Raw genomic sequence first — 72,089 nt, 5'->3', positions numbered from 1 at the left:
CCATCCTAAAAGTAAAAAAAACAAACACTACATACTTACCTACAGCCGTCTGTCCTCCAGCGCTGTGCTCTGCTCTCCTCCTGTACTGTCTGTGAGCGTCGGTCAGCCGGAAAGCAGAGCGGTGACGTCACCGCTCTGCTTTCCGGCCGCTGTGCTCACACAGACAGTACAGGAGGAGTGCAGAGCACAGCGCTGGAGGACAGACGGCTGTAGGTAAGTATGTAGTGTTTGTATTTTTTACTTTTAGGATGGTAACCAGGGTAAACATCGGGTTACTAAGCGCGGCCCTGCGCTTAGTTACCCGATGTTTACCCTGGTTACCGGCATCGTTGGTCGCTGGAGAGCGGTCTGTGTGACAGCTCTCCAGCGACCAAACAGCGACGCTGCAGCGATCCGGATCGTTGTCGGTATCGCTGCAGCGTCGCTAAGTGTGGCGGTACCTCAAGGGTTTTTCCGTCTGTCTGTCTGTCTTTCTGTCTGTCTGTCTGTCTGTCTTTCTGTCTGTCTGTCTGTCCTGGAAATCACGGCTCTCTGATTGGTCGAGGCCTGGCGGCCTCGACCAATCAGAGACCGGCACAGCATCGACGTAGAAATCCCGCGTCTGATTGGTCGAGGCCGCTAGGCCTTGACCAATCAGCAACGGGCACAGCGACGATGATGTCATAAAGGACGTAGACATCTCACGTTTCTGATTCAGCGACGGGCACAGTATCGACGTAGACATCATAATGGTTGCCATGGCGACGATGGTGTCATAAAGGTTGCCTCGACCAATCAGCGACGGGCACAGTCTGCCGCGAATTCTGGAATCATCATTGTCCATATACTACGGGGACATGCATATTCTAGAATACCCGATGCGTTAGAATCGGGCCACAATCTAGCATAATATAATTTAGAAGACTAAAACACAGGACATTTGTCGTTAATGTTTATGAATCATCTTTCTCAGTTCAGTTTAATAACCAGAGAGGAAGCAATAAGAAAGGTATCTGCAAAATGAGAATTCATGCAAGCTAAAAATAACCCTTTAAACCTGAATATTCTGAACATGTTCTTAGAATGCAATTAAGATCCAACAAGTTCTTCCCTTAATTTGACTTTTCAGATATTATTTTCTTGAACTAATAGTATGCTCAAGTCTTGTTGAATATAAATGTCCCATTTATTTCTCAAAGGCTTTGGTTTTAATTTAAATTACATCTACAGTGATACTTATGAAGAGAAACTATGTGTTTCTGCAAAACTGAAAAACTTGAAACAATTTCAATATGTGTTGGAGAAATATAAGTTGTTAATTGGAAAAATGCTAATTCTGTCACGAGAACCTGTGGGCTCATGTTGGCAGTTCCATACGGGGATGTTGTGTGTAGTTGAAAAATACAATCTGTAAGAAAATTTGAGGAAATTGATACATTTCTCAATAATGCCAACCATTGTTAAATAAGACATATAGTAGTATTCTTGGTAAATCATGTTGGTTTCAACTTAAAAGTTATTAAACTTTTCAATATCATTAAATCTTTGCAGTGGTCCTTTTTAAGTCTTTGCCCTAGGGCAGATGGCCGTAGATTCCCTCATTGGAGAGAATCGGGCCAATTATTCAAATGACACTCTGATCAAACTTTCATCAGAGTGTAATCTGGAATGTGAGCATAACACAATTCGATTTTCTTCAATTTTCTCACGGACTGCTCCTGGCACATCAACCCGCGGAACACTGCAATCAAAGATGATCGCAGTGTTCCTGTGGCACAGGGAAGCATTGCGCAGGGAGGGGGCTCCCTGCGTGCTTCCCTGAGACCCTCGGAGCAACGCGATGTGATCGCATTGCTCCGAGGGTCTCCTACCTCCTCCTCCCTGGAGGCTTGGATCCAAAATGGCTGCGGGGGCCTTCAGGGTCCTGCAAGGAGGTGGCTTTGAAACGCCTGCTCAGTGCAGGCGCCGGGAAGCCTCCCCGCAGTGCCTGTGTGATCGCTGATCTGACACAGTGCACTGCAAAGTGTCAGATCAGCGAACTGTCACTATAATGTGATGTCCCCCCTGGGGCAATGTAAAAAAGTTTTAAAAAAAATATTTCCATGTGGGAAAAAAAAAAAACCTAAATAAAGAAAAAAAATATTGTTCCAATAAATACATTTCTTTATCTAAATTAAAAAAAAAACAATAGAAGTACACATATTTAGTATTGCCGCATCCGTAACGACCCGACCTATAAAACTGTCCCACTAGTTAAACCCTTCAGTGAACACCGCAAAAAAAAAGAGACAAAAAACTACGCTTTATTATCATACCGCCAAACAAAAAGTGGAATAACACGCAATCAAAACGACAGATATAAATAACCATGGTACCGCTGAAAACGTAATCTAGTCCCGCAAAAATAGAGCTGCTATACAGCGACATCAAAGAAAAATAAAAAAGTTATAGTCCTCAGAATAAAGCGATGCAAAAATATTTATTTTTTCTATAAAATAGTTTTTATCGTATAAAAGCGCCAAAACATAAAAAAATGCTATAAATGAGGTATCGCTGTAATCGTTCTGACCCGAAGAATAAAACTGCTTTATGAATTTAACCAAATGTGGAATGGTATAAGCGCCGCCCCTAAAAGAAATTCATGAACAGAATGACTTACCCACAATGCGGGAGAGCCCGGGGTCAGATACCACAAGGAAAACTCAGACAGATGGGACCTGAGCAGCGTGCTGAGTATGGTAGAGAACAGAAGAACCTACGATCATGTGACCACAGGGGGGGCGGGGCTTAGCATCCTGCTGCTGGAGATGAGTGCAGGATTTTACAGGGAATCTGAAGAAGGGGAGAGGGGAACTCAGGTCGGACAGGTGAGGGTCATACACGGAGAGGGCGGCGCAGTACACAAGGGCAGTCAGAAGAATAGTCAGGTCATAGCAAGAGATCAGAAAACCAGAACGGACAATAGATGGTACAGAAACAGCAGGCAGGAATCACAACAGGGACAGGACCAGATCAGAAACCAAACAGACAGACTTTAGTACTTGCACAAAGCAGAGGCACACCAGGGTCAGACACACTCAGCCAAGGGTCAGAGTATAAATGACAAGGATTGACCTCACAGTGAGGCTATAAAAAGCCTCCCAGGACCCAGAAAGAGGCCATCCGAGTTAACCCTGCAACTACCTGACCCGAGAGCACAGTAAACCATGACATAGGGCTAAAGTTAGGGTTGTTGCTAAAGTTAGGGTTAGGGTTGGGGATAAAGTTAGGGTTAGGGTTGGGGCTAGTGTTAGGGTTAGGGTTGGGGCTAAAGTTAGGGTTAGTGTTGGGGCTAAAGTTAGGGTTAGGGTTAAAGTTTGAGTTAGGGATGGGGCTAAAGTTAAGGTTAGGGTTGGGGCTAAAGTTAGGGTTGGGGCTAAAGTTAGGGTTAAGGTTGGGGCTAAAGTTAGGGTTTGGATTACCTTTTCGGTTGGGATTAGGGTTAGGGGTGTGGGTAGGGTTATAGTTGGGATTAGGGTTAGGGGTGTGTTTGGGTTAGGGTTTCATTTAGAATTGGGGGGTTTCCTCTTTTTAGGCACATCAGGGGCTCTCCCAACGCGAAATGGCATCCAATCTCAATTACAGCCAATTCTGCGTTGAAAAAGTAAAACAGTGCTCCTTCCCCTCCGAGCTCTCCCGTGCGCCCAAACAGGGGTTTACCCCACATTTGGGATATCAGCGTACTCCGGACAAATTGGACAACAACTTTTGGGGTCCAATTTCTGCTGTTACCCTTGGGAAAATACAAAACTGGGGGCTAAAATACAATTTGTGTGGAAAAAAATGATTTTTTATTTTAACGGCTCTGTGTTATAAACTGTAGTGAAACACTTGGGCGTTCAAAGTTCTCACAACACATCTAGATAAGTTCCTTGGGGGGTCTCCAATATGGGGTCCCTTGTGTGGGGTTTATACTGTTTAGGTACATCAGAGGCTCTGCAAACACAATGTGACGCCTGCAGACCATTCCATCTAAGTCTGCATTCCAAACGGAGCTCCTTCCCTTCCAAGCTGTGCCATGTGCCCAAATGGTGGTTCCCCCCACATATGGGGTATTAGCGTACTCAGGACAAATTGGACAACAACTTTTGGGGTCCAATTTCTCCTGTTACCCTTGGAAAAATACAAAACTGGGGGCTAAAAATAATTTGTGTGGAAAAAATGATTTTTTATTTTCACGGCTCTGTATTATAAACTGTAGTGAAACGCTTGGGGGTTCAAAGTTCTCACAACACATCTAGATAAGTTCCATAGGGGGTCTTATTTCCAAAATGGTGTCAATTATGGGGGGTTTCAATGTTTAGGCACATCAGGGGTTCTTCAAACATGACACGGTGTCCTATTTCAATTTCAGTCAATTTTGCATTGAAAAGTCAAATGGCGCTCCTTCCCTTCCGAGCTCTGCCATGCTCCAAAACAGTAGTTTACCCCCACATATGGGGTATCAGCATACTCAGGACAAATTGCACAACAAATTTTGGGGTCCAATTTCTTCTCTTACCCTTGGGAAAATAAAAAATTGGGGTCGAAAAATCATTTTTGTGAAAACTGTCATGATTCCAATGGCAGGGAATCACAAAAGGACAAGCACCAACGAGCTCTAGGGTGATGGAACCTGAGCTGACCGCGACCCTAAACCTGAACACACAAATAACAATAGCCGGGGAACGTGCCTACGTTGATCCTAGACGTCTCGCACCAGCCGAAGATCTAACTTCCCCTATTAGAAGAAACACAGACCTCTCTTGCCTCCAGAGAAATACCCCACAGAAATAGCAGCCCCCCACATATAATGACGGTGAAATGAGAGGAAGGCACATACACAGTATGAAAACAGATTCAGCAAAATGAGGCCCGCTAAAACTAGATAGCAGAGGATACAAAAGTAAACTGCGCGGTCAGCAAAAAACCCTTCAAAAAACCATCCTGTAATTACTTGAACTCATGTTCCAACTCATGGAACATGAGGAGCAATTACAGCCCACTAAAGCAACCAGCAGCAAAGAGACAATTATATGCAAGCTGGACAAGACAAAAATAAAGCAAAACGTGGAACAAGAAAATCAAAACTTAGCTTGTCCTGAAGATCACTGAAGCCAGAAGCTGAGGTAACAAAACACTCTGATAATCTTGATAGCCGGCGGGGAAATGACAAGAAAGCCCAGTTAAATAGGAAACTCCCAAATCCTAATAGAACAGGTGGACACCAGAGACAGCAGAACACAAATCACCCAGTACCATCAGTAACCACCAGAGGGAGCCCAAAAACAGAACTCACAACAGTACCCCCCCCTTGAGGAGGGGTCACCGAACCCTCACGAGAACCACCAGGGCGACCAGGATGAGCCCTATGAAAAGCGCGGCCCAAATCATCAGCATGAACATCAGAGGCAACCACCCAAGAATTATCCTCCTGACCATAACCCTTCCACTTGACCAAATATTGGAGTTTCCGTCTGGAAACACGAGAATCCAAGATCTTCTCCACAACATGCTCCAATTCTCCCTCCACCAGCACCGGAGCAGGAGGCTCAAGCGAAGGAACAACAGGTACCTCATACCTCCGCAACAACGACCGATGGAACACATTATGAATAGCAAACGATGCCGGGAGATCCAAATGAAACGACACAGGGTTAAGAATTTCCAAGATCCTATAAGGACCGATGAACCGAGGCTTGAACTTAGGAGAAGAGACCTTCATAGGAACAAAACGAGAAGACAACCACAACAAGTCCCCAACACGAAGTCGAGGACCCACGCGGCGACGGCGATTAGCAAACTGCTGAGCCTTCTCCTGGGACAACTTCAAATTGTCCACCACATGACTCCAAATCCGAGGCAACCCATCCACCACCATGTCCACTCCAGGATAATCAGAAGGCTCCACCTGACCAGAGGAAAAACGAGGATGAAACCCCGAATTACAAAAGAAAGGAGAAACCAAGGTAGCAGAACTAGCCCGATTATTAAGGGCAAACTCGGCCAGCGGCAAAAAGGTAACCCAGTCATCCTGATCAGCAGAAACAAAACACCTCAAATAAGTTTCCAAGGTCTGATTAGTTCGCTCCGTCTGGCCATTCGTCTGAGGATTGAATGCAGACGAAAAGGACAAATCAATGCCCATCTTAGCACAGAACGTCCGCCAAAATCTAGACACAAACTGGGATCCCCTGTCAGAAACGATGTTCTCCGGAATCCCATGCAAACGAACCACGTTCTGGAAAAACAGAGGGACCAACTCAGAGGAGGAAGGCAACTTAGGCAAGGGTACAAGATGAACCATTTTAGAAAAGCGGTCACACACAACCCAGATGACAGACATTTTTTGAGAGACAGGGAGATCCGAAATAAAGTCCATGGAAATGTGCGTCCAAGGCCTCTTCGGGATAGGCAAAGGTGACAACAATCCACTGGCTCGAGAACAGCAAGGCTTAGCCCGAGCACAAACCTCACAAGACTGCACAAAAGAACGCACATCCCTCGACAAGGAAGGCCACCAAAAAGACCTGGCCACCAAGTCTCTAGTACCAAATATTCCAGGATGACCTGCCAACGCAGAAGAATGGACCTCGGAGATGACTCTACTGGTCCAACTATCCGGAACAAACAGTCTCTCAGGCGGACAACGATCAGGTTTACCCGCCTGAAACTCCTGCAAAGCACGTCGCAAGTCTGGGAAGACGGCCGACAAAATCACCCCATCTCTAAGGATACCAGTGGGCTCAGAATTTCCAGGGGAGTCAGGCACAAAACTCCTAGAAAGAGCATCCGCCTTCACATTCTTTGAACCTGGCAGGTATGAAACCACAAAATTGAAACGAGAGAAAAACAGTGACCAACGAGCCTGTCTAGGATTCAGACGCCTGGCAGACTCAAGGTAAATCAGATTTTTGTGATCAGTCAAGACCACCACACGATGTCTAGCACCCTCCAGCCAATGACGCCACTCCTCAAATGCCCACTTCATGGCCAAAAGTTCCCGATTACCCACATCATAATTCCGCTCAGTGGGCGAAAATTTTCTAGAAAAGAACGCACATGGCTTCATCACCGAGCAATCGGAGCTTCTCTGTGACAAAACCGCCCCCGCTCCAATCTCGGAAGCATCAACCTCAACTTGGAAAGGAAGCGAAACATCAGGCTGACGCAACACAGGAGCAGAAGAAAACCGGCGTTTAAGTTCCCGAAAGGCCTCCACAGCCGCAGGAGACCAATCAGCAACATCAGCACCCTTCTTAGTCAAATCCGTCAAAGGCTTAACAACACTAGAAAAATTAGTTATAAAACGACGATAGAAATTAGCAAAGCCTAAGAACTTCTGCAGACTCTTAAGAGATGCAGGCTGCGTCCAGTCACAAATAGCCCGAACCTTGACGGGATCCATCTCAATAGTAGAAGGGGAAAAAATATACCCCAAGAAAGAAATCTTCTGGACTCCAAAGAGACACTTTGAGCCCTTTACAAACAAGGAATTAGCCCGCAGGACCTGAAACACCTTCCTGACCTGCTGAACATGAGACTCCCAGTCATCAGAAAAAACCAAAATATCATCCAAATACACAATCATAAATTTATCCAGATATTCACGGAAAATATCGTGCATAAAGGACTGGAAGACTGAAGGAGCATTAGAAAGTCCGAAAGGCATTACCAAATACTCAAAATGGCCCTCAGGCGTATTAAATGCGGTTTTCCACTCATCACCTTGCTTTATTCGTATAAGATTATACGCACCCCAAAGATCAATCTTAGTGAACCATTTAGCCCCCTTAATGCGAGCAAACAAATCAGTCAACAAAGGCAAAGGATACTGATATTTTACGGTAATCTTATTCAAAAGACGATAATCTATACAAGGCCTCAAGGACCCATCTTTTTTGGCCACGAAAAAAAAACCTGCTCCCAAAGGGGACGAAGATGGACGGATATGTCCCTTTTCCAAGGACTCCTTAACATAATCCCGCATAGCAGTATGCTCTGGCACTGACAGATTGAACAAACGACCTTTAGGAAATTTACTACCAGGAATTAAATCTATAGCACAATCGCAATCCCTGTGAGGAGGAAGCGAACTGAGCTTAGGCTCCTCAAAAACATCCCGATAATCAGACAAAAATACAGGAACCTCAGAAGGAGTAGATGAAGCGATAGAAATCGGAGGTGCATCATCATGAACCCCCTGACATCCTCAGCTTAACACAGACATTGTTTTCCAGTCAAGGACTGGATTATGAGTTTGTAACCATGGCAGACCAAGTACTAGAACATCATGTAAATTATACAATACCAGGAAGCGAATCACCTCCTGATGAACGGGAGTCATACGCATGGTCACTTGTGTCCAGTACTGAGGTTTATTCATAGCTAAAGGTGTAGCATCAATTCCCTTCAAAGGAATAGGGACTTCCAGAGGCTCAAGACTAAACCCACATCGCTTGGCAAATGACCAATCCATAAGACTCAGGGCAGCGCCTGAATCTACATAGGCATCGACGGAAATGGATGATAATGAGCAAATCAGAGTCACAGACAGAATGAACTTAGACTGTAACGTACTAATGGCAACAGACTTATCAACCTTTTTTGTGCGTTTAGAGCATGCTGGTATAACATGAGCTGAATCACCACAATAAAAGCACAACCCATTTTTCCGCCTATAGTTTTGCCGTTCACTTCTAGACTGAACTCTATCACATTGCATTGTCTCAAGTGCCTGTTCAGAAGACACCGCCAAATGGTGCACAGGTTTGCGCTCCCGTAAACGCCGATCAATCTGAATAGCCATAGTCATAGACTCATTCAGACCCGTAGGCGCAGGGAACCCCACCATAACATCTTTAATGGCCTCAGAAAGGCCATCTCTGAACTTTGCAGCCAGGGCGCACTCATTCCACTGAGTAAGCACTGACCATTTCCGAAATTTTTGACAATATATTTCTGCTTCATCTTGCCCCTGAGAGAGAGCTAATAAAGCTTTTTCAGCCTGAATCTCCTGGTTAGGTTCCTCATAGAGCAAACCCAATGCCAGAAAAAACGCATCCACATTAAGCAACGCAGGATCCCCTGGTGCCAATGCAAATGCCCAATTTTGAGGGTCACCCCGCAGGAAAGATATAATAATCTTAACCTGCTGAGCAGGGTCTCCAGAAGAGCGAGATTTCAAAGAAAGGAACAGCTTGCAATTGTTCCTAAAATTCAGAAAACTAGATCTATTTCCAGCAAAGAACTCTGGAATAGGAATTCTAGGTTCAGACATAGGAGCATGTACAACAAAATCTTGTATATTTTGAACCTTAGCAGCAAGATTATTCAAGCTGGAAGCTAAACTCTGGACGTCCATGATAAACAGCTAAGGTCAGAGCCATTCAAGGATTAAGAGGAGGAGAAAAAAAAATCAGCCTGGCTGCAATTAAGGCTAGGCAGCAACCTCAGAGGAGAGAAAAAAAAAAAAAAAAAAACTTCCTCAGACTACTTTTCCTCCTACTTCAGCCCAAACATTTTGGCCGGCTATACTGTCATGATTCCAATGGCAGGGAATCACAAAAGGACAAGCACCAACGAGCTCTAGGGTGATGGAACCTGAGCTGACCGCGACCCTAAACCTGAACACACAAATAACAATAGCCGGGGAACGTGCCTACGTTGATCCTAGACGTCTCGCACCAGCCGAAGATCTATTAGAAGAAACACAGACCTCTCTTGCCTCCAGAGAAATACCCCACAGAAATAGCAGCCCCCCACATATAATGACGGTGAAATGAGAGGAAGGCACATACACAGTATGAAAACAGATTCAGCAAAATGAGGCCCGCTAAAACTAGATAGCAGAGGATACAAAAGTAAATTGCGCGGTCAGCAAAAAACCCTTCAAAAAACCATCCTGTAATTACTTGAACTCATGTTCCAACTCATGGAACATGAGGAGCAATTACAGCCCACTAAAGCAACCAGCAGCAAAGAGACAATTATATGCAAGCTGGACAAGACAAAAATAAAGCAAAACGTGGAACAAGAAAATCAAAACTTAGCTTGTCCTGAAGATTACTGAAGCCAGAAGCTGAGGTAACAAAACACTCTGATAACCTTAATAGCCGGCGGGGAAATGACAAGAAAGCCCGGTTAAATAGGAAACTCCCAAATCCTAATAGAACAGGTGGACACCAGAGACAGCAGAACACAAATCACCCAGTACCATCAGTAACCACCAGAGGGAGCCCAAAAACAGAACTCACAACAGAAAACATTAGATTTTTTTATTTTTATGGCTCTACATTAGAAACTTCTGTGAAGCACTTGGTGCGTCAAAGTGCTCACCACACATTTACATAAGTTCCTTAGGGGTCTACTTTCCAAAACGGTGTCACATGTGGGGGGTTTCAATGCTTAGGCACATCAGGGGCTCTCCAAACGCAACATGGCATCCCATCTCAATTCCAGCCAATTTTGCATTGAAAAGTCAAATGGTAGGGCGTGGCTTCGGTCTCAGAACATGTGAGACACATTTCTTGGGAGCTCCTGAGGATTACCTCAAATCCTACAAATAACTCGACATATTCAAGCCATTCGCACATTTTTTGCTCATAGAGCATCTTTAATCATACCCAGGCCTCACTAGAGACCTTTATTTCATTACTTCAAGCATTTTCAAGAAAATTAAACTCTAGGCCTGCTGAGGCCCACCAAGGTCTGAGGCCTGCCCTCACAAACTTGGGACTTCTTCATGTAGCCCTCCTCTACAACCATTTACAGGGAGGACACGCCGGAGAGGAGAGGAGATCGGAGCGGCTGGGAAGTGGGACCCACGGTGGACTGGCGCCCTCCTGCCCGCCTTTCAGTGGATGGCCTAAACCGGAAGAAGGAGACTGCCATTACCTCCCCTCAGACACAGTGCACACGAGGCTGAAGCGGGATCTAAGATACAGCGTATCTCTAACTCAACGGCCTCCAACTGATATCAGACACGCAGCTCTGATCCCTTGCTGATCCACTAGGACACCGACTGTGAAGACACGGAACCCTGTGATCGCCTACACGCCTCCCAACTATCGGCAGATCAGCGTTCCCTCCTTGCTCCCTGGCTTGCCACCACACAGGTACGCTCCGCTGCAGCGAACTTGCAGGAGAACGGGGCTTCCAGTACAGGCTTTGCTATCTCTTGCTATCTGCCTGGGGCTGCTAGAGATTACCCCTTGTTTTTTCTCCCTCTATTGGCAACTTCCCAACAGTAAACCAAGGGCATGCTGCGCCCTGTAGTGCCCTACTTATTAAAGTCTGCCGACTACTAGAGGAATCCTCCACGTATAGTCCCCTGCGACGGAGGTAAAGTCAAGTTGTGACAAGTCCTAAATCACTACATCAATACATTTCAACAGTATCCTTTGTCAGGGCTTGCTGTGACTTCTGGTCCTACCACAACTGGCTTACCTGCCCTGCCTTCAATGATTATATTGAACATACAGACAAAGTGACATTGAAATTCACCTGTCACTAAGAAATAACCCCCTCAACCCTGCCATAAAAACTATCTACCTACTCGGCAAACAAAATCTACTGGCTGACAACAGAGAAACACTTAAGCAATAGCTCTTCTAAGTAAACTACATTTAATCCCTCAGCATTCACTGCTACATTTACAGTTTGACATAGGAATTTGAACGAGGTCACAATCCTCACTTATTTGATTTCATGCATAAAAAATAGCTTCTGTTTCAAGTTCATATAAGAGGTTCAGCGAGGGATTGCTGAGCTCTCTGGTGCTCCCATTGTTCATTTATCTCTATTGATTATCCTTCAAAAAAGTGTTTATTTTTTATTTTTATTTTCGTTTTCATATCTCACCTGTGGGGATTCTTTGGTTTTTAGCCTTATGATCAGTTGTTTTTGCTTATTTCATTATTTCTCTTAAAGGGATCACCCTAACTTAAAGGGATCAAGCAACATTGAATAACTTTCCCTCAACAGGTATACTACATATACAGTCCTATATCCAGAAGTTGCACATGCTCTTCAGGTGGATAATATTTCTCATCAGCCTCCTAAGCCTCTCATCCATATATACTAAGAGCAATTGGCTGAGAGCCACCAACTTCAAAACTTGTCACCACATTTTTGATTTTTTTTTCTTTATTTAGTTTTATTGATTTTTTTTACTGAGGCATTTATTATTTACTCATATATTTAGTTTTTATGTTTGGTTGAGTTTCTGTTAGATTCATCTGGCTGTCTCACACAGACATAATTACTTCTCATCTGGTTAACAAATTCATCTAAACCTAAGGTTTACAATCTTCTATATATCATTAAGATGTCAAAAGGGGTCTTCAATTTTAAAGTGAACACCTCAACTTCAGCTACACATCAAAAAAGCGAAAGAGCGAAACAAAAATCTTTCCACAATCCGAAGGAGGATCCGGTTAATACTCTTAGTCCCGACAGGTCTAGATCTCCACATAAAAACAACAAAAAAATTTCAAATATCCCCAGATTAAACAAGAAAACTAGTCTCACATTTAATTCTTCAGATTCAGAGATGCAGAAAAATACCCAAACCTTCAATAGCCCAATTAAACCTTCTACAGATGACATGGACCAATCACTCTCGGGCAAAAGGAAGGCACCAGGAACTTCCAATGAAAAATATTCCACCAATCCACAAGAGAGTTCAGATGAAAAGGGACTATATTCCAGTGACCCCTCCCCCTCTCAAAGTCCAGCAAAAAACAAACTAAAAAAGGAATCAGACTTTACTTTAATTCCTGAAAATTCCTCCTCTGTAACCTACTCCAATTCTGAAAAACTTCTTCTAGATCTAGCTGAAAAAATTAACCTAAACATGACTAAAAATTTTGAAAGCCAGGCAAAAACAATCCAAAAAACACTAGATGAGTTTGGTAACAAGTTTGTAGAACAGGAGAAAAGAATTAAAAAAATTGAGACAAAATCAGAAGAGACATCTAAAGCCATACATAGTCTATCTCAAGAAATTAAACATCTTAGGATCAAAATCGCGGACCTGGAAGACAGGAATCGCAGAAATAACCTCAAAATACGGGGCATTCCCGAAAATGTCTCCAATGAAAATCTGGCTGATTACGTCAAAGATGCCTTTAAAACAGCCATTCCTTCTCTCACAAAACTAGAGCTCACTGTGGATAGAATCCACAGACTACCTCGACCACCAAAAATTCCAAATGAAATCCCCAGAGATACAATTTTACGTATCCATTTCTATAATACAAAAGAAAAAATCCTACAATATTTGAAAAAAGAAAAATCCTTTCCTGAACCTTTTCAAAAGCTAAAGGTCTTTGCTGATCTATCAAAAGAAACACTAACTTCAAGAAAAGAATTCATTATCACTACCACTTTCTTGAGGGAAAATAACATCTCATACAGATGGGGCTTCCCACTAAAATTATTAATATTTCATGAAGGGAAAACAATCCCAATATTTTCGCCACTAGAGGGTCAAAACTTTATTTCAGCGTTAAAAAAGAACCACCCACAGGGTAGAAATCGCTGAATCAGGGCATACCACAGATTCTAGACCTTAACATATCATAGGTCTCAGACTTTAAATACTATTATTACTCTGAACTTTAATCTTAATTTTGAATTTATGACATGGCTATCAAACTACATACAGAGGTAATTTCTCATTTCCCATTCTTTAGTCAACCCATAAAAAAGAAGACGTAAGTTAATTGTTCCAGTTTACTTCTTAAATTGTATTAATAGGTTAACTGTTCCAGTTTTATTATCTAACTGCTCTGGTATATTTTATATACCCCTTCTCTTAACACTTTTTGATTTGTTAATCAGTTTAGTATTTAAGTACGCCAGGATTCCCGCCCAGTGAGACCATTTCTCCCTTCCGTTCACCCCTGAAGAAAACATGAGTCTTAGTGTAATGACCTATAATGTCCGAGGACTGAATAGTCCAAAAAAAAGACACTCCATATGGAAAGAACTTGCTAATTCTAACGTAGAATTAATCTGCATCCAAGAAACTAAATTCAAATTGAATGATCATCCAAAATTCTCACACTCTAAGTTTCCACACATATATGAGTCTTGTAATTCCAAAAGAAAAGCCGGAGTAATCACATTAATTAAAAACACAACATCATTTGAATTCCTAGAAGAATTTAAAGACCCTGAGGGCAGATTCCATATATTAATCTGCCATCTCAACAATCATCTATGTACAATAGCTAATCTCTATGTCCCTAATACTAGACAAATTTACTTCCTTAACAAAGTCACCAAAATACTCAACAAAATTAAAAAAGGGGATACAATTCTCCTGGGAGACTTCAACTCGGTTCCGAATCACAAAATTGACTCATCCTCTAAAAAGAGACCACAGTCTGCTGATTTGGATGGCTGGTTGTCCTAAAGTGAGCTCTTTGATATTTTTAGATGTATCAACACGTCATCTATTGAGTTTACGCATTTTTCTGAGGTCCATCAGTCGGCATCTAGAATTGATTTAATACTCTCGGATGTATTTACGCTCCCAAAATTTGAAAAAATACACATAAGAGACAAAACAATCTCTGATCACTCTCCAGTGATCGGGGTGCTCGCTTTGGGACCACCGATCAACAACAAAAAAACATGGAGATGCAACCCATACATTATAAATAATCCTTCCTACAAAAACATAATTGAAAATTCAATTAAAAATTATTTCAAGGAAAACGACAAGGAAAATATTAACCCCATCATTAAGTGGTGTGCCCATAAGGCAGTTATTAGGGGAATAATTATCCAACTCACATCACAAGAAAAGAGAAACAACAAATCTAAGATAGAAAACATTCAAACTCAATTAAAATTGAAAATCAATTCTCAGATAACCCTTCCTACACCTTCTTTAAACTTACAATTAGAAATTTCTAAACTGAGACAAGAACTTAGACTCTTGATCTTTTCCTCCTTTGATCAAATGGTAGCCTCCTCCAAATTCAAAATGTATACTTCCCTTAACAAACCCACCAAATTTATGACCAGCAAAATCAAAAATAAAAGAATACGAGAAAGAATCAACAAAATTAGAGCTTCTGATGGCAGAACCTTAGTACACCCACAAGATATCGCAAATGAATTCGCAAATTACTATGAAAAAATTTACAATATAAACTCCCTCCCCTCCCTCTGACAAAGCCATGAAAAAGCCATTACCTCATATCTCTCCTCCCTCAATCTCCCTAAGATCTCAACGGAGGACTTGGCCCTTCTCACCTCACCCTTCACAACTGAAGAAATAGAGGAATGCATCAAAAACCTTAAAGCGGCTAAATCCCCAGGTCCTGATGGCTTCGGTAATGACTATTACAAAACATTCTGTGGTCTTCTCTCCCTGCAGCTATCTCAAACCTTCAATACAGCCTCACTCTCTGGTGCATTTCCCAAAGAGATGTTGGAGGCATCCATAGTTCTTTTACCTAAACCCAAAGGGGACCCTGAAAACATTACAAATTTTCGCCCTATATCTCTCATAAATTCGGACATCAAAATTTATGCTAAGATTCTTGCCAACAGACTTGGAGAAGTGCTGCCTAAATTGATTAACAATGACCAAGTGGGCTTTGTGAGAAACCGCCATGCTTCAGATGGTACAAGGAGAGCAATCAATGCAATAAAAATTGCTAACTCCACCAAACAACCTACAATATTTATTTCTCTGGACGCTGAAAAAGCGTTTGACCGCTTAAGCTGGTGCTTCCTCAAACAAACTCTGCTTAAATTTGGTTTCAATAATAACTTAATATCCTCCATATTTGCCTTATATCAAAACCCTACAGCAAAAATCTTCACAAATAATCACTCCTCTGCCCCCTTCTCCATATCCAATGGAACGAGGCAGGGATGCCCTCTCTCCCCCCTTCTCTTCGATATGGCGATGGAGCCTCTTGCCCAACATATCAGACAAAATGAAAACATTAAAGGTATAAACACCCCTTCTCATCAGTTTAAAATCAGTCTCTTTGCGGATGACATTTTGCTCACTCTCACAGACCCCATAAATTCTATAAGAGAGCTTCACAATGTACTCAAAATTTTCTCTCCATTATCTCAATTCAAAATCAATGAGGAGAAATCTAGCATACTACAAATTAATCTTAATGAAAAACAAATTCAAAAAATTAAAGAAATTTCTCCTATAATTTGGACAAGAAAAGAAATTAACTATTTGGGAATTACCCTATCTAGTAACCTTTCACACATAATTAAAGCCAATATAAGCGCTTTACGCAAATCTATTCAGTCTGATTCTACCTTGTTTGGAAGTAAGATTCTCTCACTCTGGGGCAAAGTTCTAGCTATGAAAGTTTACACATTGCCTAAAATACTCTATGTACTGGGCAATATCCCTCTCCCAATTAACGACTCAATGATCGCGTCTCTACAAAAAGACATAAATGCTTTCATCTGGAGTGACAAAAAGCCAAGAATTCCTTTAACTCTAGCATATAAAAAAAGAGGCCATGGAGGCCTAGGCATTCCCAACATAGCAGCTCATCATCAAACAACAATTATAAAACAAAGTAAGTACTGGATGCCGAATTCAGGCTCCCCGGCTTGGCTAGACTTGGAATCACATATATATAATGACAAGAACCTCAAAAACATAATTATAAAATCTATCTTCAGTCAGCAAACAAATACCCCTACTCACCCGGTCTTTCAAGCAGCCATTACTGCTTGGAAAAAACTTTCAACCCGAAAAAAAGGGACTTCTAAGTGGTCCATTTTAAAACTTCTACATCTCCACACCATAGCTAGTTTATCAGACCAATCCATATCGGCATCATGGAAGGACTATCATATTGAAAGGCTTAGGGACATCCATGACGGAAATAACTTTCTAAAATTTAAGATATTAAAAGCAAATTCAAACTTCCGTCGTCTATGTTCATGGAATATCTATCTTTGAAGGAACTAATTTCTTCCTTTCTTAGGAAGAAACCCAGTCTTTCAGAAGCGACTCTGAATCTTATAAGCAACTTGAATCATTGTATTTTCTGGAGCCATAAATACATATACGATTGGCTAAACCATGATGCGGATATGACAAAAAACTCACATACAAACAAATGGGAAAGAGACTTAAGCATTTCCCCTTCGCAGGAAGATTGGGAAAATGCATTATCCATTACATATGACTCTACACTATCATTGTCCCTACAGGAATCTCATTTTAAGGTCTTTCTCGTTGGTACTTCACTCCAGCTAGACTAGCTCATGTCAGCCAAGACAATTCACATCTATGCTGGAGAGAATGTGGCCAGAAAGGGGACATACTCCACATGTTCTGGAGTTGCCCGAAATTAAGTTTACTTTGGTCTCAAACGTCAGATACCATAAACAAAATTACAAAGAAAAAAGGACTCCTAAGCCCACAAACAGCTCTATTATCATTAGGTCTTACAGAACTCAGCACGGACAAGAAACAAATAATTCTTCAAATCCTACTCACAATTAAAAATACTATAGCCACAATGTGGAAAAATAAGCTTCCACCTTCCTTTTCGGACATTACTGAAAAAATCTCATTACATAGGTCTTACGAGATGAAGTTTGCAATGTTAAACAACCAAATTCCCAAATTCTCAAAGAAATGGTCTCACTGGGACAACATCTATCCCTTATCCTCTCCCTCTCTCCCTCCTCTCCCTCCCCCCCTCCCTCCTAAAATCAATATATAATTTAATATCCTAAAAAAGACGTACTGTTTTAATATACAGGACATTAAGCTTACAATGTTTCTACTTGTCAAACCATCTGTGATAATATGATATAATATGTTATAATTTGTACTGTATTCGCAATCTCAACCTATGTGAACTTACAAAAAGTTTTACAAAGAAAAATGTCAAAATGGTTAATAAAAATTATTTGAACAGAAAAGTCAAATGGTGCTCCTTCCCTTCCGAGCTCTGCCATGTGCCCAAACAGTAGTTTACCCCCACATTTTGGCAATCTTGCCTTGCGCAGGCGTGTACTATGGAGGACAGAGAATGAACTTCAATCCAATATTGCAGCCAGCATGCAGCCAGCGGGTAAGAAAAGGGTGAATCAAACACCCGAAAACCCCACCTCTATGGCTGAAAATTGTTCCCTCCAAATTCAGGTGACAGAGACCCTTTAACATTTAACTGTAGGATTAGTAATGGATAGGTGTATTATAAACGCCTCTCCATTACTAAGCCGTGGACATGATGTCACCTGACAATACAAAGGTGACATCATCCCCACAAATATGAATCCCACTTGCCACCATCACAGGGCAATTTGGAAGAGCCAAACAAAGCACCACAATTGCATCTAATAGATGTGCCTTTTCTGGGTGGCTGCGGGCTGCTATTTTTAGGCTGGAAAGTCAATATCCATGGCCCCTTACCAGCCTGAGAATACCAGTCCCCAGCTGTCTGCTTTAGCAAGCCTGGTCAAAAATGTGAGGGACGTCATGCCGTTTTTTTAAATTATTTTTTTGAAATAATTAAAAAATACAGCGTGGCGACCGCTCTATTGATAACCAGCATTGCTAAAGCTGACAGCTGAGGGTTGGAGCCCCCGGCTGTGGGCTCTGCCTGCCTGGTTATCAAAAATACAGGGGAAGCCAAGCAGGTTTTATTTTTTAGTTATTTATTTACAGTGCAGGATCGGCTGATGAAGGCTGACGTCACACTACCATAGAATACGGGTGAGTGCTATGCAAGAAAACATTGCATAGCACTCGGCCCAGTGTTAATCTATGGGGCAGCTCACATCAGCATTTATTTTATCAGCCTTATTCGGCGTGTGTGTAAAATCGCAGCATGGTACGATTATCACCAAGACTTGGCCGAGACTCGCCAATGCAAGCCTATGGGTTCGAGATAAAAACAGCACAGCATGTGAACCATGCAAGTGCTATCTGATTTTTATGCACCAATGAAAAGCCGGCAATTCATGTGCCGCATACAGTAAAATCACACTGACAGATTTTAATTGAATAGATATATACAAATACAACATATATTTTATATATATTGTAGCATGGCTAAAGGGTGTGTAGTCGACGGGAGGTATGTGCCACATAAGTGCCTTGTTGCTGTAATGTAGCCCGGAATATTGCGTTGTTTTATATAACCATATATTTGTGTTTCAGGACCTGTGGTGATGTCAGACCACATGGCTAATCATGTGATAGATTACTGGGTGTGGTTAGTCCTATATAAGACAGGCTAATCCTTTACACAGCAGATATGTGTGGAGGTGGAACCCTCCTGAGTGTGTTCGGCTTCAGGACTGAGCCGGATGAACTGGACCCTTGTTTTCCTTTGCCTGAACTAAAGGCTATTTTGTTTTCTGTTGTTTTGCCACATGGTTTATGAAGCAATAAACCCAGTGAACTTTAAAGGAACACGTCTCCTGAGTGTCAGCCGTCGCAGCTGAGTGAGTGAAATCGCTACAATTGGTGGAGACCTGCGAGCAGCGTTCCCAGCGGAGACGTGAGTTTATTTTTGAATGTCCTGGGTCAAGGCTGTTGCAAGCCAGCAAGCATTGCCGGAGAAAATGGAGGACCTGCTGAAACACTTGGTCCAGCAGGAGCAAAGGCAGCAAGAGACCAACAGGCTGTTGATGCAGCAGATACAACAGAGCCAGCAGCAGATACAACAGAACCAGCAGGAGCAACGGCAGCAGATGCAGCAAAGCCAGCAGGAGCAACGGCAGCAGTTACAACAGAGCCAGCAGGAGCATCAGCAGCAGATGCAGCTTCTGGCAACCGCCATCCAGGGCAAGGCGAGCGCCCCAACCCCAGGTTTGGCTGATGACACCCACGTCCGGAAGACGGTAAGACGCGCATTGCAGAAAATGACTCCCGGGGATGATGTTGAGGCCTTCCTGACGGTGTTTGAGAGGGTCGCTGAGAGGGAAAAACTTCCGCCAGAGCAGTGGGCAGAGGTACTTGCGCCATACCTGACGGGAGAACCCCAGAAGGCGTACTATGATTTGACCTTGCAGGATGCCAAAGAGTATCACAAATTGAAAGCCGAGATTCTCGCACGTCTGGGGGTGACACTGACTGTCAGGGCACAGCGAGTTCACTCCTGGGGCTATCACCGGGACAAACCACCTCGTTCCCAAATGTTTGATCTGTTGCACCTGGTCCAGAAATGGCTGCAGCCAGAGACCTCTGCGCCTGCACAGATGGTAGAACGGGTGATGATGGATCGGTTTGTCCATTCCCTCCCGAGGCCTATACAGTCTTGGGTTGCCCAGGGTGATCCCCAGAATGCCGACGAGCTGATCGGACTGGTTGAGAGATACCAAGGGTTGGAAGGCTCCTTCGGGAGGCAGCCCATGCCGTACTGGGGGTCCCAGAGGGCAGCTGAGTCCCAAAAAGGGGTGGTGCGTCCAAGGTCACAAAGGGCGGGGGAGGTGGTGCCCAAGGTCCCCACGGGTGATGTTATTTGTTGGAGGTGCCACAAGCCAGGACATATAGCTGCCCGTTGTTCCCAAGCCACTGAGCAGATGGACTGCAGCATGGGACGCCGTTGTTCATACTATGCGTATCCAGTCTGTAGTGTGAACTCTCCATCCAACGAGGGACCTCAAGCGTGTCCCGTAAAGGTGAACGGTCAAGCAGTAACGGCACTGTTAGACTCGGGGAGCCTAGTGACCCTGGTGAGGGCCACTTTTCCTCTTCACCTGCTCCCAGGAAAGAAGGTCGGAGTGCGGTGCATACATGGTGATGCAAAGGACTACCCTATGGCCAGGGTGGACATTGAAACGGCATGTGGCACTGAATCCCACATGGTCGGCGTAGTTCAGGACTTGTTGCACCCTATAATTATTGGCCGGGATTTCTGTTTGTTTTGGGATTTGTGGGGAAAGGGTTCTGAGCTCCCTGGCAGGGAACCAGTGAACCCTGGAACGGTATCGCCACACCCAGAGGCAGACAGCTTTCCTTTTTGTGTTCTGGTTGGGGATGAGGAGGAAGTATCCCCTACATCTGACATTCTGGAGTTAGAGGTTACCGGTGAAAATTTTGGGACTGCCCAACATAGGGACCCCACTCTGAGGGAAGCCTTTAATAATGTCACAGTTATTGACGGGGTGGTACAGGAGCCGGGGGCAGACAAAAGATTTCCCCATTTTCTGTTGAGGGGGGAATTGTTGTACCGGGTCACGAAAATAAGGGAGGAGTTGGTAGAGCAGTTGATAGTGCCGGGTCCGTATAGACGGAAAGTGTTGGACATGGCCCATTCACACATCTTGGGTGGACACCTAGGGGTGGAAAAAACGCAGGAAAGGGTTGTGCAGAGGTTCTATTGGCCTGGGTGTCACCGGGAAATAGTGAACTATTGCAGGTCCTGCCCTACATGTCAGCTAACTGCTCCTACTCCTCATTTCCGGAACCCCCTTGTGCCACTGCCCATTATTGAGGTACCGTTCGAGAGAATTGCCATGGACTTGGTCGGTCCCTTAGTTAAATCAGCTCGGGGCCATCAGTATATATTAGTCATCCTGGACTATGCCACACGCTATCCTGAGGCAATTCCCTTGAGGAATTCTTCCTCAAAGAGCATAGCCCGCGAGTTGGTCCATGTCTTTTCCCGGACAGGTCTGCCAAAGGAGATCCTGACTGACCAGGGTACACCTTTCATGAGCAAGGTGATGAGGGAGTTATGCAAAGCCCTGAAGATCTCCCAGTTGAGGACCTCGGTGTACCATCCCCAGTCAGATGGTCTTGTTGAGAGGTTTAACAAGACTCTAAAGAGCATGCTGAGAAAAGCTATAGAGAAAGACGGTAGAGACTGGGATTGTCTCTTACCCTATCTGATGTTTTCCATTCGTGAAGTTCCACAGGCCTCCACAGGGTTCTCACCGTTTGAGCTTCTATATGGCCGACATCCACGAGGACTCCTGGATATAGCCAAGGAAACCTGGGAAGCCGAAGTCACGCCCCACAGAAGCGTCATTGAGCATGTGGCCCTGATGCAGCAGAGGATTGCAAAGGTGATGCCTATCGTGAAAGAACACCTTCTCCAAGCACAAGAAGCTCAAGCCAGGGTCTACAACCGGTCTGCAAGAGTGAGGCAGTTCAATCCGGGAGACCGAGTTCTGGTGTTAGTTCCAACGGTGGAAAGCAAGTTCTTGGCCAAATGGCAAGGGCCATATGAGGTTGTCGAGAAACTTGGTGAGGTAAATTATAAAATTCACCAACCAGGAAGACGGAAACCATTCCAAGTTTACCATGTCAACCTCATCAAGCCATGGCAAGATAGAGAGCCGACAGTAACTCCGTCATTATTAAGCAACCCAGAAGGTGAGGTTGGAGCGGTTACTATAGCAGAGACGCTATCGAAAACCCAGAAACAGCAGTGCCGGGAGTTACTCCAGAAAAACAGGGACCTGTTTTCAGAATTGCCAGGATACACGAAGGTCATAGAGCACGAGGTCCTAACAGAGCCCCATGTGCGGGTGAATGTGAAACCTTATCGTATTCCTGAGGCTCGTCGAGAAGTTATCTCCAAGGAAGTGGAGCGTATGTTGAGGCTTGGAGTCATTGAGGAATCCAAGAGCGGTTGGTCAAGCCCAATTGTCCTGGTCCCAAAACCTGATGGAGAGTGGAGGTTTTGCAACGACTATCGGAAGTTGAATGAGGTCTCCAAGTTCGACGCTTATCCCATGCCCCGTGTTGATGAGCTCATCGAAAGGCTTGGGCACGCCAGATATATATCCACCTTGGATCTGACAAAGGGGTATTGGCAGATCCCCATGGCGCAGGAAGCCAAGGAGAAGACAGCCTTTTCGACACCTGATGGATGCTTCCAGTATGCCCGGATGCCGTTTGGCCTACAGGGAGCTCCGGCGACCTTCCAGAGGGCTATGGATAGAGTCCTTGCACCCCATAAGGCCTACGCTGCTGCGTACCTAGATGATATCGTCATCTTTAGCCCGGACTGGGAGAGTCATCTGGAGAAAGTCCAAGCGGTGTTGGATGCTATAAGAGAGGCCGGGTTTACTATAAACCCAAAGAAGTGTGCCTTGGGTAAAGAAGAAGCTAAGTACCTTGGATACATAGTGGGTCACGGAGAAATAAAACCCCAAATCAGTAAAGTGGAGGCAATTCAAACGTGGCCAAAACCAGTTTCCAAAAAGCAAGTTAAAGCCTTCCTGGGAATCGTGGGATATTACAGGAGGTTCATCCCAAACTTCGCCACGATGGCTGCGCCTCTGACTGACCTGCTAAAAGGGACAAAACCAGTAATGGTTAAGTGGTCCGAAGAAACAGAGTCAGCCTTCCAAGAAATGAAAAACGCTTTGTGTAAGCAACCCGTTCTGATGGCCCCAAACTTCAAGAAAGAGTTTATTCTTCAGACAGATGCCTCAGATGTTGGGGTGGGAGCAGTCCTTTCCCAAGAACTACATGGGGAGGAGCATCCTGTTCTCTATCTGAGTAGGAAGCTGTCCTCATCTGAAAAGAACTACTCAGTCGTTGAGAAGGAGTGCTTGGCCATAAAATGGGCAGTCGACACATTACGGTACTATTTGCTGGGACGTAAATTTAGACTGATATCCGACCATGCCCCACTTAGGTGGATGAGGGAAACGAAGGGTAGAAATGCTAGGGTCACCCGTTGGTTCTTATCCCTGCAGGACTTCAGTTTCCATGTGGAACATCGGGCCGGAAAGCTGCACGGTAATGCGGATGCCCTATCAAGAATCCCTTGTTTAGTGGGAGAAAGTGCCAAGCCCCACGGCTTTAGGCAGAGGGGGGAGGTATGTAGCATGGCTAAAGGGTGTGTAGTCGACGGGAGGTATGTGCCACATAAGTGCCTTGTTGCTGTAATGTAGCCCGGAATATTGCGTTGTTTTATATAACCATATATTTGTGTTTCAGGACCTGTGGTGATGTCAGACCACATGGCTAATCATGTGATAGATTACTGGGTGTGGTTAGTCCTATATAAGACAGGCTAATCCTTTACACAGCAGATATGTGTGGAGGTGGAACCCTCCTGAGTGTGTTCGGCTTCAGGACTGAGCCGGATGAACTGGACCCTTGTTTTCCTTTGCCTGAACTAAAGGCTATTTTGTTTTCTGTTGTTTTGCCACATGGTTTATGAAGCAATAAACCCAGTGAACTTTAAAGGAACACGTCTCCTGAGTGTCAGCCGTCGCAGCTGAGTGAGTGAAATCGCTACAATATATATATATATATATGTCAGTGGCACACACACATTTATTAATGTATATATATTACATATGCAAATTGCCTCTTCTGAGAAAAAGAGGACTTAAACTCTATAGTGCCACCTGTTGGAAGTAGTGATCCTACAAGATCCAACAGGTGGCGCTATAGAGTTTAAGTCCTCTTTTTCTCAGAAGACAACAAGGCGCTATAGAGTTTGTCCTCTTTTTCTCAGAAGACAACAGGTGGCGCTATAGAGTTTAAGTCCTCTTTTTCTCAGAAGACCTCTATTAGACCCTATATATTACATAGATAGATAGAGGATATGCTGGCACTTCATCTGCCATGTAATGTAAAATCACTGCAGGAGCAGACAGGTTAGAGGAGATGGATTATATACAGCAAATACAAATAGAATAGGTAGATATTCAGATTCCTGTGACAAATAAAATTAGTACGGTGTGTGTGCAGTTTTCTGTACATGTATTTTATTAATAAAAGATTATTTTTCTGACAAAAATGGCGTGGGCTCCCGCACAATTTTCATAAACAGCAGAGAGAAAGCCAATGGCTGGGGGCAATGTTTATAGCCTGAGAAGGGGGTGTGAGGCTGTGGCCCCTTTTACAGCTAGGGAGCACTGTTTGTGCTCCCCACAATGTGCATGCAAATGGATGAAGTCCATAGGTGTGCATGAGAGTCACAGATTTCCGGTCCGGGTTTTCCATGTGGCTGAACGCCACAGGTTTGTATGTGTTTAAAAGCCCTGCAGTAAGGGTTATGGGTGTGTCAGGTGTCAGGGGCAAGTCAGTGTCAGTCTGGTGTGTGCTGGTGTGCAGAGCAGAGGCCTGCAGCGCGCTGGCTGAGTGCATGGAGGCACAGGCCAGTGGAGTCAGCACCCAGGGCTGCTGAATAGCCTGGCAGCCACAGTGTACACAGCGATGCAAGTCATCCATGGTACTAGTCTCGGATGTGGACGGTTCTGTGCCCGAAGGAGTCAGATGTGGACAAGTCTTGTGCCCGGAGGTGGATGTCCTGTGCCCGAAAGAGGACTAGCATGTGTAAAGATTGCAAACAGGTGGATATGGTGCCTGGCTGCTTTCAGGAGGATATCCTGGACTGTGTATGACTGTGTGAGTAAAGAGACTGTGATACAGCGATGCAGTACACCCATGAGAACTAGTCAGAGAAGGGCTGGCGTCTGTAGTGTCTGCAACATGTAAAGTTATGTGTAAGGAGATGTATGGAGACTGTGATATGGCGTGCAGTCGCCCAAGGAAACTGGACAAGCGAAGTCTGGCCTGTTTAGGGACCGCACTATGATTCATATTGCTATGAACTGGTGTAAACTGAAAACTGATAATATACACTAAAGTTATATGCATTTATGTGAATTGGACTTTAATACTGTGAGGAAACACATTAAAAGAGACTTTTGTGGGCTTGTGGGTCACTGCCTCTTCACTGCGTATGATGCTACTACAATCTTACAGGGGTAAGACCCATGGAGCTTTCCAGGCTATCAATATGAGCTCACAATTGTATACTTAGCCTTTACTGGCTATTAAAATGGGGGACCTTAAAAAAAATGACGTAGGGTCCCCCTATAATTAATTACCAGCAAAGGCCATGCAGACCGCTGCAGGCTGATATTAATAGCCTAGGAAGGAGAGATGGTTACTGGCTCCCCAGGCTAAAAACATCAGCTATTAGCCTCCCCAGAAAAGGCCCATCTCTAAGATGCACCAAAACCATACTTACGACCTCGCCCATTACCCCGATGCTGTCATTTGTTGAATACACTGTGGCAAGCCTTGCACACTTGGAATGTGAAGAGGAAAGGTGAAGGAGCTTGATCACGCTATTTCCAATGCTGGAAAGAGGCCAAAGACATCGGACCAAAGGGTGAGATGTCTTTGGCTGGTGCAGGACAGCAGTAACAAATTAAGGGAAGACAGAAGAGATGGCACATCCAAAGGAAGGTAAAATTCAATAATTCTTTAACCCCTTCCCGACCTTTGACGCCATGTAGGCATCATGAAAATCGGTGCCAATCTGACCTATGACACCTATGTGGCGTCATGGAGGAATCGCGTCCCTGCAGATCGGGTAAAAGGGTTAACTCCAATTTCACCCGAACTGCAGGGACAGGGGGAGTGGTACTTCAGCCCAGGGGGGTGGCTTCACCCCCCCCCCCCCCGTGGCTATGATTGCTCTGATTGGCTATTGAAAGTAAAACTGCCAATCAGAGCGATTTGTAATATTTCACCTATAAAAACTGGTGAAATGTTGCAATCCAGCCATGGCCGATGCTGCAATATCATTGGCCATGGCTGGAAACCCTGTTCCCCCCCCAGCACCACCGATCTCCTCCACAGTCCTCCGTCCTGTGCTCCGCTCCCCTCTGTCATCCTGTCTGCTAAACTGCACCTCCTGCCTGCTCCCCCCGTGCTCCGATGCCACCCCCCATCCTCCGATCCCCCCATGCTTCGATCTCCCCCCTCATACTTACCAAGCCTCCCGGTGTCTGTCCGTCTTCTCCATGAGTACCGCCATCTTCAAAATGGCGGCCGCATGCGCAGTGCGCTCGCCGAATCGGCCGGCAGATTTGTTCCAGGTATATTTTGATCACTGATATAACCTATCACAGTGATCAAAATAAAAAAAATAGTAAATGACCCCCCCCTTTATCACCCCCATAGGTAGGGACAATAATAACATAAAGAAAAAACATATATTTTTTTCCACTAAGGTTAGGGTTAGAACTAGGGTTATGGTTTGGGCTAGGGTTAGGATTAGGGCTAGGGTTAGGGTTAGGGCTAGGGTTAGGGTTAGGGTATGTGCACAAGTGCAGATTTGGCTGCAGATCCGCAACGGATTGGCCGCGGATCCGCAGCGGATTAGCCGCGGATCTGCAGTGGATTGGCCGCTGTGAATTCGTAGCAGTTTTCCATCAGGTTTACAGTACCATGTAAATCTATGGAAAACCAGATCCGCTGTGCCCATGGTGCAGAAAATACCGTGCAGAAATGCTGCATTGTATTTTCCACAGCAAGTCAATTTTGTGCGGATTCCGCAGCATTTTACATCTGTTCCCCAATAGGAATCCGCAGGTAAAATCTGCACAAAAAACACTGGAAATCAGCTGGAAATCTGCAGGTAAAACGCACTGCCTTTTACCTGCGGATTTTTCAAAATTCGTGCAGAAAAATCTCACACGAATCCGCAACGTGGGCACATAGCCTTAGGGTTAGGGTTGGAATTAGAGTTAGGGTTGGAATTATTGCTAGGGTTGGAAATAGGGTTAAGATTAGGCTTGTGGTTAGGCTTACGGATAGGGTTAGGGGTGTGTTGGGGTTAAAGTTGTGGTTAGGGTTGGGATTAGGGTTAGGATTAGGGTTAGGTGTTTGGATTAGGGTTACGGGTGTGTTGGGGTTAGGGTTGTGGCTAGGGGTGTGTTGGGATTAGGGTTGTGATTAGGGTTATGACTACAGTTGGGATAAGGGTTAGGGTTGTGTTGGGGTTAGTGTTGAAGTTAGAATTGAGGGGTTTCCACTGTTTAGGCACATCAGGGGTCTCCAATCGCAACATGGCGCCACCATTGATTCCAGCCAATCTTGCGTTCAAAGAGTCAAATGGTGCTCCCTCCCTTCCGAGCCCCGACGTGCGCCCAAACAGTGGTTTACCCCCACATATGGGGTACCAGCGTACTCAGGACAAACTGGGCAACAACTCTTGGGGTCCAATTTCTCCTGTTACCCTTGCAAAAATTAAAAATTGCTTGCTAAAACATAATTTTTGAAGAAAGAAAAGTTATTTTTTATTTTCATGGCTCTGCGTTATAAACTTCTGTGAAGCACTTGGGGGTTGAAAGTGCTCACCACATATCTAGATAAGTTCCTTGGGGGGTCTAGCTTCCAAAATGGGGTCACTTGTGGGGGGATTTCTACTGTTTAGGCACATCAGGGGCTCTGCAAATGCAACGTGATGCCCGCAGACCATTCCATCAAAGTCTGCATTTCAAAAGTCACTACTTTCCTTTCGAGCCCCGACGTGTGCCCAAACAGTGGTTTACCCCCGCATATGGGGTATCAGCGTACTCAGGACAAACTGGGCAACAACTATTGGGGTCTAAATTCTTTTGTTACCCTTGTGAAAATAAAAAATTGCTCGCTAAAACATAATTTTTGAGGAAAGAAAGCACTTGGGGGTTGAAAGTGCTCACCACACATCTAGATAAGTTCCTTGGGGGGTCTAATTTCCAAACTGGGGTCACTTGTGGTGGGTTTCTACTGTTTAGGCACATCAGGGGCTCTGGAAATGCAACGTAACGCCCACAGAACATTCCATCAAAGTCTGCATTTCAAAACGTCACTACTTCCCTTCCGAGCCCCGACGTGTGCCCAAACAGTAGTTTACCCTCACATATGGGGTATCAGCGTACTCAAACTGGGCAACAAATATTGGGGTCCAATTTCTCCTGTTACCCTTGTGAAAATAAAAAATTGCTTGCTAAATCATCTTTTTTGAGGAAAGAAAAATGATTTTTTATTTTCACGGCTCTGCGTTGTAAACTTTTGTGAAGCACTTGGGGGTTCAAAGTGCTCACCACATATCTAGATAAGTTCCTTGGGGGGTCTAGTTTCTAAAATGGGGTCACTTGTGGGGGGTTTCTACTGTTTAAGTACATCAGGGGCTCTGCAAACACAATGTGATGCCCGCAGACCATTCCATCAAAGTCTGTATTTCCAAAGTCACTACTTCCCTTCCGAGCCCCGACATGTGCCCAAACAGTGGTTTACCCCACTCAGGACAAACTGGAAAACAAATTTTGGGGTCCAATTTCTCCTGTTACTCTTGTGAAAATAAAAAATTGCAGGCTAAAAAATAGTTTTTGAGGAAAGAAAAATGATTTTTATTTTCACGGCTCTGCGTTATAAACTTCTATGAAGCACTTGGGGGTTTAAAGTGGTCACTGCACATCTAGATTAGTTCCATGGGAGGTCTAGTTTCCAAAATGGGGTCACCTGTGGGGGAGCTCCAATGTTTAGGCACACAGGGGCTCTCCAAACGCGACATGGTGTCCGGTAACGATTGGAGCTAATTTTTCATTCAAAAAGTCAAATGACACTCCTTCCCTTCCGAGCCCAGCCACATGCCCAAACAGTGGTTTACCCCTACATTTGAGGTATCAGTGTACTCAGGAGAAATTGCCCAATACATTTTAGGATCCATTTTATCCTGTTGCCCATGTGGAAATGAACAAATTGAGGCTAAATCACATTTTTTGTGAAAAAAAAGTACTTTTTCATTTTTTTGGATCAATTTGTGAAGCACCTGGGGGTTCAAAATGTTCACTATGCATCTAGTTAAGTTCCTTAGGGGGTCTAGTTTCGAAAATAGGGTCACATGTGGGGGAGCTCCAATGTTTAGGCACACAGGGGCTCTCCAAACGCGACATGGTGTCTGCTAACGATTGGAGCTAATTTTTCATTCAAAAGTCAAATGGCGCTCCGTCCCTTCCGAGCCTTGCCGTGTGCACAAACAGTGGTTTGTGACCACATATGAGGTATCAGTGTACTCAGGAGAAGTTGGCCAACACATTTTAGAATCCATTTTATCCTGTTGCCCATGTGAAAATGAAAAAATTGAGGCTAAAATAATTTTTTTGTGAAAAAAAGTACTTTTTCATTTTTACGGATCAATTTGTGAAGTACCTGGGGTTTCAAAGTGCTCACTATGCATCTAGATAAGCTTCTTGGGGGGGTCTACTTTCCAAAATGGGGTCACTTGTGGGGAAGCTCCAATGTTTAGGCACACAGGGGCTCTCCGCTAAAGATTGGAGCCAATTTTTCATTGAAAAAGTCAAATGGCGCTCCTTCCCTTCAGAGCCCTGTCGTGCGCCCAGACAGTGGTTTCCCCCCACATATGAGGTATCAGCATACTCAGGACAAATTGTACAATAAAGTGTTGGGTCCAGTTTCTCTTTTTACCCTTGGGAAAATAAAATAATTGTTGCTAAAACATCATTTTTGTGACTAAAAAGTTAAATGTTCATTTTTTCCTTCCATGTTGCTTGTGCTGCTGTGAAGTACCTGAAGGGTTAATAAACTTCTTGAATGTGGTTTTGAGTACCTTGTGGGGTGCAGTTTTTATAATGGTTTCACTTTTGGGTATTTTCAGCCATACAGACCCCTCATACTGACTTCAAATGTGAGGTGGTCCCTAAAAAAATGGTTTTGTAAATTTCTTTGTAAAAATGAAAAATCGCTGGTCAAATTTTAATCCTTATAACTTCCTAGCAAAAAAATTTTGTTTCCAAAATTGTGCTGATGTAAAGTAGACATGTGGGAAATGTTATTTATTAACTATTTTGTGTCACATAACTGGTTTAGCAAAAAAAAAAATAAAATTTTGAAAATTGCGAAATTTTCGACATTTTAGCCAAATTTTCATTTTTTTCACAAATAAACGCAAAAAATTATTGACTTAAATTTACCAATATCATGAAGCCTAATATGTGATGAAAAAACAGTCTCAGAACCGTTACGATCCGTTGAAGCGTTCCCGAGTTATTACCTCATAAAGGGACACTGGTCAGAATTGCAAAAAACGGCCAGGTCATTAAGGTCAAAATAGGCTGGGTCATTAAGGGGTTAATCTGGTATCCAGGAAAGCACCACACACTGAATTTAAAACCAACATGTTTCTGGTGAGTTACTTGCCCTTAATCAATTATTAAGCCAGACGTGCCAGAAGCACGTCAGTTTTAAATCCGTTTTACTTTCCTTTGCTGTGTAGTGTCTTCAGTCTTGCCTTAGTTCCTTGCACAATTGGCTTAGAATCCATGGCAATTTTAAATGTGGGATGCAAAAATGTTATTTGTGCAAATATAGGATTAGGACATCCCATTTATTTTCATACAGCTTCACTACCACTTACAACATCAACCCCTTCATAAGATATTCCATTACCAATTTTATTTATTTGGCTGAATGTTGTATTTGTACTGTACAATATGTGAGGTGCACTACACGGAAACTTAGAGTGAGGATTTCGGAGCACATACATGACACTAAGTTCAACACTTTGAAAATTAAGCGCTCTATATCCTGCATATCCAGACATTTTCTGGAAAAACATTGGCTATCACTGGGATGGAGAAAGTGAACCGTCCTCATCAGGGAGGTGATTGGACAAGGATCCTCCTCAAACAGGAGGCACATTGGATCATGAAACTTAATTCAAGATTTCCTAAAGGTTTGAATAACAAAACAGATTTATTATATCTATATTAGCATTAGCTTAATTGGATATTCCTTCCTTTTTCAAACATTGATATTTGAAGATTGTATAAATTTCATGTCCCCATAAGACCTATAACTAAAAATAATAACAAGACACATTTAATGAGTGGAATAAAAATGGCCGTGAGGTTTTATTTTGGGTTACATACCACTTGAATAAATAACCAATAAATAAAATCCATATTTCATAAGTCCAAATTTCCAAATATCCAGAGACCAAATCCACCCATAGATGAGTGATTTTACCCCACAAATAAAACGACAGATAAAATGATAACATAGCGGGAGGGAGGGTGGGCTCTTCTTTCTTCAAGTGCCGGCGGAGTATGCAAATACCAACGAAGCCAGGGTTTATATAGTGTAAACAAGCCCGCCAAAGAGCCTAATGGCCAATAAAATTGCGGCAAATTTGGGTGGGCAAAAGCCAGTCAGAACCAGTTCTGACTGCTTTTAAGTTAGCAACAGCTCAGATTTGACCTTACCATGACCCCTATATACCAAAGATGAGGTTATTAAGGTCTATGTGGACATGGGACCCCTGCTGTATTTCTCCTGTTTTAGCGGGGGGGGGGGGGGGGCTAACATGTCCCCATAAGACCTATAACTAAAATTAATAACAAGACACATTTAATGAGTGGAATTAAAATGGCCGTGAGGTTTTATTTTGGGTTACATACCAATTGAATAAATAACCAATAAATAAAATCCATATTTCATAAGTCCAAATTTCCAAATATCCAGAGACCAAATCCACCCATAGATGAGTGATTTTACCCACAAGGCCAAGGCTCAAAGAGCCGAGGCCCCCCCCCAAACCACACAGCCATTTTTCAATTATATTACCCATATCCAAATTGAAAATGTCGAGACCGATATCAGACAAATGAACCAAATCCTGTCTGAACATTCCTGGCAAAAATCCTTCCAAGTCCGTATGTTTAAAGGAAAACCCGTTGATAAGGGGTAAAAAAATTTTAATTGAAAAATTTACCCTTTTCCGGATTTCATCCAGAAAGGAAAGTTGATTTTGGTGCCAAGCTAGCCTGGGAATGATTTAGGAAAAAACAACACAAGAGAATTAAAAGATCTGTCTTAAGCAAATAAGGTCTGACCGCATAGTGGCCAGTAAATTCAAAGTGTTGATTTTTCCCAAATCATTCCCAGCGACATGTAAAATTATCAAATCCGGATAAGGAAACTTCTCCAAACAATTTTTTAATTCGAATACCAAAGAGGGCCATCTCATCCCGCAAATGCTGTGCCAGAAAACTTGGGTATTAGAAGGGTTAAACGATAAATTCTCAGAATATGATCGAAGGCTGGCCCTCTTCTGAGCCCAGAAGACAAAGGAGTGACCAACGATCCAAATAGCTGTTGGACCTAAAAGAAATGAAAGTTAATCATCATACAATTCATGACGGACATAAATTTTGAATCTTCTTGAATCCCATCTTCCCATTTTTTTAATTCTGTCGTCCGATAGTCCCGCTCTGGAAGCTTCCGTGGCTGCTCCGATCCTAAATGAATGTGAAGTAATTTTAAGGTGTCCTTTACCCAGAAATATTAAACATTTCTTTAATATAAAATTAAACTGAAAAAACATAACCGGGGATTTGTCTCTGTACAAAAATAAAGAGCCTTGTATTGCCGGCCTTATGCTAATCAATTTTGAAAGGTTAGACACTGGGCAAATACTTGGGTCAGGAGACGAATTCAGTCTAAAGGTACCGTCACACTAGACGATATCGCTAGCGATCCGTGACGTTGCAGCGTCCTTGCTAGCGATATCGTCCAGTGTGACAGGCAGCAGCGATCAGGCCCCTGCTGTGCTGTCGCTGGTCGGGGAAGAAAGTCCAGAACTTTATTTCGTCGCTGGACTCCCCGCAGACATCGCTGAATCGGCGTGTGTGACACCGATTCAGCGATGTCTTCACTGGTAACCAGGGTAAACATCGGGTAACTAAGCGCAGGGCCGCGCTTAGTAACCCGATGTTTACCCTGGTTACCATCCTAAAAGTAAAAAAAACAAACACTACATACTTACCTACAGCCGTCTGTCCTCCAGCGCTGTGCTCTGCACTCCTCCTGTACTGTCTGTGAGCGTCGGTCAGCCGGAAAGCAGAGCGGTGACGTCACCGCTCTGCTTTCTGGCCGCTGTGCTTACACAGACAGTACAGGAGGAGAGCAGAGCACAGCGCTGGAGGACAGACGGCTGTAGGTAAGTATGTAGTGTTTGTTTTTTTTACTTTTAGGATGGCAACCAGGGTAAACATCGGGTTACTAAGCGCGGCCCTGGTTACCGGCATCGTTGGTCGCTGGAGAGCGGTCTGTGTGACAGCTCTCCAGCGACCAAACAGCGACGCTGCAGCGATCCGGATCGTTGTCGGTATCGCTGCAGTGTCGCTAAGTGTGACGGTACCTTAAGTTCAGATCCTCTACCCAGTTGATCCGTCTTGGATTTTCTTATAAATAACAAAAGGAAAGATTCAAAAATCTTAATATCAGACAGCATAAGCCCAGAGGGCTCAGATTTCTTCACAGAAACTACTTCACTAACTCTCAGAGCCCCAAAAAAGGAAATGGAAAATATGGTATTGAACAACAGTGCTTTATCAGAATTTGCACAAACATGTATCAGGGCTGAACAGATGTCTTTTAATAATGAAATTGAGATAGGGCGTCTGGAATTCGGTAGAAACCTATCCCTTTTGAGTCCTATTAAGAATTGCTTGACCAAGAAAAATTCCGTTAAAGCAGTCCCGCCATATAACTTTAAAAAGAAAGAGACTCCAGCAAAGCATTTAGCTATTGCCGAGTACGATAAGCCCTGTGCGACCAGAGATTCTGCAAATTTCAAAGCTGAAATTGGATTGCATCAAAACCGTATAGTACAGAAAAATCTATCCATTTTTCCTATGCAGCTGAATAATCAGCCCATGATCTCTTTGACAAGGAATTCTGTATAAAATATGGAATTATATTGGAATCAAGTCCCAGACTGAAAGGGGGCAATTGGACGCTTCTTTGTCTGCCGGTGGTACCTGTTGATAAAAATTGAGCCACTGACGATGTAATATGAATTCAGTCAAACAACCAAATTTACTGATTCCTGAGTTTGCTTTCAACCAAATATTACATTTCCAGCATTCTAGCACTAATTTTCTCAAAATTTAAGCTGCGTATAAATTTTTGGAAGATAGGGTATTAATTGAAAAAACTACTGTTTGATTTGGAGAGGTTAGCAGAATTCTAGAATTCTGTAACCTATGTCCCCATAAGAAAATTCCTAAAAGGATCAAGAAAAGTTCCGTAATTAATAAATTCTTACTAAGCTTTTTAGCAACCCAGGCCAATTTAGGGATACCCAGTGAGATTGGAACAAACAGGCTACTCCTGAGGCGCTATCCACCAAAAAAACAAAAGGGATAGAATCCGCCGCAATAAAAGGAGACTGGACCGCTGATCTCCCATTAAAATCAGTCAAAAATGAGAGCCAAATTTTGGTGTCTTCTTTTACATCAGAACTCTGATGTGCGAGTTAAGGGATGAAAAACCTTTAGTAGCTTCGTACAGACTCCTAGAAAAAACCCTGCCTATTGGAATAACCCTCAAGGCAAAATTTAATAGTCTGAGCAGTGATTGTAGCTCTTTAAGTGTGATTATGTCCTTAACCAACAGGCTAATAAGAGAACTATGGAGCCTGGAAATTTTGTCCTGGGGAAGAATGGTTTCAATTCTTACAGAATCAATTGTAATGCCCAGAAATTCAATACGGCTTGAAGGGCCTACTGTTTTTTCATGGGCGATTGGGACACCGAAAAGTGAGCATAAATGTAAAAATTTGCAAAGAGTATTTTCGCAGGACGGGGACTGTGGTGGACCAACAAAAAGGAAGTCATCTAAATAGTGTAGAATACCCGCCTCGCTGACGCTAGATTCTACCACCCAGTGCAAATAACGGGAAAAATTTTCAAAATAAAAACATGACAAAGAAGAGCCCATAGGAAGGCATTTGTCAAAAAAGAAACAGCTGTCAAAATTAAAACCTAGAGAATTAAACTCTAAGGATTCAATTCCAAAAGGCTCAGTCACCAGTGAAGCTGGAAAAAAATGGTTTACTGGTTAAGCAGATACCCAGACAAGGAGATCAGTAAGTTACTATTCAACGGTTTTTCCATAGGGTTTCATGTACCGCAATTCAAAGGTATTGGTTGTAATTTAGTTAAGAACCTTCCTTCCATATCCGATTTCCCTGAAGTTGCTATAGAAAAAATTTTCAATGAAATTGAATTAGGCAGAGTTGCTGGCCCGTTTTTGTCTCCTCCGTTTTCAAATATTCGCTTATCCCCCCTGGGTATCGTTCTTAAGAAAGATCCCGGTTCATACAGGATGATTCATCACCTATCATATCCACTTGGCCCGTCACTGAACGATGAGGTGGATAACACTTTATGTTCTATCACCTACTCTTCCTTTGACGGTGCTTTGGATATGCTGAGGAAATTTGGCCCTAACGCTCTAATGACTAAATCCGATATCAAATCTGCCTTCAGACTTCTCCCAGTTCATCCAGAGGGGGATTTTTCTCCCAGTACAGCTGCATAAATAGAAAATGCCTGAATCCAGTTATGAAAAGATTTAATGTTACGCTTTGCGTCATCATGCTCAGATTTGTCGTCTTTCTTTTCAGATTTTGGGGGATGGCCCCTGCTAGGGAGTAAGGAAAATAGATCGACAAACTGATTGTTCCAAATAAGCTCCTTAACAGAGGGGCCTAGATGGAAGCCAAGTGGGGAGAGCTCGCATGTCAAAGCCTCCTTAAAGGATTTAAACGGGTGACACTATGAGCAGGAGCTTCTAAGTGTAAAGAGGCATGAGAAGCTGCTGCTCGGGAGGAGTTGGTAACCTCACTTAAAGCTTCGACTAAGACTGATTTAATTAAATCTTTTAACTAGTTTTGAGGGATAGACATAGGGATATTACAAGTCTCACCCCTTGAAGGTCGATCATCTGGTCTTCTTTCTTCTGCACAGCCTGAATTCCAGCCAGCAGAATAGGGCGAGCACAGCTGCCTGGTGGATCTTGCCTGAAGACTCTCCTCTTCATCAGATGACTGGATGATCGGGGCGGACCTCGAGCCCATAGCAGCTGATGCAGAAGCCACCCGGGAGCCAGCAGAAGAGGGCAACGTAGCGCTTTTATGGCCGGAACCCTTTCTGGCTTTCCCGGCAGCTCCTGATGACGTAGACGGCTCCCGGGGATGACGGCAGCTGAAGTCTCGCGGTGGGCTGCGAGACTTCGACGGAAGGCGGCGACGCGACTTCCTGCTTGTCTCAGACGGGCTGCGCCTGGACGCTGGAGGAGATGATGAGGGGGAGAACACCGCTTTCTGCTTCCTGGATCTTGCAGCGGGGCTTTCGTCGAGAAGAGTCGCAGCATCTTGACCTGAGGACGGCACTAGGATCTCCGGTTCGGGAGGAGGAGGTATGGCTTCGGAGACAGCTGTTGTAGGTTTCATAGCTAAGCAGCTCCTTAGCCAATCCGCTCCATCCTCCCCGCCGACTCTTGCCAGGAGTTCTTGAAGTAGTTTCTCCATCCTGCGGTGAGTTCTCTTCTTTCTTCAAGGGCCGGCGGAGTATGCAAATACCGACAAAGCCAGGGTTTATATAGTATAAACAAGCCCGCCAAAGAGCCTAACGGCCAATAAAATTGCGGCAAACTTGGGGCGGGCAAAAGCCAGTCAGAACCAATTCTGACTGCTGTTACATTAGCAACAGCTCAGATTTGACCTTACCATGACCCCTATATACTAAAGATGAGGTCATTAAGGTCTATGTGGACATGGGACCCCCCGCTGTATTTCTCCTGTTTGAGCGGGGGGCTGTTATGATCTGGTGGCCTAGGAGCAGCATGTGACGTACTCTGGAGAAGGTGGTACCTGTACTGACTGCAGACCCTGAACTTAGCACCGCAACTAGAAGTAGCCATGGGATGTACCTAACACTCCCTAGAAACCTCGACACAGCCTAAGGACTAACTTCCCCTAAAGATAGAAACGGGAAAACTATCTTGCCTCAGAGAAAATCCCCAAAGGATAGACAGCCCCCCACAAATATTGACTGTGAGAGGAGAGGGAAATGACATACGCAGACTGAAATCAGGATTTGGCAAAGGAGGCCTTTCTAGCTAAAAAGAAAGGATAGGACAGAGAACTATGCGGTCAGTATTAAAACACTAGAAAATATCCACCACAGAAAATAAAAAACTCCACATCTGACTAAAGACATGGATGGTATATTTGCATCTCCAGAGATACAGCTTGGCTGCAAAAAATCCTTACACAGACAAAGCTGGACAAGACAAAACATGAAAATGCACAGAACTATAAGGCCCACAGCATGTGGACAGCAAAAACAAAGCCAGAACTTATCTTTGTTGAAAAGAACAGCAAAACAGGAGAGACCAGTCAGGGATGTGAATCCTCCAAAAACAATTTACAACTGGCACTGACTAAAGGATCAAGCAAGACTAAATAGCCCAGTCCAAAAAGTGGACACACCTGATAAATGCTGCGATCCAAAGACAGCAGCACTACCACTCATAACCACTGGAGGGAGCCCAAGAGCAGAATTCACAACAGTACCCCCCTCCTTGAGGAGGGGTCACCGAACCCTCACCAGAGCCCCCAGGCCGATCAGGACGAGCCAAATGAAAGGCACGAACCAAATCGTCAGCATGAACATCGGGGCAACAACCCAAGAATTATCCTCCTGGCCATAACCCTTCCATTTGACAAGATACTGAAGCTTCCGCCTCAAAAAACGAGAATCCAAAATCTTCTCAACCACATACTCCAACTCCCCATCAATCAACACCAGAGCCGGAGGATCAACAGAGGGAAAAACGGGCACCACATACTTCCGCAACAAAGATCTATGGAAAACATTATGGATGGAAAAAGAGGCTGGAAGGGCCAAACGAAAAGACACTGGATTGATAATCTCAGAAATCCTATAAGGACCAATAAACCGAGGCTTGAACTTAGGGGAAGAAACCTTCATAGGAACATGACGGGAAGACAACCAGACCAAACCCCCAACCCGAAGCCGGGAACCAACACACCGACGACGGTTAGCAAAACGCTGAGCCTCCTCCTGAGACAACACCAAATTGTCCACCACATGAGCCCAAATTTGCTGCAGCCTGTCAACCACAGAATCCACACCAGGACAATCAGAAGGCTCAACCTGCCCTGAAGAAAAACGAGGATGAAAACCAAAATTACAAAAAAAGGCGAAACCAAGGTAGCAGAACTAGCCCAATTATTAAGGGCAAACTCGGCCAATGGCAAGAAAGCCACCCAATCATCCTGATCAGCAGACACAAAGCATCTCAAATAAGTTTCCAAAGTCTGATTAGTTCGCTCGGTTTGGCCATTTGTCTGAGGATGAAATGCGGAAGAAAAAGACAAATCAATGCCCAGCCTTGCACAAAAGGCCGGCCAAAACCTAGAAACAAACTGGGAACCTCTATCAGACACAATATTCTCCGGAATGCCATGCAAACGAACCACATGCTGAAAAAACAACGGAACCAAATCAGAAGAGGAAGGCAATTTAGGCAAAGGTACCAAATGAACCATCTTAGAAAACCGATCACAAACCACCCAGATAACCGACATCCTCTGGGAAACCGGAAGATCTGAAATAAAATCCATAGAAATATGCGTCCAAGGCCTCTCAGGGACCGGCAAAGGCAGAAGCAACCCACTAGCACGGGAGCAACAAGGCTTGGCCCGCGCACAAGTCCCACAGGACTGCACAAAAGAATGCACATCACGCGACAATGAAGGCCACCAAAAGGACCTACCAACCAAATCTCTGGTACCAAAAATGCCAGGATGACCAGCCAACACGGAACAGTGAACCTTAGAAATCACTCTACTAGTAAATCTGTCAGGAACAAACAGTTTCCCCACAGGACAGCGGTCAGGTTTGTCAGCCTGAAATTTCTGAAGAACCCATCGTAAATCAGGGGAGATGGCAGAAAGAATCACCCCTTCCTTCAGAATATCGACCGGCTCAAGGACCCCAGGAGAATCAGGCAAAAAACTCCTAGAGAGGGCATCAGCCTTAACATTCTTAGAACCCGGAAGATACGAGACCACAAAATCAAAACGGGAGAAAAACAGGGACCATCGAGCCTGTCTAGGGTTCAGTCGTTTGGCAGAATCGAGGTAAATCAGATTTTTATGATCGGTCAGGACCACAATACGGTGCTTGGCCCCCTTAAGCCAATGTAGCCACTCCTCAAATGCCCACTTCATAGCCAACAACTCCCGATTGCCGACATCATAATTGCGTTCCGCAGGCGAAAACTTCCGAGAAAAGAAAGCACACGGTTTCATCAAGGAACCATCAGAATTCCTCTGAGACAAAACAGCCCCTGCCCCAATCTCAGACGCGTCAACCTCAACCTGAAATGGAAGAGAAACATCCGGCTGACGCAACACAGGGGCAGAAGTAAATCGGCGCTTATGCTCCTGAAAGGCAGAAACAGCCGCGGAGGACCAATTCGTCACATCAGCGCCTTTCTTCGTTAAATCGGTCAGAGGTTTAACCACACTGGAGAAGTTGGCAATGAAACGACGATAAAAATTAGCAAAGCCCAAGAATTTCTGAAGGCTCTTCACAGATGTGGGCTGAATCCAATCATGAATGGCCTGAAACTTAACCGGATCCATTTCTATAGATGAGGGAGAAAAAATGAAACCCAAAAAAGAAACCTTCTGCACTCCAAAGAGGCACTTAGACCCCTTCACAAATAAAGCATTCTCACGGAGGATCTGAAATACCATCCTGACCTGTTTCACATGAGACTCCCAATCATCGGAAAAAATCAAAATATCATCCAAATATACATTCATGAATTTATCAAGATAACTCCGAAAGATATCATGCATGAAGGACTGGAACACAGATGGGGCATTAGAGAGTCCGAATGGCATCACAAGGTATTCAAAATGGCCTTCGGGCGTATTAAATGCAGTTTTCCATTCATCACCCTGCTTAATACAAACAAGATTATATGCCCCTCGAAGGTCAATCTTAGTAAACCAACTAGCCCCCTTACTCCTAGCAAACAAATCAGTAAGCAAAGGGAAAGGATATTGAAATTTGACCGTGATCTTATTCAAGAGGCGATAATCAATACAGGGTCTCAAGGAGCCATCCTTTTTGGCAACAAAAAAAAAACCTGCTCCCAATGGTGAAGAAGATGGCCAAATATGCCCTTTCTCCAAAGACTCCTTAATAGAGCTCCGCATGGCAGCATGCTCAGGCACAGACAGGTTGAAAAGTCGGCCCTTAGGGAATTTACAACCTGGAATCAAGTCAATAGCACAATCACAGTCCCTGTGCGGTGGAAGGGGACTGGATTTGGGCTCATCGAATACATCCTGGAAATCTGACAAAAACTCAGGAATTTCAGCAGAGGGGGAAGAGGAAATTGACATCAAAGGAACGTGACCATGAACCCCCTGACAACCCCAACTAGTCACAGACATAGATTTCCAATCTAACACCGGATTATGTACCTGTAACCATGGAAAACCTAGCACAATAGCATCATGCAAATTATGCAACACCAGAAAACGACAATCTTCCTGATGGGCTGGCGCCATGCACATGGTCAGCTGTGTCCAAAACTGAGGTTTATTTTTAGCCAACGGTGTAGCATCAATGCCCCTTAAAGGAATAGGATTCTGCAAAGGCTGCAAGGGGAAACCACAACGTCTGGCAAATTCTAAGTCCATTAAGTTCAGAGCGGCGCCTGAATCCACAAATGCCATGACAGAAAATGACGATAATGAGCAGATCAAGGTCACAGATAACAGAAATTTAGGTTGTACAGTACTGATGGTAACAGAACGAGCGATTCTCTTTGTACGCTTAGGGCAATCAGAAATAACATGAGCAAAATTGCCGCAGTAAAAACACAACCTATTCTGACGCCTGAATCTTTGTCATTCAGCTCTAGACAAAATCCTATCACACTGCATAGGCTCAGGGCTCCGCTCGGAGGACAACGCCACAGTGTGCACAACTCTGCGCTCGCGCAAGCGCCGATCAATCTGAATGGCCAGAGACATAGAATTACTCAGACCAGCCGGCGTGGGGAACCCCACCATAACATCTTTAACGGCTTCAGAAAGACCCTTTCTGAAAATTGCCGCCAAGGCATCCTCATTCCATTTAGTCAATACAGACCATTTTCTAAATTTCTGGAAATACGATTCTGCCGCTTCTTGACCCTGACACATGGCCAACAAGGTCTTCTCTGCATGATCCACTGAATTAGGTTCATCATACAATAACCTTAGTGCCTGAAAAAAGGTGTCTACATTAAGCAAAGCAGGATTCCCAGATTCCAGGGAAAATGCCCAATCCTGAGGATCACCACGCAGCAGGGAAATAACAATTTTAACCTGCTGAATGGGATCACAAGAAGAACGGGGTTTCAGAGCAAAAAACAGTTTACAGTTATTTTTAAAGCTCAAAAATTTGGACCTTTCCCCAAAAAAACAAATCAGGAGTAAGAATTCTAGGCTCTAAAACCGGAGTCTGAACGATATAATCGGAAATACCCTGTACTCTAGCAGCAAGTTGGTCAACACGAGAAACCAATTCCTGAACCTCCATGCCAGCGCCTAACTCCTGAGCCACCCAGAGGAAAAGAGGGAAGGAAAGTCACAACAGACTACAGAAAAAAAAATGGCTCAGCACTTTCCTTCCCTTCTTCTGAGATGCGTTTAACTCATTGTTGGCCAGTTGTACTGTTATGATCTGGTGGCCTAGGAGCAGCATGTGACGTACTCTGAGGAAGGTTGTACCTGTACTGACCGCAGACCCTGAACTTAGCATTGCAACTAGAAGTAGCCATGGGATGTACCTAACACTCCCTAGACACCTCGACACAGCCTAAGGACTAACTTCCCCTAAAGATAGAAACGGGAAAACTATTTTGCCTCAGAGAAAATCCCCAAAGGATAGACAGCCCCCCACAAATATTGACTGTGAGAGGAGAGGGAAATGACATACGCAGACTGAAATCAGGATTTAGCAAAGGAGGCCATTCTAGCTAAAAAGAAAGAATAGGACAGAGAACTATGCGGTCAGTATTAAAACACTAGAAAATATCCACCACAGAAAATAAAAAACTCCACATCTGACTAAAGACATGGAGGGTATATCTGCATCTCCAGAGACACAGCTTGGCTCCAAAAAATCCTTACACAGACAAAGCTGGACAAGACAAAACATGAAAATGCACAGAACTATAAGACCCACAGCATGTGGACAGCAAAAACAAAGCCAGAACTTATCTTTGTTGAAAAGAACAGCAAAACAGGAGAGACCAGTCAGGGATGTGAATCCTTCAAAAACAATGGACAACTGGCACTGACTAAAGGATCAAGCAAGACTAAATAGCCCAGTCCAAATTGCAATAAGTGGACACCTGATAAATGCTGCGATCCAAAGACAGCAGCACTACCACTCATAACCACCGGAGGAGCCCAGGAGCAGAATTCACAACAGGGGGCTAACATTCCAGGAATCAAATTTATTGTTTCCAATTTTTATATGATCATACTTTGACAATTGTAATTCGTTTTTTTTATATGTCTGCATTCATACACTCGTGTATATAGGATTCCGGCATGATATGTTGATTTGCTATGTGCAACTCCATTGTGGCACCTGTGTATACCTGATTGTGTTTCTTCTTCTTTATTAATGATTGTTAATTTCATGGATTTTTTTATCCATCTCATTGGTCTTTTTCATCTGTGTTCCTTTACATAACCTTGAAATATGAACACAAATGTGGTCAGAACTAAGAGTAGTTATGCTTGAAACTCATAGATCCGTGTCCTTTTACATTTCCATATGTCTTGTTTTTTATTTTCATTTTTGTTTTTTTCATTTTTAATCATTTTGCCAATAAAATAATATTTTATCTTTTTTCCTGCAGATGCTAAATCTTTGTATTTGCGCAAGTTTACCTAGAAAAATGAATTTTTGTTTTGAAGAGAAAATGTGGTCACATCAAATATTGATTTGGTTTTGGTTTCTGTGAGGCTTGACGGAAGAAAAAAACAGGAAGTGGACCCACTGGACTGTGACGACGACCCTCCCACGGATGAGCTGACCAGATAGACCATCCCCTATACAGGGAGAGTTAGGGGCAGGCCCGTGGGGGACTATCGCCACAGCAGCTGGGAGACCAAGATGGACAAGAAAGTAGTCCACAGAGACTCCGGACTAGCGAGAATGAAAGACACTGAATGGGTGGATTAGGCAGGAACACAGAACTAGCGGGACAGAGAGGACACGGAACTGGCAGGCGTACAAAGACACAGGACTGGCGAGTATGCAGAGACACAGGACTGGCAGATATGCAGAGACACCGGACTAGCGGGAATGCAGAGATACAGGACTGGCGGATATGCAGAGACACAGGACTGGCGAGTATGCAGAGGGACAGGACCGACGGGTATGCAGAGACACAGGACTGGCGGGTATGCAGAGATGCAGGACTGGCAGGTATGCCGAAAGAAAGGACCGGCAGGTATGCGGAGACACATGACTGGATCTAAGAAAAGCAAGGAAGACAAGAAGGTGAGCATGCAGCCCAGAACACTTGAAATTACAAATGATCATCAGGCACAGGGGAGAGGAAGGAAGCAATTAATGAAGCGACGCTGAGCAGTCCTTCCGGGTGAGAGTCCTCCAAGTTATTAGAGGGGACAAGAAGGAAGTGCCAGAAGAAAGTTAGAAGTGCGTGCGTGCAGTACTAAACCTGGCGTGCGTGCGCACCCGACGGGCAGCAGGAGCTGGGAGCGAGCGCTGAGAAGAGGACGCTGCAGCCGAGGAGTCGCGCCTGGACGCAGAGGACATGTGAATATAGCGGGGCGCAGGGACCTGCAGCGGCGTGACAGTTTCTTTCTTTGGTTCATTTACTTTGTGTTTTGTTAATTGATAAAAAAACAGTAAAGGTACCTTCACACTGAGCAACTTTAGAATGATAACGATAGCGATCTGTGACGTTGCAGCGTCTTGGATAGCGATATCGTTGTGTTTGACACGCAGCAGCGATCAGGATCCTGCTGTGACATCGCTGGTCAGAGCTAGAAGGCCAGAACTTTATTTCGTCGCTGGATCACCCGCTGACATCGCTGAATCGGCATGTGTGACGCCGATCCAGCGATGTGTTCACTTGTAACCAGGGTAAACATTGGGTTACTAAGCGCAGGGCCGCGCTTAGTAACCCGATAGTTACCCTGGTTACCATTGTAAATGTAAAAAAAAAACACTACATACTTACATTCCGGTGTCTGTCGCATCCCCCGGCGTCAGCTTCCCTGCACTGTGTCAGCGCCGGCCGGCAGTAAAGCAGAGCACAGCGGTGACGTCACCGCTCAGCTTTACGGCCGGCGCTTACACAGTGCAGGGAAGCTGACGTCGGGGGACGAGACAGACACTGGAATGTAAGTATGTAGTGTTTTTTTTTTTTGACATTTACAATGGTAACCAGGGTAAACATCGGGTTACTAAGCGCGGCCCTGTGCTTAGTAACCCGATGTTTACCCTGGTTACCCGGGGACTTCGGCATCGTTGGTCGCTGGAGAGCTGTCTGTGTGACAGCTCTCCAGTGACCACACAACGACTAAACAGCGACGCTGCAGCGATCGGCATCGTTGTCTATATCGCTGCAGTGTCGCTTTAATGTGACGGTACCTTTAGACTTCTGTTATTGAAAGCATTCTTACTTTGCTACTTTGCAACATTTTTCAACACCTGCTTAAAATTTTTGCATGGTAGTGTATACAGAATGGTAAATCATCTGTTTAGTAAATGTAGACCCTTAACCACATACTTTGATAATTTTTCACTCATTACAGCCTTTTAGAACAATATACTGTACATAATTTTCTTTTTTTCATTTATTTCTCGCCAAACATTCATACAAATAAATGTGCCTCTTCTAATGTAAAGCAGGACATCTAAGTGACTTGACATTGCCTAAGGCAGAAAAAAATATCTAATATATAAAGCTGAATGTGTGTATGTGTGTGTGTATGTGTGTGTGTGTGTATGTCCGGGATTGGCATCTGCACCGTCGCAGCTACAGCCACAAAATTTTGCACAGTCACACGTCTGGACCCCGAGAGCGTCATAGGCTATATTGTGAGGTGAAATTTTAACCCCGCGCGTTCCAATTCACCAAACAATTTTGCCCCTATCTACATAATGGGGTAAAAAAAGTGAAAGGAAAAGTGTTGGAGGCGTTGAAGCTACAGCCACAAAATTTTGCACAGTCACACGTCTGGACCCCGAGAGCGTCATAGGCTATGTTGTGAGGTGAAATTTTAACCCCGCGCGTTCCAATTCACCAAACAATTTTGCCCCTATCTACAAAATGGGGAAAAAAGTGAAAGGAAAAGTGTTGGAGGTGTCGAAGCTACAGCCACAAAATTTTGCACAGTCACACGTCTGGACCCTGAGAGCGTCATAGGCTATGTTGTGAGGTGAAATTTTAACCCCGCGCTTTCCAATTCACCAAACTATTTTGCCCCTATCTACATAATGGGGAAAAAGTGAATGGAAAAGTGTTGGAGGCGTCGCAGCTACAGCCACAAAATTTTGCACAGTCACACGTCCGGACCCTGAGAGCGTCATAGGCTATGTTGTGAGGTGAAATTTTAACCCCGTGCTTTCCAATTCACCAAACAATTTTGCCCCTATCTACATAATGGGGAAAAAGTGAAAGGAAAAGTGTTGGAGGCAAATTAACAGCTGCCAGATGTGAACAAGGGGGACTTAAAGAGTGAGAGCGATGGCGCCAAAGAGTATATACTGTACAGTTGCTAAGGTGGGGCCCTGGCATGGGATACTCACCACACACGGGGATATGAACACACACACAAAATGCGCCACACACTACCACGTGCTTGAACACATATCACCCTCAGCACACATTTCACCACACATTCTCCAACCTCGCCACATAAAAGTCGAAACACAAAAGTCGCCGCTCAAAACTCGCTACGCGCAGAACTCGCCACATGCAAAAACTAGGCTCTTGCAAAACTCGCCACAAGTGCAAAACTCACCTCATGGAAAACTCGCCACACGCAAAACTTGCACACGTGGAAAAATTGCCACATGCACAAAAGTTGCAACACATGCAAAATTTGCCTCACACAAAACTTCCACATACTCAAAAGGCACCACACAAAACTCGCCACGCGCAAAACTCGCCATGCGCAAAACTTGCTGCACACAAGTTGCTACACTAACCTATCACATGCAACTCGACACACAAAAAGTTGCTACACGCATGTTACCACACAAAACTCATCTCACAAAAGTCGCTACATGCATGTCGCCACACGCAACTCAACACACACAACTTGACAAACGAAACTCGCCCTAAAACACACACAAGTCTGGTCTTATCCTTCAAAAATAAAAATCTGATTAATAAGCAGACAAACTACAACAAATAAGATAAGTGAAAGCAGTCAGAGGGGAGCGCAGAGGAATTGACCCAGGGAAGGGGAGATGAAAGGGAGTTGTCGAGCACCACTGCAGCTCCAGCTGAATACCTCCAAAGGAGGATGAGAATGTGTGTCAAACAGAAATCAGTCCCAGGAGCGCTGAAGGAAACTCAGACAACATATGTCGTTTGCCACAACGCGTTTCAACGGTAAACACCGTCTTCTACCTGAAGAAGACGGTGTTTACCGTTGAAACGCGTTGTGGCAAACGACATATGTTGTCTGAGTTTCCTTCAGCGCTCCTGGGACTGATTTCTGTTTGACACACAAACTACAACAAATGTACCATATAGGAAATACGGCAGCTGTCAGTCACATGACCTATCTATTATGTGTATGTGTGAGCTAATATATACTGCCAGGGGGAGGGCTTCCAGTTGGCTGGGGATTTATCAGGCTGTCAATTTAGCTTACAAATACTGAGGTAAAAATACTGAGCAAATAACGTGTGAATGAGGTCTAATACAGGAGGAGATGACACACAGGTATATACTATATACAGGGGAGATAACACACAGATATATAAATACATAAAACTCACCAGGCGCAAAACTCGCCATGCGCAAAACTTGCTGCACACAACTTGCTACACTAACCTGTCACATGCAACTCGACACACAAAAAGTTGCTACATGCATGTTGCCACACAAAACTCATCTCACAAAAGTCGCTACATGCATGTCGCCACACACAACTCAACACACACAACTTGACAGACGAAACTCGCCCTAAAACACACACAAGTCTGGTATTAGCCTTCAAAAATAAAAATCTGATTAATAAGCAGACAAACTACAAGAGCAACAAATGTACCATATAGGAAATACAGCAGCTGTCAGTCACATAACCTGTCTATTATGTGTATGTGTGAGCTAATATATACTGCCAGGGGGAGGGCTTCCTGTTGGCTGGGGATTTATCAGGCTGCCAATTTATCTTACAAATACTGAGGTAAAAATACTGAGCAAATAACGTGTTAACGAGGTCTAATACAGGAGATCACACAGGTATATACTATATACAGGGGAGATGACACACATATATATACTATATACAGGAGAGATGACACACAGGTATATACTATATAGAGGAGGAGATGACATACAGGTACATATATATACAGGAGGAGATGACATACAGGTATATGCTATATACAGGAGGAGATGACACACAGGTATATACTATATACAGGAGCAGATGACCTACAGGTATATACTATATACAGGAGGAGATGACATACAGGTATATGCTATATATAGAAGATGACATGCAGGTATATACTATATACAGGAGGAGATGACATACAGGTATATACTATATATAGAAGGAGATGACATTCAGGTATATACTATATATAGGGGAGATGACACACAGCAGGTATATAATATATACAGGGGAGATGACATACAGGTATATACTATATACAGGAGATGACATACAGATGTATACTATATATAAGGGAGATGACAAGCATATATATACTGAGGTGATGAGGTGAAAATGAGAGGTGTGAGGTGAAAATGAAAAGTTGTGAGTGCAAAATGAGAGGAGTGAGGAAAAATAATGGAGTGATCAGAAAATGACAGATGTGAGGTTGAAATGACAAGTGTTAGGGGGGAATGAGAGGAGTGAGGGAGAAAATGAGAGGTGTGAGGGGGAAAATGAAAGAAGTGATTGGGAAAATGAGAGGCGTGATGGGAAAATAAGAGAAGTGAGGTGCTATAACTAACCACAGATATTTACTATGCCCAGGCAACGCCGGGCTCTTCAGCTAGTATAAATATATATATAATATCTTCTACGCACATTGCAGCACTAGGAACTCATACAGTAACTGCTTACCTTGTTGAAGATTTTCAAAACGCAGCAAAACATTATTATTTTCATTCTTTATTCATTAGAATTTTTAGTAATTAAGTTACACAACTATGACAAATTAGTATAGTTTAACGTAGGAAGAAGAGTAAGCAAAAAAACTGAAAATAAAACTAACAACACCACATTATTACTTGCTTTGTGATTTTGAATTACCGTAGTAGCCTCAGTTGTATTATATATACATATAACATAATGAAACTTTAAATCTCAGTGCTATTAGCTGCAACGTTGCTGTAGTGCACGTGTTATAATCGTAGCTACCTCAGCATTTCCAACAGTCCCCAGGATTTTATTCTATTTTTGCTTTTGCCTTGTAATCTTTAATTTAACCTATTTTGGGAAGTACCTCTTATATTTTTGCACAATAAAATTATTTAATTCTTCGTAAATGGATTGATTCTCTATTACTTTTAATTAAATAATTCCACTGACAATAATTTTTTAATACCATATATTCTGCAAATTTAAATCCTAATTTTTTCATTGTTATTATATCAGGCTTCCACAACATACTACAAATTCTGAAAATAGAAGCGGGATTCTATTGAATGGGTCATTTCTTAACCCCTTAAGGACCAAGGGTATTTCCGTTTTTGCATTTCCATATTTTGCTCCCCTTCTTCTCAGAGCCATAACTTTGTTATTTTTCCAATAACATGACTATGTGAGGGCTTATTTTTTCCATATCGTGTACTGGAAACCAGGAAAAAAATTAAAAGTGCGGTGAAATTGCAAACAAAAATGCAATTCCACAGTTGCTTTTTTTTACCATTTTCACTAAATGCAAAAACTTACCTGCCATTACTGTTCTCCAGGTCGTTACAAGTTGATAGATATCAAACATGTATATGTTCTTTTTTATTTCAGTGGTGAAGAAATGAGGCAGATAGAAAGAGGAATCTATAATGTGGAGCAAGATATATTATAAAGTTTCTAGTCTTGGTTTCTTACATTCATTTTTTAGAAAGATAGTTACTCTTTATATACATACGTTATTAAGAGACATATTCATAGATTGTAATGGCTCTTACCGCCTGGGGAGTTCACGGTACTGTTATGAGACTTGCTCATAGTGCTATAAGATGCCACACCAAGGCTATTCTGTTATTTTGGGGTAACCCGTTTTACAATTCACATAAAGTTTGTAATATTAAAAACAAAGCATTATATTTTCTTCTTGTCATGTGTGACTGCACCTGAAAATAAGATATAGAAGTGTGTAACTTTTTATTAAATACTAGTTGGCCCATGCAAAAGTTTCGCACATTGGTTGTCGGGGGCGCAGGCAATTTCAGGAACATCAAGCTGGTCAAATGTAAATGTATTTAATGAGATGATGAACACAGAGAGGTGTGCATGTCACTGATATATATATATATATATACTAGCTATTGAACCCGTTCTACGCCCGGGTGGCGAGCATTTATATTCGTATATTGTCTCCATCCTGGTATGTGCTGCTCCATCCTGCGTCCCCATCCTGTCATGCGCTGCTCCATCCTGCGTCTCCATCCTGTCATGTGCTGCTCCATCCTGCGTCCCCATCCTGTCATGCGCTGCTCCCATCCTGCGTCCCCATCCTGTGATGCGCTGCTCCCATCCTGCGTCCCCATCCTGTCATGCGCTGCTCCATCCTGCGTCCCCATCCTGTCATGCGCTGCTCCATCCTGCGTCCCCATCCTTATATGCTGCTGCATCCTGCGTCCCCATCCTTATGTGCTGCTGCATCCTGCTTCCCCATCCTTATGTGCTGCTGCATCTTGCGTCCCCATCCTTATGTGCTGCTCCATCCTGCGTCCCCATCCTTATGTGCTGCTCCCATCCTGCGTCCCCATCCTTATGTGCTGCTGCATCCTGCGTCCCCATCCTGTTATGTGCTGCTCCATCCTGCGTCCCCATCCTTATGTGCTGCTCCATCCTGCGTCCCCATCCTTATGTGCTGCTCCATCCTGCGTCCCCATCCTTATGTGCTGCTCCATCCTGCGTCCCCATCCTTATGTGCTGCTCCATCCTGCGTCCCCATCCTTATGTGCTGCTCCATCCTGCGTCCCCATCCTGTTATGTGCTGCTCCATCCTGCGTCCCCATCCATATGTGCTGCTCCATCCTGAGTCCCCATCCTTATGTGCTGCTCCATCCTGCGTCCCCATCCTTATGTGCTGCTCCATCCTGCGTCCCCATCCTGTTATGTGCTGCTCCATCCTGCGTCCCCATCCTGTTATGTGCTGCTCCATCCTGCATCCCCATCCTTATGTGCTGCTCCATCCTGCGTCCCCATACTGTTATGTGCTGCTCCATCCTGCGTCCCCATCCTTATGTGCTGCTGCATCCTGCGTCCCCATCCATATGTGCTGCTCCATCCTGCGTCCCCATCCTTATGTGCTGCTGCATCCTGCGTCCCCATACTTATGTGCTGCTCCATCCTGCGTCCCCATCCTGTTATGTGCTGCTCCATCCTGCGTCCCCATCCTTATGTGCTGCTCCATCCTGCGTCCCCATACTGTTATGTGCTGCTCCATCCTGCGTCCCCATCCTTATGTGCTGCTCCATCCTGCGTCCCCAATCCTTATGTGCTGCTCCATCCTGCGTCCCCATCCTTATGTGCTGCTCCATCCTGCGTCCCCATACTGTTATGTGCTGCTCCATCCTGCATCCCCATCCTTATGTGCTGCTGCATCCTGCGTCCCCATCCTTATGTGCTGCTCCATCCTGCGTCCCCATCCTTATGTGCTGCTCCATCCTGCGTCCCCATCCTTATGTGCTGCTGCATCCTGCATCCCCATCCTTATGTGCTGCTCCATCCTGCGTCCCCATCCTTATGTGCTGCTCCATCCTGCGTCCCCATCCTTATGTGTTGCTGCATCCTGCGACCCCATACTTATGTGCTGCTCCATCCTGCGTCCCCATCCTTATGTGCTGCTCCATCCTGCGTCCCCATCCTTATGTGCTGCTCCATCCTCCGTCCCCATACTGCCTCTGACCCGCTCGGCGCCGAGTGCTGGGGGGCCTGAGCAGGCGGGGACACCGGCGCGCTGTGGGGGTCAGGTGCCGGTATCGCCGCCAGCTCAGGCCCCCCAGCAATTACTATATTCACCTGTCCTCCGTTCCATCGCTGAGCGGCGCCATCTTCCCGGTCTCCTGGCCGTGACTGTTCAGTCAGAGGGCGGCGCCGGCGCGCATTAAGCGCGTCATCGCGCCCTCTGAACTGAAGGTCACAGGCCGAAGACCGGGAAGATGGCGCCGCTCAGCGATGGAACGGGGACAGGTGAATATAGGCCGATACTCACCCTCCTGGCGGTCCCTGCTTCTGCGGTGGAGATCGCGGTGTGCGTTCAGTGTGAACGTACACCGCGATCTCCCGGGAGCGTCGCTCTGTGAGGCCCAGACTGCGCCGGCGCTTGCGCTTGCGCAGTCTATAGAGGCTTCGGACAGAGTGACGCTCCCAGCGTTATATTATAGATATATATATATATATATATATATATATGTTTTCATGAATGTTTAGGCCCTTGAATCCATTATATGTCCATTTTGCAAGCCGGCGAGAAAATCTCGCCATACAGATGTCACACGGATGCTTACATGCGAGAAATCGCATCCTCGCGCTGCACACGGATGACATGCGGATCACTGTTCAGAGAAAATTTATGCGATTGGCGTCCGTGTAAAACGGACCGATTTTTTAATACGTTGTGTGTGACTCCAGCTAAAGGAGATCCCCCAACATTAAACATAATGGTATTTACTTACTGATCAGAAAGGGGTCTGATTGTCAGGAACTTGCAAAAGAACAGGGGCAGAAGCATTTTGTCCCCTCCACAGCAGCACTGCCATCTATCTGCAGTGTAGGGAAGTGCAACACAGCCCTATGTATATGAACGGAGCAGCTCCTTTTACAGCAGTGCCACTTTGACAGTAAAAATGATGAAGGAGAATTGACCCCATAACTGAGAGTATTTACACTATTGTACAATAATTGGGAATATCCCTTTAAAAAAAGTAATATCTGCAGATTATTTTACCTTTTTTCCCTACGGTTGGATTTTTTTTTCAATTTTTGCAAGGTTGTTTCCACCAATCTCTCCCGTCGGTTAACAATGTACAGTCTGAGTTTTGTCAATGCTACAGTTTTTTTCTTGGAACCAGAGGTGACTCCAAGTCATCAATAACCTGCAACCTTAGAAGGAAGATAGACTTTTCAATGACTGTCCAATAATACGGAAAATCTGATGGTTCAGAACCTGTCCGGTCCCTTTTAGGCTGCGTTCATTTATATCTTCAGTTTTAAAGCTGAATGTTATGACCTGGTGGTTAGGAGCACCCGACCTGATAATTAAACTCATACAAGACGAGCTCTGGGATGTGGGAGCTCTGTTGACCGCAAGCCCTAATCCTATCGCACACACTAGAAATAGCCGTGGAGCGCTCCTGACGCTCCCTAGGTGCCTCGTCACAGCCTAAGAGCTAGCTAGCCCTAGAGAAGAAAATAAAGCCTACCTTGCCTCAGAGAAATTCCCCAAAGGAATAGGCATCCCCCCACATGTAATGACTGTGAGTAAAGATGAAAGTCACAAACGCAGAAATGAGATAGGTTTCAGCAAAGGGAGGCACGACTTACTAAATAGACAGAGGATAGGAAAGGAATCTTTGCGGTCAGCACAAAAACCTACAAAAGACCACGCAGAGTGTGCAAAAGGGTCCTCCGCACCGACTCACGGTGCGGGGGTGCCACCCTGCATCCCAGAGCTTCCAGCTAGCAAGACAAAATCAAGATAACCAGCTGGACAAAGAAACAAGAACAATAATAACAATCAGGAACGTAGCTTCTGCAGGAGAAGACAGGACACCAGACAGATCCAGGAGCGAACTGAACCAATGCTAAAACATTGACAGCTGGCATGGAGAAACGATCTGAGTGGAGTTAAATAGAGAAGCCAACCAAAGGATAAACCACGTCACCTGTGTAAGGAACCTCAGAAGCTGCAGCTCCACTCACAGCCACCAGAGGGAGCCCACGGACCGAACTCACCGAAGTACCATTCATGACCACAGGAGGGAGCTCGACAACAGAATTCACAACAGTACCCCCCCTTGAGGAGGGGTCACCGAACCCTCACCAGAGCCCCCAGGCCGATCAGGATGAGCCAAATGAAAGGCACAAACTAGATCAGCAGCATGAACATCAGAGGCAAAAACCCCGTAATTATCCTCCTGACCATAACCCTTCCACTTGACCAGGTACTGGAGTTTCCGTCTCGAAACACGAAAATCCAAGATCTTTTCCACCACATACTCCAACTCCCCCTCGACCAACACCGGGGCAGGAGGATCAACGGAGGGAACCATAGGCGTCACGTATCTCCGCAACAACGACCTATGGAACACATTATGGATGGCAAAAGAAGCTGGAAGGTCCAAACGAAATGACACAGGATTAAGAATTTCAGAAATCTTAAATGGCCCAATGAAATGAGGCTTAAACTTAGGAGAGGAAACCTTCATAGGAACATGACGACATGACAACCAAACCAAATCCCCAACCCGAAGTCGGGGACCAACACAGCGCCGGCGGTTAGCGAAACGTTGAGCCTTCTCCTGGGACAATGTCAAATTGTCCACCACATGAGTCCAAATCTGCTGCAACCTGTCCACCACAGTATCCACACCAGGACAGTCCGAAGGTTCAACCTGCCCTGAAGAGAAACGAGGATGGAAACCAGAATTGCAGAAAAAAGGAGAAACCAAAGTAGCCGAGCTGGCCCAATTATTAAGGGCGAACTCAGCCAAAGGCAAAAAGGACACCCAATCATCCTGATCAGCAGAAACAAAGCATCTCAGATATGTCTCCAAAGTCTGATTAGTTCGTTCGGTTTGGCCATTAGTCTGAGGATGGAAAGCCAAAGAAAAAGACAAATCAATGCCCATCTTAGCACAAAAGGACCGCCAAAACCTTGAAACAAACTGGGAACCCCTGTCCGAGACGATGTTCTCCGGAATGCCATGCAAACGAACCACATGCTGGAAAAACAATGGCACCAAATCAGAGGAGGAAGGCAATTTAGACAAGGGTACCAAATGGACCATCTTAGAGAAGCGATCACAAACCACCCAAATGACCGACATCCTTTGAGAAACAGGGAGATCAGAAATAAAATCCATGGAAATATGCGTCCAGGGCCTCTTCGGGACCGGCAAGGGCAAAAGCAACCCACTGGCACGAGAACAGCAGGGCTTAGCCCGAGCACAAGTCCCACAGGACTGCACAAAAGAACGCACATCCCGTGACAAAGAAGGCCACCAAAAGGATCTAGCCACCAAATCTCTGGTACCAAAGATTCCAGGATGACCAGCCAACACCGAACAATGAACCTCAGAGATAACTCTACTAGTCCATTTATCAGGGACAAACAGTTTCTCCGTAGGACAACGGTCAGGTCTATCAGCCTGAAACTTCTGCAGCACGTGCCGCAAATCAGGGGAGATGGCAGACAAAATTACCCACTCTTTAAGAATACCCACCGGCTCCAGAACACCCGGAGAGTCAGGCACAAAACTCCTTGACAGGGCATCAGCCTTCACATTCTTAGATCCCGGAAGGTATGAAACCACAAAATCAAAACGGGAGAAAAAGAGCAACCATCGAGCCTGTCTAGGATTCAACCGTTTGGCAGACTCGAGATAAGTCAAATTCTTGTGATCCGTCAAGACCACCACGCGATGTTTAGCTCCTTCAAGCCAATGTCGCCACTCCTCGAATGCCCATTTCATAGCCAACAACTCTCGATTGCCAAAATCATAATTGCGCTCAACAGGCGAGAATTTTCTAGAAAAGAAGGCACATGGTTTCATCACAGAGCCAGCAGAACTTCTTTGCGACAAAACAGCCCCTGCTCCAATCTCAGAAGCATCAACCTCGACCTGAAACGGAAGCGAAACATCTGGCTGGCACAGCACAGGGGCAGAAGAAAAACGACGCTTCAACTCCTGAAAAGACTCTACAGCCGCAGAGGACCAATTGACCACATCAGCACCTTTCTTGGTCAAATCAGTCAACGGTTTAGCAACACTAGAAAAATTAGCGATGAAGCGACGGTAAAAATTAGCAAAGCCCAGGAACTTCTGTAGGCTCTTCACAGATGTCGGCTGAGTTTAATCATAAATGGCCTGGACCTTAACAGGGTCCATCTCGATAGTAGAAGGGGAAATAATGAAACCCAAAAATGAAACCTTCTGAACTCCAAAGAGACACTTAGGCCCCTTCACAAACAAGGAATTAGCACGAAGAACCTGGAACACCATTCTGACCTGCTTCACATGAGACTCCCAATCATCCGAAAAGACCAAAATGTCATCCAAATATACAATCATGAATCTATCCAGGTATTCTCGGAAGATGTCATGCATAAAGGACTGAAACACAGATGGAGCATTAGAAAGCCCGAATGGCATAACCAGGTACTCAAAATGGCCCTCGGGCGTATTAAATGCTGTTTTCCACTCATCGCCCTGTTTAATTCGCACCAGATTATACACCCCTCGAAGATCTATCTTGGTGAACCAACTAGCCCCCTTAATTCGAGCAAACAGATCAGACATCAGCGGCAAAGGATACTGAAATTTGACTGTGATCTTATTAAGAAGGCGGTAATCAATACAAGGTCTTAAAGAGCCATTCTTCTTGGCCACAAAAAAGAACCCTGCTCCCAATGGTGACGACGACGGGCGAATATGACCCTTTTCCAAGGATTCCTTTATATAACTCCGCATAGCAGCGTGCTCTGGCACAGATAGATTAAACAGTCGGCCCTTAGGAAACTTACTACCGGGAATCAAATTAATAGCACAATCGCAGTCCCTATGAGGAGGTAGGGCACCGGATTTAGGCTCCTCAAATACATCCCAGTAATCTGATAAAAACTCAGGGACTTCAGAAGGAGTGGAAGGCGAAATTGACAACAATGGAACATCACCATGTACCCCTTGACAACCCCAGCTGGACACAGACATAGATTTCCAATCCAACACTGGATTATGGACCTGTAGCCATGGCAACCCCAAAACGACCACATCATGCAGATTATGCAACACCAAAAAGCGAATATCCTCCTGATGTGCAGGAGCCATGCACATGGTCAATTGCGTCCAGTATTGAGGTTTATTCTTGGCCAAAGGCGTAGCATCAATTCCTCTCAATGGAATAGGATGCTGCAAGGGCTCCAAGGAAAAACCACAGCGCCTGGCAAACTCCAAGTCCATCAAATTCAGGGCAGCGCCTGAATCCACAAATGCCATAACAGAATATGATGACAGAGAGCAAATCAGAGTAACGGACAAAAGAAATTTTGACTGTACCGTACCAATGGTGGCAGACCTAGCGAACCGCTTAGTGCGCTTAGGACAATCGGAGATAGCATGAGTGGAGTCACTACAGTAAAAACACAGTCTATTCCGACGTCTGTGTTCTTGCCGTTCAGCTCTGGACAAAGTTCTATCACACTGCATAGGCTCAGGCCTATTCTCAGAGAACACCGCCAAATGGTGCACAGCTTTGCGCTCACGCAAGCGCCGATCGATCTGAATGGCCAATGACATAGACTCATTCAGACCAGCAGGCGTGGGAAATCCTACCATGACATCCCTAAGGGCTTCAGAAAGACCCTTTCTGAAAATTGCCGCCAGGGCACATTCATTCCACTGAGTAAGCACAGAACACTTTCTAAACTTCTGACAGTACACCTCCGCCTCATCCTGACCCTGACACAAAGCCAGCAAGATTTTCTCTGCCTGATCCACGGAATTTGGTTCATCATAAAGCAATCCTAGCGCCAGAAAAAACGCATCAACATCACGCAATGCAGGATCTCCTGGCGCAAGGGAAAATGCCCAGTCTTGAGGGTCACCACGTAATAAAGAAATAATGATTTTTACTTGTTGAGCGGGGTCACCAGAGGAGCGTGGTTTCAAAGCTAGAAACAGTTTACAATTATTTTTGAAATTCAGAAACTTAGATCTATTTCCAGAAAATAAATCAGGAGTAGGAATTCTAGGCTCTAACATCGGATTCTGAACCACAAAATCTTGAATGTTTTGTACCCTTGCAGTGAGATGATCCACACAAGAGGACAGACCTTGAATGTCCATCTCTACACCTGTGTCCTGAACCACCCAAAGGTCTAGGGGAAAAGAAAGACAAAACACAGTGCAAAGAAAAAAAAATGGTCTCAGAACTTCTCTTATCCCTCTATTGAGATGCATTAATACTTTGGGCCAGCTGTACTGTGATGACCTGGTGGTTAGGAGCACCCGACCTGATAATTAAACTCATACAGGACGAGCTCTGGGATGTGGGAGCTCTGCTGACCGCAAGCCCTAACCCTATCGCACACACTAGAAATAGCCGTGGAGCGCTCCTGACGCTCCCTAGGCACCTCATCACAGCCTAAGAGCTAGCTAGCCCTAGAGAAGAAAATAAAGCCTACCTTGCCTCAGAGAAATTCCCCAAAGGAATAGGCAGACCCCACATGTAATGACTGTGAGTAAAGATGAAAGTCACAAACGCAGAAATGAGATAGGTTTCAGCAAAGGGAGGCACGACTTACTAAATAGACAGAGGATAGGAAAGGAATCTTTGCGGTCAGCACAAAAACCTACAAAAGACAACGCAGAGTGTGCAAAAGGGTCCTCCGCACCGACTCACGGTGCGTGGGTGCCACCCTGCATCCCAGAGCTTCCAGCTAGCAAGACAAAATCAAGATAACCAGCTGGACAAAGAAACAAGAACAATAATAACAATCAGGAACTTAGCTTCTGCAGGAGAAGACAGGACACCAGACAGATCCAGGAGCGAACTGAACCAATGCTAAAACATTGACAGCTGGCATGGAGAAACGATCTGAGTGGAGTTAAATAGAGAAGCCAACCAAAGGATAAACCACGTCACCTGTGTAAGGAACCTCAGAAGCAGCAGCTCCACTCACAGCCACCAGAGGGAGCCCACAGACCGAACTCACCGAAGTACCATTCATGACCACAGGAGGGAGCTCGACAACAGAATTCACAACAGCTGAAATCTTAAACAGGTAAAGTTTTACTTTTATTCTACTTCCACATATGTAGCAAATATTTTATATGTGCCTGCCTGAAATCGGCTGGGCAAGGACTTCGGCAAGATGGAAAGCTCCCAATGTCAATGTTAGGATTTGTTTCAGCTTTGGGATATTGTGCTTTGTGGTTGTGTGGTGCCACCTGCAGGTCATTTTTCCTTACTGCAGGTTTATGAAAATTAATGTTTAATGTGTATTTTGTGATCACATCGTGGATACGTGGTTTGTTTGGATATTTTCTTGCTGAAGGGGGCACGTTTTCGTTTCAAATGGTGTATCATTTGTGTGTGTGAGTGCAGTATGAACGGAGATACAAAGTAATCACCGAAAGAGAGTGTTTTGAAATGATATAGAAGGATTTTCCACAACTCTGCTTCAGAGGGTCAACAGTGCAGGCTGCCAGCCATATCTTTATGTGATATTCTGTGGAATCATTTCTGTGGAGTTTAAATGAAAACTAACCATGATTTCCCTATTTTGCCTATTGTTTTTGAAGCCTTTACTTCTCACTATAAATTATAGTATACTTAAGTTTCTAGAAAAATGACACATAATAGTAAGGGTACAGGCAGTGAAATTGCCTTACTTTTTGAAAGCTGGCACAAAATGTAATTAAAATAAAAAGCTGACATCTTATGTGACAGAACCTGAGTGGGCAGGCTACATTTATCACCTCCTGTTCTCGTGCTTTCCTTTTTCAAATTAGTAAGATTTATCTTAAACGCCCACTCACCTGGCTTGGCATCAGCAAGTACATACCAAAAATATAGGCCTTTAATATAATCCAGGGAAGAAATTCTATAACCTAGAGAATGCTCTGGGCTTTTCTTTAATAGATAGACTGCAAAATACAGATCTAACATTGATGCAGGTCTTCTTTAATTTGCTGAGAACCTACTTGATAATTAAATATTAATACACAAGGCAGCAGAAAATATTTAGAGTGATAGAAGCATTTAGTTTATCAAAGAGATGTGTAGATTAAGTTACTGTACTGTAGGGAAAACAGTGTTATAAATTGAACATTGTTAACAAAATGTAATGACTTCTTAGAAACAATAGTACATAGTGATATACACAAAACATCCTGTCGTTTATCCAGTTCATGACCGAGCCATTTCCCCTCCATTCTTCAACAGAAACATTTTGTGGTTTTAGTATATATGAATTATATACTAAATTATATATACATTTTTACAGAATTTTTATATTCCATTTTTTTGTTTGGAAAATAGAAAGAAAAAAAACAAAATATTTGTAAATTTTTTACACAACTGCAAAATAATAAAAAAAAAATTTTATAATGTGCTCCCCTTTTTATATTATTTATTTTTATATATTTAACATTTTTTTTCAACAGGGGCAGGGCTGGAAATAGTGATTCCAATGGATTTTTAAACATATATTTCTTTATCAAGTTTTTTATTTATTTGTCTATTTATTTATGTATTTTACACACTGTGCCCCCCATAAATGGACCTATAAGACCTGAGGGTGGCATTTCAACACATTAAAGGGGACCTGTCAGCCCCCAGGACCTATTAAAGTAAAGGAGCCACCTTCAGCAGCACTAAGGCTGCATTCTGTAAAGGTGGCTGCTATGTTTATTATCCCTAGGAACGCTAAAATAATGAGTTTTATAAATTTCACGCCATACCTCTATTGAGTCAGGGAGGTATATTTTTCTCCCCGTGACTCAACTACCTCGCAGCAGTCCTTCATCCCCCTCTGACCTCTGGGCGCCGCCTTCTCTCTTTCTTGTGACATCAGCGGCGCCTGCGCTCTGCAATCAGTTCTTGGGCATGCGCCGTGCGTGCTGCCTGGGAACTTACATCAGGTGATGTAAGGATATCGCGCCTGCCTGTAGCGGAGGCTCCAGATCCCGCCCCGCAGTGTGTTATGATGTATTCACCCTGCAGGACAGGAAATCTGGCGCCTGAGCAGTGAGGATCTCTAGAAGAAAGAGGCGGAGGGAGATGGGGACAGACACACTTCTGCTGCCTCACATGGATTTCTTTTGATGCTGCCTAATGCAGATCATTAATATCTAGCAGCACAACTTTTTTGTTCTGCCCATTAATGTGCAGCAAGTTAATTCACAATATAGTACCAGTTGTCACCATTAGAGGTCATTAGGTACACATTTATCCTGTTCCTGTATTCAGGAGCATTTCGCTTTAAGCCCTGTGTTCTGACTAGAACCACCCCCCTGGTTTCCCGGGCAAGAAGGTTGTAGCCATTTTCCTCCAGACCTTTGAGTCTTACACATGTGTTCCTGGCTCTCTCTTCCTGCAGATCATTGCTCTTGATAAGCGGATTCTGGTGAGGCACAGATGTACCTTCATGTTTGTGTTAGAACACTTATGCAGCCACTGTATAGCAGAGTGGTTAGGCATGTTGTGCTTTGTTTCATATTTTTCTGTATGCAGTTAGATGATTGCCTGTATAAAGTAGTACAATGCTGACAGCCTGAACATGCCCTAAGATAGCCATTATAACTGTGTATCTGTCTTATGCTGTGTTCTGTGTTAGCTCTGTAATCTCTGTTATTCATGTTATTGTATCCTGTAACATGCTGTAATGTGCCAAGTACTGATGCACTGTTATTTCCTTTGTAGTTTTTACCTGATCATCCATTATATCGCATATCTCACAATATCATCTACTATTGTTGTTCATTGTTCACCATCTCAATAAATATAGACTTCAGAGCCTATACAGTCTGTTTATTGAGGAAGTGGATGAAGGCTTATCTGTATTCTGGAATCCACACAGCATCATATGGGGAGGAAGGCAGAACAGTAAAAATGGACTTCCGGTCGCACGCGGTGATTACACAGACTGTATGGGACCGCTACCACCCAGACTGCACCACATATGGGTATTACAGCAGCCGCCACACAGCCGCAAGGGACAAGAGTCCAGGCCCCAGTAAGAACAGATTAGCTGCCTTCAATGAAACTGATAGCCAGTTGCAGGCTGTTGTTGATCCGACTGTACGAGACTGCGAATACCCACACTGCTCCGCATACGGGTATCAGAACAGCCGCAGAACGATACTGCAGCCCCCCAAGAAGTGTTGCGCCATTCCCACCAAGCGGAAGCTCGCCCACAAAAGACTCAGTAGTACGCAGCTAAGGGTGGTTTCACACTTGCGTTTTTGTCTGCAGCGTTTTTTTTTAAAAAAACGCATGCGTTTTTTTTTCCTATCTTTAACATTGAAAACGCATGCGTTTTTTTGTGTACGCGTTTGGTCGCGTTTTTTGACGCATGCGTTTTTTTACTGCATGCGTTCATTTTCTGAAATGCTACTTGTAGTATTTTTAGAAGCGTTTTTTGGACCAAAAAAAAACGCATGCGTTTTCATGCGTTTTTTTGGGGTCAAAAAATACATTGGAGTCAATGGGGACGCATGCGTTTTTTGGTGCATGCGTTTTTTGCGGTAAAAAACGCATGCGTTTTTTTATTAAAAAAACAGAAAACACACTGATATGCCACCCCCCAACATAAAGGTGATAAAGGGAACCTAACCCTACCCCTAACCCTACCCCTAACCCTACCCCTAACCCTAACCCTAAGGGATCCTAACCCTAACCCTACCCCTAATCCCTTTATGGTCAGGGTTAGGGGTAGGGTTAGGGGTAGGGTTAGGGTTAGGATCCCTTAGGGTTAGGGTTAGGGGTAGGGTTAGGGTTAGGGGTAGGGTTAGGGTTAGGATCCCTTAGGGTTAGGGTTAGGGGTAGGGTTAGGGGTAGGGTTAGGGTTAGGATCCCTTAGGGTTAGGGTTAGGGGTAGGGTTAGGGGTAGGGTTAGGGTTAGGGTTAGGATCCCTTAGGGTTAGGGTTAGGGGTAGGGTTAGGGTTAGGATCCCTTAGGGTTAGGGTTAGGGGTAGGGTTAGGGGTAGGGTTAGGGTTAGGGTTAGGATCCCTTAGGGTTAGGGTTAGGGGTAGGGTTAGGGTTAGGGTTAGGATCCCTTAGGGTTAGGGGTAGGGTTAGGGGTAGGATCCCTTTAGGGTTAGGGTTATGATCCCTACCCCTACCCCTAACCCTAACCCTAACTGTTTCTGTTTATAGTGGGTTTTTTACTTTTTTTTGATGATTGGCAGCTGTCACACATTTCTCAGCATGCATTTAAAAAACGCAAACGCATGTAAAAACGCATGTAAACGCGTCAAAACGCCGCGTTTTTTTCACCACATGCAAAAACGCATGCATCAAAAAAACGCAGCGTTTACACGCGTTTACATGCGTTTTTTCACCATGCGTTTTTTTGCGTTTTTTACCGCAAAAACGCACCCCAAAAAACGCCAATGTGAAACCAGCCTAAGTGCAAAATGTCTTGACACGATACATCCTCAATCAAAACAAGGTCACGAGCAGGCTCCAACAAGTCTTCAATAAAAGAGCTTGCTGCTGTTGCTTGTGCTGAAGCGGCCAAAGCGAGGTCCTCTTTTGCCGAACAAGAGATGCATCTAAAGATAAGACAAGCAGAACATGAAGCAGAAACTGCACGTTTGCAGGCAGAGAAAGAAGAGGAGAGTGCGCGCCTGCGAGCATCGCTAGAAAGACTTGCGGCAGACAAAGACAGCAGCTGCAATAGCTAAGGCAGAGTACTTGTAAGCTATGGAGGACCCTGATGATGAGAGACACAGCAACGTTCTCTGAACACATCTAGAACAGCAAAATCCAGCGCAGCACGTCGCAGAGTACGTCCATCAACATTCTGGCATGGGCCTATGCTGATTACCAGCGATCCAACCCCGAACTTCACTACTATAGACAAGAGGACGCCCAGCATAGAGATGTCGACCACAGCTACCGTTCCACTGAGAAGAAGATACGGCTCCCGTTATGCCTTAACCACTTAATCCCATATAGCGTACTATCCTGTCGAGGTGACCTGGGACTTAATTCCCAGTGATGGGATAGTACGTCATATGCAATTGGCTATGCTCATGGGGTGAGCGCGGCCGATCGCGGCCGGGTGTCAGCTGACTATCGCAGCTGATATCCGGCACTATGTGCCAGGAGCGGTCACGGACCGCCCCAGGCACATTAACCCCTGGAACACTGGGATCAAACAGCATTCTAGGGGCATAGGGAAGCATCGCGCAGGGAGGGGGCTCCCTGCGGGCTTCCCTGAGACCCTCGGCACAAATCGATGTGCTCACCTTGTACCGAGCATCTCCTCCCTGCAGGCCCCGCATCCAAAATGGCCACAGGGCTACTTCCGGGTCCTGCAGGGAGGTGGTTTCCAAGCGACTGCTCAGAGCAGGCGCCTGTAAGCCTGCAGCAGTGCACGTCAGATCGCTGATCTGACACAATGCTTTGCAAAGTGTCAGATCAGCGATCTATCACTATATAGTGATGGCCCCCCTGGGACATTATGATCGTGTAAAAAAAAAATATTTAGATGTGTGAAAAAAAAAATAAATTCCTAAATAAAGAAAAAAATATATTGTTCCCATAAATACATTTCTTTATCTAAATAAAAAAAAAAAGTACACATATTTAGTATTGATGCGTCGGTAATGACCCGACCTATAAAACTGTTCCACTATTTAACCCTTTCAGCGAACACCGTAAAAAATAAAAAAACGAGGAAAAAAATGCTTTATTACACAGGGGAACAATTTGAAAAACATTTTCTGTTGAGTTAGGTTTTTGAGCTGATTTATACTAAAATTGGCATGCTGATTCCAAAAATGTAGTCAGTTTTTTTCTAGCACGTCAAGTTTTTCCTACACAACTTACCTGCCAGAGAAGCACAATTGCACTGATATCTGTAATAAGACTTGTTATCTGATTACAATTCGACTCATATAGAGCTACGTGGCAACTTGTAAGAGTAGTCACAACTTTGTCATGCCTATTTCTTATATATTTCATTTTTTGTTCATATTTGTACTATTTAAAAAAAAACAAAACACTTTTTAGGTACAGTAGTTTACATAGTTTTGAGAAGACAAAAATCCTATAGTTCAAAAACTTGACGTGATAGAGAAAAACTGAGATCATTTCTGGATTCAGCATCCAAAAATTAATTAAGAACAGTTGTCTGACCTAACTCTTAAAAAATTGTGTTCCCCAGTGTTATCATACCACCGAACAAAAAGTGAAATAACACGCGATCAAAAAGACGGATATAAATAACCATGGTACCGCTGAAAATGTCATCTTCTCCCGCAAAAAACGAACTGCCATACAGCATCATCAGCAAAAAAATAAAAGAGTTATAGTCCTCGGAATAAAGCGATGCAAAAATATTTTTTTTTTCTATAAAATAGTTTTTATCATATAAAAGCGGCAAAACATAAAAAAATTATATAAATGAGGTATCGCTGTAATCGTACTGACTGGAAGAATAAAACTTCTTTATCAATTTTACCAAACGTGTTATGGTATAAACGCACCCCACAAAAGAAGTTCATGAATAGCTGGTTTTTGGTCATTCTGCCTTACAAAAATCGGAATAAATAGCGATCAAAAAATGTCACATGCCCAAAAATGTTACCAATAAAAACGTGAACTAGTCCCACAAAAAACAGGACCTCATATGACTCTGTGGACCAAAATATGGAAAAATTATAGCTCTCAAAATGTGGAGACCAAAAAACTATTTTTTGCATTAAAAAGCGTCTTTTAGTGTGTGACGGCTGCCAATAATAAAAATCCGCTAAAAAAACGCTATAAAAGTAAATCAAACCCCCTTCATCACCACCTTAGTTAGGGAAAAATAATAAAATTAAAAAAAATGTATTTATTTCCATTTTCCCATTAGCATTAGGGCTAGGGTTAGGGTTAGGGCTAGGGTTAGGGTTAGGGCTAGGATTAGGGCTATGTTTAGGGTTAGGGCTAGGATTAGGGCTAGGGCTACAGTTAGGGATGGGGCTAAAGGTAGGGTTAGGGCTGGGGCTAAAGTTTGAGTTAGGGTTGGGGCAAAAGTTAGGGTTAGGGTTGGGGCTAAAGTTAGGGTTAGGGCTACAGTTAGGGTTGGGGCTAAAGTTAGGGTTAGGACTAAAGTTCGGGTTGAGGCTAAAGTTAGGGTTAGAGCTACATTTAGGGTTAGGGCTAAAGTTAGGGTTAGGGTTTGGATAACATTTACGGTTGGGATTAGGGTTAATGGTATGTCAGGGTTAGGGGTGTGGTTAGGGTTATGGTTGGGATTAGGGTTAGGGGTGTGTTGGGGTTAGGGGTGTGGTTGGGGATAGTGGTGTGGTTGGGATTAGGGTTAGGGCTGTGTTTGGGTTGGGGTTTCAGTTACAATTGGGGGTTTCCACTGTTTAGGCACATCAGGGCTCTCCAAATGCAACATGGCATCCGATCTCAATTCCAGCCAATTTTGTGTTGAAAAAGTAAAACAGTACTCCTTCCCTTCCGAGCTCTGCCGTGCACCCAAACAGGGGTTTACTCCAACATATGGGGCATTAGCGTACTCAGGACAAATTGGACAACAACTTTTGGGGTCCAATTTCTCTTGTTACCCTTGGGAAAATAAAAATTGGGGGGGTTAAAAAACATTTTATGTGGGAAAAAAATGATTTTTTATTTTCACTGCTCTTCATTATAAACTGTAGTGAAACACTTGAGGTTTTAAAGTTCTCACAACACATCTAGATAAGTTCCTTGGGCGGTCTAGTTTCCAATATGGGGTCACTTGTGGGAGGTTTCTACTGTTTACTAGGGTTGAGCGAAACAGATCGGCACTTTTCAAAAGTTGCCGACTTTTAGCAAAGTCAGGTTTCGTGAAACCCGACCCGATCCCACTCTGGGATCGGGTCGGCGGTCGGCGATCTGTACTCCAAAGTCGGGTTTCCTTTATATATATATATATATACATATATATATATATATATAAAAAATTAGAACAGCATCATATTACCACTCTTGTAGTGCAAAGCTCTCCAAACCAATATTCCAATGGCTCCAACAATATGAGAAAAAAGGAAAACAGCACACAAAAAAATAGAAAAAGTGGGCTTTTAATGCCTGAACGGCGTGGCAACGTTTCGGATTTCCAATCCTTTTTCAAGCAGTGAACATACAAATGAAGTGAGTATATATAGCTAGTACACATGTTCTCTATTAATCATCATTATAAAAATTATCCATATTTTTATCATCAGTGCTGGTATGCTCCATATTATAATAAAGTGCATCAGTGCCTGTTTTCTCAGAGACATAACATATCCTGAAACAGCATCAATCATATAAAGTGCATTGTGAATATTTGCTAAATACATTTATTGATCAATTAAAATTTAACAGATGTCCAAATCTGATAAAAACACAAACAGAAAAAACACTTACAAGCATATCACCGCATGTACTCCATTCTCTGCGTCTTCCTGGAGTCACTGCGCATGTCTATGACATTCAACCTGAAACCCATAGCATTATGGTCCGCGCCTGCGCACAAGTTCTCTGAGGATGTCGGCGCCATCTTGGAAAAGGGTTATCCTTACTTCCAGGGGGAAATACATAGAAAACTCGGGAAAATAAAGCGAATGTCTTTGCTCTATTAAGCGCTAACCTCGAAAACCTCCTTTAGGCATTGTTATACCAGAGATTACAATCACTAATCCATATCTATTTGGCTATACAAAGCGCTAACTTCTGTTTACATAGACGCACCCACAATTGTCCTAATAGTAAAAAAATTATGTTATCATATCATGGTGGCGTGATGGTCAGGACATAAGTCCACAAAAGGTCCACGACGCCCTCCCCAATTAAGTGGGGCATCGTGAACCAGAACAGGGACATAGAAAATATAGGAGGTGGACAATCCGCCATAATCTTCACGTCACCTGTAAAATTAGACCATATCAAACTTTCGCCATGATATTACAAAACAAAGAAAATAAAAATAGAGACAAGTGAGTGCCATCCATGTTTTTATTGAAATATTAACAGAATATTATTTCCAAAGAAGAAAAAACATCAAGTTATGTCTTTCCTTTCACAGATTGGGACATCTGAAAAAAATAATAATAATAAAAATTAAAAACAATATTTTAACATATGTATGAAAAAAGAAAGTTATCATAGTCTATATGACTTGATTAGTTTTGAAATCCACATTTAGTCCATGTGGTTTTAATGTATTAAGTTTCATTATCCACTCTAATTCTCTCTTTTTGAGCAATCGTACGCGGTCTCCCCCTCTTCTCGGAATAGGAATCATGTCAATGATGCGAAACCGCAATTGTTTTTCTGTATGCGATTTCTTCACAAAGTGCTTGTATACAGGCAAATCCATACGTCCCTTCCTTATGGTATGTCGGTGTTGGTTAATTCGAGTTTTGAAGTCGCAAGTCGTTTCACCGACATACCATAAGGAACAGGGGCACTGTAATAGATACACAACAAATTCCGAATTACAAGTCAGAAAGTGCTGTATCTTGAATTCTTCTCGAGTAATAGGATGAAAAAAACTTGATCCATTAAAGGGACTCTGTCACCTGAATTTTGCGGGACTGGTTTTGGGTCATATGGGCGGAGTTTTTGGGTGTTTGATTCACCCTTTCCTTACCCGTTGGCTGCATGCTGGCTGCAATATTGGATTGAAGTTCATTCTCTGTCCTCCATAGTACACGCCTGCGCAAAGCAATCTTGCCTTGTGCAGGCGTGTACTATGGAGGACAGAGAATGAACTTCAATCCAATATTGCAGCCAGCATGCAGCCAACGGGTAAGGAAAGGGTGAATCAAACACCCAAAAACTCCGCCCATATGACCCAAAACCAGTCCCGCCAAATTCAGGTGACAGGTTCCCTTTAAGCATCATGGTACAGTTGACACATGATAAACATGGGAAACATCCCCTTCTATTATGACCAGAGAGTGTAATTTGGTTGGACCTTTTAAAGGACCCAATGTCAGATTTTACTACGGCGGAACCAATAGTGCGGTTGCGTTTTAACCCTTAAATTTAATAGCTACAGGCAATTTAAGGGTTAAATCGCGGATAAAATTGGCGTTGACTCCCTCACAATTTTCTCCCCAAGAGTGGTAAAGCCAGTGACTGAGGGCAGATATTAATAGCCTGGAGAGGGTCCACGGTTTTTGGCCCCCCCTGGCTAAAAACATCTGCCCCCAGCCACCCCAGAAAAGGCACATCTGGAAGATGCGCCTATTCTGGCACTTGGCCACTCTCTTCCCACTCCCGTGTAGCAGTGGGATATGGGGTAATGAAGGGTTAATGTCACCTTGCGAGCAATAAAATACTAAAACAACCTGTGTGTTTACTTCATTAAAATACTTTTTAATAATGTGTGTGTGTGGTTTTTTTTAACCCTATCATACAATTGGATTAATAATGGATAGGTGTCAGAATTGACGCCTCTCCATTATTAATCTGGCTTAATGTCACCTTACAATAGCAAGGTGGCATTAACCCTTCATTACCCCGTATCCCACCGCTACACGGGAGTGGGAATAGAGTGGCCAAGTGCAATACATAGTAACATTTTTTGCACATACTAACATTAGTAGTGTGTAATATGCAAAAAAAAGGGGGATATGACATGGTTTACTTTATGTATATCATGTCGGGTTTAGGCAGGAGAAATGAAAAGGAGGCTTTTCTGATATATCGCGCTGAAGCAGATATAAAAAAAGAAAATTTCCCATTGACTTTGCATTGGGTTTCGTGTTTCGACCGATCCCCGACCCCGACTTTTCAATAAGATCGGCCGATTTCACTCGACCCCACTTTTGAGAAAGTCTGGTTTCGTGAAACCCGACTCGATCTCAAAAAATGAAAAGTCGCTCAACCCTACTGTTTACATACTTCAGGGGCTCTGCAAATGCAACGTGACGCCTGCAGGCCAATCTATCTACGTCTGCATTCCAAATGGCGCTCTTTCCCTTCCGAGCTCTGCCATGCGCCTAAGCGGTGGTTCCCCCCACATATAGGGTAGCAGCGTACTCAGGACAAATTGGACAACAAGTTTTGGGGTCCAATTTCTCCTGTTACAAATGGGAAAATACAAAACTGGGGGTAAAAAATAATTTTTGTGGAAAAAAAATAATTTTTATTTTCAGGGCTCTGCGTTATAAACTGTAGTGAAACACTTGGGGGTTCAAAGCTTTCACAAGACATCTAGAAAAGTTCCTTAGGGGGTCAACTTTCCAAAATGGTGTCACTTGTGGGGAGTTTCAATGTATAGGCACAGGGGCTCTCCAAACGCGACATGGCGTCCCATCTCAATTCCAGTCAATTTTGCATTGAAAAGTCAAATGGCGCTCCTTCCCTTCTGAACTCTGCCATGCGCCCAAACAGTGGTTTACCCCCACATATAGGGTATCAGAGTACTCAGGACAAATTGTACAACAACTTTTGAGGTCCATTTTCTCCTGTTACCCTTGACAAAATGGAGCTGAAGTAAATGTTTTGATAAAAAAAAGTTAAATGTTCATTTAAAAAAAAAAAAATTCCTGTGAAACACCTGAAGGGTTAGTAAACTTCTTGAATGTAGTTTTGAGCACCTTGAGGAGTGTAGTTTTTAGAATGGTGTCACACTTGGTTATTTTCTATCATATAGACCCCTCAAAATGACTTCAAATGTGATGTGGTCCCTAAAGAAAATGATGTTGTAAAAATGAGAAATTGCTGATGAACTTTTAACTCCCTAACAAAAAAAAAATTTGGTTTAAAAATTGTGCTGATGTAAAGTAGACATGTGGGAAATGTTGCATATTAAGTATTTTGTGTGAAATATCTCTGTGATTTAAGGGCATAAAAATTCAAAGTTGGAAAATTGCAAAATGTTAAAATTTTTTGCCAAATTTCCATTTTTTTCACAAATAAACGCAGGGAATATCAAAGAAATTTTACCACTATCATGAAGCCCAATATGTCACAAGAAAACAGTGTCAGAATCACCAGGATCCATTTAAGCATTCCAGAGTTATAACCTCATAAAGTGACAGTGGTCAGAATTGTATAAATTGGCCCGGTCATTAACGTGCAAACCACCCTTGGGGCTTAATGGGTTAAAGAGACACCTTCACCAGAAAGGTACTACGCAGACTATCCGAAGCCAGGAGCATCTCACAGGTATGGTGGTACACCACACCGGCTCGTACCCGCACTGACGAAGACACCATGGACTTTGCAAAGTTCTTTGCCCGCCGAGAACTGGTTACTAAAGGACTTGTGAAGTTCACTGATAAAGCAGAAAACTTTAGATCATGGCGTGCCTTGTTCCAGAACGCCATTCAGGGACTGGACCTTTCTAGTAGTGAGGAATTTGATCTCCTGGTAAAGTGGCTCGGAAGTGAGTCGGTCAAGCATGCCAAAAGACTAAGAGACATTAATATAAAGTATCCACACATAGGTCTACGTAAAGTGTGGCAAAGACTTGATGAATGCTATGGGTCCACAGAAGTCATATATAATGCTTTATACAAAAGAATTAATGATTTTCCTAGGATAGGACCTAAAGGTTATCAGAAGCTTAGAGAATTGAGTGATTTATTGATAGAGTTACAGGTTTCCCAGAAGGAAGGTCACTTGCACGGATTGGCATTCTTAGACACTGCTAGGGGTGTCAATCCGATAGTACAGAAACTCCCTTACAACTTACAAGAAAAGTGGGTTACACATGGTTCACGGTATAAGCAAACTCATAACCTACCATTCCCTCATTTCACTGTATGTGTGGAATTTGTCACCCAACAAGCTAGTATCAGAAATGACTCTATTTTTTACTTCACCCTGTCCTGGATGACCAAAATAACAGGTTTCTAGCTAAGTCCATCTTCTTTGACAACTTTCGCATTGTAGGCCCGGATTCACCCTACTCCTTGAGGACGTGTTCAGGTACCGTTGATACGGCGAGGAGCAAAGTAACCGAATACTAAGTGGAGTCCATAGATGGCCAGACCTGCCTATCACTACCGACCATCCTGGAGTGCAACCAGATTCCCGATAACAGGTCTGAGATACCTTCCACGGTGGC

This window comes from Ranitomeya imitator, chromosome 3 (assembly GCF_032444005.1).
Source record: "Ranitomeya imitator isolate aRanImi1 chromosome 3, aRanImi1.pri, whole genome shotgun sequence".
Taxonomy (NCBI): Eukaryota; Metazoa; Chordata; class Amphibia; order Anura; family Dendrobatidae; genus Ranitomeya; species Ranitomeya imitator.
Note: the sequence above shows the minus strand (reverse complement) of the source record.